Source organism: Calliphora vicina, chromosome 5 (genome assembly GCF_958450345.1).
Source record: "Calliphora vicina chromosome 5, idCalVici1.1, whole genome shotgun sequence".
Taxonomy (NCBI): Eukaryota; Metazoa; Arthropoda; class Insecta; order Diptera; family Calliphoridae; genus Calliphora; species Calliphora vicina.
Genome location: NC_088784.1, coordinates 56,858,175 through 56,919,122, shown reverse-complemented (window position 1 = coordinate 56,919,122; position 60,948 = coordinate 56,858,175). Strand labels below are relative to the sequence as shown.

General features: G+C 28.7%; 1 protein-coding gene across 1 annotated transcript; it reads right to left on the bottom strand.

Moving 5' to 3' along the window:
* Nucleotides 1-315: 315 nt before the first annotated feature.
* On the bottom strand, nt 316-47,455 carry Tsp42Ef (Tetraspanin 42Ef). Its single transcript, XM_065511681.1, has 6 exons — nt 47,354-47,455; nt 40,926-41,054; nt 4,700-4,873; nt 4,416-4,577; nt 4,151-4,348; nt 316-858 (listed from the first exon to the last, which is right to left on the bottom strand). Exons 2-6 carry the CDS (start codon nt 40,980-40,982, stop codon nt 787-789), a joined length of 663 nt encoding a protein of 220 aa, XP_065367753.1. The 5' UTR covers nt 40,983-41,054; nt 47,354-47,455; the 3' UTR covers nt 316-786.
* Nucleotides 47,456-60,948: the final 13,493 nt, after the last annotated feature.

Below are 60,948 nucleotides of genomic sequence, written 5' to 3'. Positions count from 1 at the left end.
TTTTTGAAAACTATAATACATAAACATAATAAATGACCAACATTGTCAATTAATTTTTAATTTTTTTACATTTTTATCAACAATCAAGATCATTAAAATACCATTACTGAAGTAAAGGGAATACCCTTACCGCTAAACTACCTTTATCGAAACCATTTTGAATCGGTAGCTAACCTTGCTTATAATTTAGGATATTTGTTTAAATCCCAAATGGAAAACAGTTTTCCATACTATCATATATTTCGCTAGATATGGACTTTAAGATGTAAATTAAAAAATTAGTATAGAGAGATAATAATTGATACAATATGGAAGTGGTTTTAATTATTTCAATTTAATTCGTTAACAGTTTTTATTCTTTATTTAAAAAAATACATTGTTTTTTATCAATACGTACATGTATATTAAATAAAATTATAAAAACGGACAGATTTAAAACATTAAATAACTAAAATTGTTGGTTTTAAATATTTATTAAATACAAAACGATGACTATACAAAAATATAAATACATTGCAGTAATTTCAGCTTTAAGGCGGACAATCTCAAATGTGTTTTTCTTGTCGCTTCAAATATTCACGATTCACTGGTACTAAACGTGTGGGGAAATATCTTAAATAAATATTTGTTAGATTTGATGGCACACTTTATGATCTACCTTAGAGGAATGACTACTGCATAATTAATTGTTCAATGTTTGTGTGTAATTTGAAAGATTACAAATCATTTCGAAAAAAAAGCAACCGGGTTTACTTTAAAGCTAAGTATGTGTATGAAGAATAAACTTTAATAAAATGAACGCCTGCGATCGTTGCGAATACTGTTGCATAGGCAGCATGAGACGAAAGTCACCAGCAACTGAAAAGATAAAAGAAAATTATTTAACATTTTGTAAACTGATAATCCAATTCACAATTGGTTTCGTAGCGTTGTATCGTTGTATGTCGTAATTTTTTTTATTGTTTTGTTTTTGTTTCAAATAATTTGTTTGAAAAATATTTATGACATACAACGCTACAACACTACGATATCAATTGTGAATTGGGCAATTATATATTAGCAGTATTAACACACTTGTTATTAAGATATGTATAAATTCTTTTTATTTAAAAAAAAATGGGAAATCTAAAATTTATATTATTGTGTTCAAATCGCCATTATGTAGTTTTTTGCGGGTCCAACAAATCTTCCCGGAAAATTTTTCCCGTGTAACATGTAGTACATACAGTAAAGGACTTAAATGTACATACAGTAAAGGACTTAAATCTTCATACATACCGAAAATGGCATATATTCAAAGGTTACCAGAAAAAACATATCTATACCAATAATATTTAATTACATTTTAATTTCTATACCAAAACTCAAATTTTCATTATCCTAAGAAAATAACGAAAAATACAGATTAAACAAATAATAACGAAAGACAAAAGTGTTCATATATGAAGTATATGTATGTATGTATGTTCATATATGATATATATGTATATGTATACATAACGAGAAGATTCTTTAACTTTTAGAAAACAGCTAATATTTGAGTTAGTTTTAATAAAATTAATATTTTGTTGGTCCGCCGTTATCATCAATCACTGCCTGCATACGTCTCGTCATAGTTGCGACCATATTTTCGGTCATATCAGGAGTAATTTCTGACCCGCACTTCTGTAATGCTTCTTTTAGCATTTCTCTGTTGGTAACATAAACAACAACAATTTTTCTCATTAAAATATCTCAAGCGTGCTCAATAGGGCTAAGATCTGGGGATTGGGAAGGGGATTCCAACTCTGACTAAAACCCAACATATCAACTGACGGCTGTAAATTGCATTCTAAAAGGTGTTTATAATAGTATCGATCCATAATACCATCAAAAAACACTAACTGGTCAACCCCAGATGCTGCTAGGCGCCCAGGCCATTACGTTGCCACTACCATATTTCACTGTAGGAATAACATTCTTAGGATCAAGTGCTGCATTCTTTTTAAGCCAAATTTTTCCACGCACGTCATTTCCGAACAAGTTAAATTTGCGTTCATCCGTAAATAATAACTTTTTCCGGAAATCAATGCCTTTGTTAATCTGCATTTTTGCAAATTCAAAGCGAAGTCTTCTATTCTTTTCAGATATGAAAGGTTTTCTACGGGGAACTCTGCTTGCATACCCATGAGTTCGTAACGCCCTTTGAATGGTTTTTGGATGAAATACAACTGATAAGTATTTTCGATCGTTTCTTGGCCCTGAAATTCTCTGATGTTTTGCCACTTCTCCTAAAACAAGACTAACATATCGTCTGGAAAGTTTCTTTGGTCTTGACTTATTTTCTACGAAACCGGTATTTTTATACTTTTTAACTATGCACTGAACCGTAGCAAAGGATAGATATATTAAAATGTTTGCTAATTACCCGATAGGATTTTCCGTTTTTGTACCCTGAACAATAAGATTTTTTACGTCGATGCTAATTTCTTTACACGAACTCATCTTGAGACTTGATAAATACCTATTTGAATAACAAAATGCTAAAAAAAGTAATTCAACAATTACGCTGCCTACTTGGATTAAGAAGTAATTAAATATTTTTGGTATAAGTCATTTCTTCTTAGTACTCTTTCATTCGCGGCGATTTAATTTCATGGCGATCGGTCCATAATTGGTCATAGCTTCCATATAACGCCATCTTCAAAAATCATTTACGAAAATAAATTGTTTTATAATTTCGATAATAAATTTTGATTATTCCAAATCCTACTACAAAAGGTCTTATACAAAAAGTTTTGCCCGATTCGGAGAGTTATGCAATTTTGTAAAGCATGTCAAACCGCACTTCTGTTTTTGGTAACGTCACGCAATCGCATATTTTTTGATAATATCTTCAACTCCTTAGGATCAATTGTTGCAATATTTTTCCTGAATAATTGTACTTAATTACTTCGCAAATATAAAAAAAAGAAATTTAACAAATTTGACTTTATTTTTAAATTTTAGCGTACAAATGTCACGTCACGCTATAATGGAAATGCCCATATACACAATTGAAATTAAGCGATTTTATACCATTCCTTTATAAAATTTCAACTTTGAAACTGGGTATCAAATTTTATTAGATCATAAAGGAACCTGGGTACCAAGTTTTAACAAATTTGGTTGTCAAACATATTTGTTTCCTTCCAATAACATATTACGATAATGAAGATTTGTTGTTTTTTCGAAAATGTTTGCAAATGATAACACTGTACACGAAATTGACACTTTTTTTCTGTCAAGAGGGGCACCCAGCGGCTTATACTAATTCGTGGTGCTAACCGTTTTTTTATTTTCGAGATATACCGTTATTTCGAAAATGGAGAAATGGAGGTTGCACAGCGTATACTGTGAAAACTGAAGTTTTTAAACTTCGCAGTCGTTTTTAAAATATAAACTTTTTAAGGCCAAAACAAATATTTTTTAGAAAAATTTCGAAATTTTGGGTTTTAAAAACGGCATTAAAAATTGGAAAATGCATATACACTGTTAATTCACAAAAGATAAAACAAATATTTTATCAAAATACATAACTCGTAGTAATTAGCAACATTGTGCAGTGTTTAGTACTGCTATAGTCGGCAATGCAGTGCCATTTTTTCAAAACCGCAATATTCTGTAAATTTTCTGTTTGTTGCTGATTTTGAATCCATAAATTTGACTAGTGGGAAAGATAAGATATACATATATGTATATTATATATCACCATATAAGAAATTGTGTCTTCTTCTCAAAAATTTATAAAATTTTTATGAATTAAAAAATTTATAGAAGACTTTTTGTAAAATATGGGAAAAATTGTTAAAATGTTGTTAGGGGATATTTGCTTTATCTGTTGTTTATAAAAAAAGGTTAGCACCACTGAATTCAGCGTACCCGAGTTAGTTTAACCCGCTTGACAGTTTTTTCAACTAGCACAGTGTAATTAAAACATGAAATATATAAAAACATTACGATCTCATGATGTTCTAGACCACTATCTAAAATATTATGAATGGGCTCCACTTAAAAGTATTATTTTTTGGACCACCCTGTATATAGAGCGTGCTGCAGTAAAAGTTTACAAATGTGTGCATATAAAAGTAAATGAATTTTGATGCACATATAATAGTCAAATAACACATACCTCTAAACCAATTAAAACCCAAGCAACAATATTGAAAGCTCTTAATAAATTTGACCAGTATTGTTCAAATTTAATACGACAACCGGTCTCGATGAGATTTTCTACGATTGAGGATTCCATATTTTTGAAACAGCTATCTGGAGGTAAACGATCATTTACTATATAATCCTGAGGACTGGCACGACCACAGCAATTGAACTGAAAAATTGCAAACAAAAATTTATAGGAATTTATTTATTATTTATTTAAGTATTTCAATATTTACCCAAGTTTCATAATGTGACATGGCACCAGGACTTTTAAGTTCATCTTCCCATGATGCATCTAAAGTATTCGATAAATTTGAGGAAACATCTCCTTCGTTTCTAGTTAAGAAAAATGCAACCGCTACTTGCGCAAGAATGACCACAAGCATAAGAATAATGAACTGAAAAATATCATTTAAATATTATTTATTAATACTTACATAATATGAGATTATATAATAAATAAAACAGATGTGAATATGAATGTGGTAAAATTTATTTATACCATTATATTTTAACTCACCGTTATAGTACAACAGACATTTTCTCTCGCGGCTCCAATGGTTAAAAATAATAAAATCACAAATACGGAAATACCAATGCCAATATAAGAATATGCAGCTATCGAGGCAATTTCATTTGTATCATATGTCAAAATAACGTATATTCCAAAGCCAATTAATACGGCTGCCAGCAACTGAAATTATTAAATTTGGGAATTTCTTACTATTAAAATGTAGTTACAATATGTTAAAATGGGCATATTTAAATAAAAACAAGTAAGAGAACTATATTCGGCTGTGCCGAATCTTATATACCCTTCACCAAATTATACTTTAAAATAAAAATTTTAAATATTTTTTGGTAAACAAAATGTAATTTTTTTTTTAATTTTTTTAAGTTTTTTTTTCGAAAAGTGAAAAAGAAAAATTTATTTTTAAACGACTTTTTCCATAAGTGTTAAGGGTATGTATATCGTTAGCTTAGTACGCAAACGTGCCAAGTCCCATTTTTTGAATTTTACAGGATAGACAAAAAACGTTTTATCTTTTTTTGTTTTCAATATTCTTTAGATCTGTAAACGCAGTTCTCTCCTATGATCTGTTGGCTTTAAGTATCAGTTGAAAAAATAAAATAACTGAAATGACTTTAGAAACTGACGCCATTTTTAGGGACTTAAGGCCCAACTATAATATGCATAAGCTAGCTTAAGTTAATGTCAAAACCGAACGAAAGTCCGTCAAATGCTTAAGAAAATCCTAAGAAACTTTTAGGTGAATGTACTTACGTGCATTCAAAACAATTTAGCCCCATTTGCACATTTATGTGCAACACGTAATTAAAAACAATCGTATTTCTTATTATTTTATGAAAATAAATAAATTTTCTTCATCCGTTTCTTTTTTTTCTTTATTTTCTTTGTATAAAATAAACAAATTTACGGAATGTGCAACCAGTTTCGCTCTTTGCTTAAGCAAATAATATTTGACGATACTTGACGAAACTCTCTTAAGTACATTATAGTTTGTCACATTCGTTTTATATGTATTCGCCCAGTTGCTTAAGCTGACTTAAACTAGTGTATGCATAATATGCATATAGTTGGGCCTTTAGCTCTTTTGATTTTTATGATTTTGTGTTTTTTGGCTGGACTTAGCACATTTTCTTATAATAAATTTTAATTTCTCGTTTTATTATTTTACAAATTGGTTTTATTATTTTATATTATTTAAATAATATAAAATAAAAAATCGTTATATTTGAATTCAAGTACAATTTCGTAACAATAAATTAGTTTTTTATTATTTCTTCAAAATTTAATTTTTTTTTTATTTTACAGTGAATTGTGTAACCATACTATAGTGATTACATCGAAAAATTTTAATCTTCAAAGTATTATAGAAAATAATATTGAAAAAGTAGATTTAAATAGCATATTCAATGTTTTTTGCTGGACTTAGCATGTTTTCTTATTATTATTATTATTTTTTTTGTGGAGTTATCTTTCTGCATCAAAATATTAATTTTAATTAAAAGTGGACTTGTTACGTTTGCGTACTAAGCTAACGATATACATTAGTTTTTCATTTCACACTTAAACTTTTCATAATAGATTTTTCCAAAAAAAAAATAAAATTTAATTAATTTTTTTAGACTTTCCATTTTGACATTTTTCATTTTTTTGTTTGACATCTTAGGGAAATTATAATTGACAACATACTTTCTAATAATTGTTCCTCGTTGATTCTGCCATGGTTTAAATAAATATAATAAATGAGGCTTTATAAATGATATCGTAAACTTGTAAGTCTCAACTGAGATAAATGAGCAAAAACAGGGGTGACATATGAAAATAGAAAAAAATTAGAGAAACGATTTTTTTTTGTATAAAATTACATACGATTAATCATTTTTTTATTTAATAATGATTAAAATTTAAATACATGTATTAAAAAAAACCACAAAAAAATCCCTTTTAAATCCTATGTATCCCTCATCCTGATTCATCATCATATATAATGATACTGTAAATTAGGAATATTATAGCAAAATTTCATATTAAAACTTAGTGTTATAATTATTAAATATCAGATCTACGAATTTATTAATACAATTTGAGCTTAATTCACTAAAATCTTAATCCGTAATTAAAAACTGTATAATAAATAAATCCCTTCCTAAAACTATTTAATTTTTTTCCAAAGCCATTCCAAAGCCTTTGTTTAAACTGAATTAATTTCAAAGTTATTTAATAACAGAATTTATTCAAACTTTGAATGATTAAATTTTAGTTAAATCAAATCATTTCCAAAATTAAATGAAAAAATTGTCTTAAACCTTTTGTACTAGATTTTAGTTGAAGAAAAATGTAATCATTTAATAAATTTTTGAAGCTATTTTGTTATGGATTTGAAGAAGAAATTTAAAGAAATTAGAATGATTCAATAAGAAATAAATTCTATAAATAACACTATGCAACAAATGAAGACTTTTGGAAAAACACAAGATCATTATAGTATAGGTTCGACTCTACTACCAAAGGGTAGTAAAACCCTATACTCAGTTTGTCCATTTTGGTGACCGATTTTTTTTTATGGGCCCCCAAAGTTTCTGAAAATCAGTGGGCCCTCTAAAAAAGGTGTCATCAGTTTTGGGTTAACAGCTAATTCAGACTTTGTGTTACGGCTTAACTTTATATGCCAATAATATAGCTAAGAGTCCGCCAAATAAATTTTGTTAAAATCTGTTTCCAAAAAATAGCTTTTTCGTGCACTTTTGTTGAAAAAATATAGGAAGAAAAATTTTTTTTTTACTTTTTTTAGAATAACTTCCAGGGACTATTAATTTTTCAATAACAATATTTTGCAAAGTTGTAGCTCTGGTAAATCTGAATAACTCTTGTGAACATATCAATGCAATCCGAACATATCTAGGCATTCTAAATAGCTGTCAAAAATCACTTTGTAGCTTAAAAATTTTAGTTTTTTACTATTTTTCGACTCTAAAACTAAAATTTTTTGTTAAAAATGTATGCTCGAGTGTATACTTCTCTATTGTGCTGGAATAACGAAGAATGGGTAAATCATTATCGGTATAATTCGGGCGCATCACTTTATCCAATCTTGATCACGCAAGACCGGCTTGATACAAGATATGAAAAAACATTAAACATTTTTAAAGTGGGCATGGTTTGTGGAGCTTCTGAAGAGTAATTATATGCTTTTTATATAAGTTTTTGATATCGGTGGAAACCTTGTGACTTGGAGATTGACATTTTAGTGAAATGAATTAAGTTTGAGTTTTTTCGGACGTATTTTACCTTAAAAACTAACTATATTATAAAATAGTGATTTTCCATCAAGAAAAATAAAAACATTGAATTAATGTAAAATTTGAACAGTTACAGACATCACAATAAAATTTGGAAGTAATGTAGATCTAAATGATCTTAAGTCAATGGCATCACTACTGTTGCCATTCTTTGTTTTCAAACATCGAAATTACCAAAACGGGGAAATGTGTTCCAAAAACTGAGTTTTTTTTAAAAATAGCCCACTTTGACGTTATTTACAGTAAGATAGTAAAAACGTTTTGTAAGTATATAAACAATATATATGGCTATACAAATATGACGAGCTTTTGAGGATCGGTGCTATGCGTTTTTAGAATTTTTTACTCAAACCTAAAATTTTGTTTCAAAATTTGCCAAGTTTGGATAGGGCTGGGGGGTACAATGTCCGCTTAAGTTAGTCAAATTTTACTTTATACGTTTTTGCATTAAGTTCTCTTTCCAGATCATAAAAAAATGTGTATAGCCACGAAGAAAATTAGTTTTTTATAAAAGAAAAAATATGGGGACTTTTTTGGGAAAAAACTTAAAAAACACACGCCTACAAAGTTGAAATATATAAAAAGATGCTTCAACTTTGGATGCGTGTAACTTTTTATAGGGACGAAATAATTGTTATCAGGTTGATTTTATTTTCTTTAGAATTTTATCGCAAATATACGTCGTATATAAAAAACAAATTTCGACCTTTCGTAGGCCCATCATATATAAAATACAAAAAAAAAGATCGAGCAAAATTTAAAAAAAAAATTAAACTTAAATATCTCTTGAACTAAAAGAGATACCTACAGCTAAAAGCATATTTTTGTAGATCTTCTCAAGGACTATCTACATTTTAAATTTCAGCTCATTCAGATCATAAATGGCTTTTTGGCGATTTTTTTTTAAATGTGTGACATTGAGGGTCCACTCACTGATCCCCATTCCGAACACCTCAGCCGAGAAAATAATACAGCACAACATAGAAGTGTGGACTTGATCATACTATTTTAATAAAAAATCTTTGTTTTAGCGTAAAAAAATAGTAAAAACGAAAATTGTTAAGGTACAAAGTGATCTTTATGTGCTATTTAGAGTGACTAGACACGTTCAGAATGCATTGATATGTTCTCAAGTGTTGTTCAACTTTACCGTAGCTACAACTTTCCTAAATAGTGTTAATGAAAAATTAGGAGAACCTGGAAGTTATTCTAAAAAAAGTAAAAAAAAAAATTTTTTTCCTATATTTTTTCAACAAAAGTGCACGAAAAAGCTATTTTTTGGAAGAAAATTGTAACAAAAATTATTTGGCGGAATCTTAGTTATATTATTGCCATATAAAGTTAAGCCGTATCACAAAGTCTGAATTAGCTGTTAACCAAAAACTGATGACACCTTTTTTAGAGGCCCAACTGATTTTCAGAAACTTTGTGGGCCCATAAAAAAAAATCGGTCACCAAAATGGACAAACTGAGTATAGGGTTTTACTACCCTTTGGTAGTAGAGTCGAACCTATATAGTCATGATCGTGTGTTTTTTTCACTGTTGCACTGTGTAATGAATTCTCTTTTTAAATTTTCATACGAAAAACGCCAGATAAATAGTAATAATAAGCGGTCTATTATTGCCAAGATATATGCAAAAAACTTTTCACTATTTTTTGTTACTAGTTTTCTATGTATTCTCGTCAGTTTTTAATTCCCGGGATTCCCGACTAAAAATCCCGGGAATCGGGTAGTGAAAACTTGGGAAAATTCCCGGAAAATTTATACCGGGAATTCCCGGGATTAAAACCCTAACTACAACCTGAAAGATCTTTCATCGTTGGGGTTCCAGTATACCCATACCTATGTAAGTGATTCGTTTTTTTTCTATTTCCTAATTTATCTAAATACCTAAAAGATAACAAAGTTATAATAATGAAAAACATTTGTGTTGGTGGCTCTGCTAACCAGAGATGTTAAAGAATCATTCTTTTTTTATTTTAATTCATTATGAATTGGCTAAATTTTTAATTAATTCATTTTACAACTAAAAGGAATTGAATGAAATTTGAATCAATTCAATCGAATTAGGCTGAAATGAATTTCAATTCATTTCCAATTCAAATGAATTTGTAAAAATGAGTTGCAATTAGTTTCCAATTCATTTGAATTGAATTGATTTCGAATTAATTCCAATGAATTAGAAAAACGAATTAGCAATTCAAATGAATGAAATCAGAAATGAGTTGCAATCAATCAAATTCAAGAGCAGATCTCTAGTGGTTATGAAAAAAATTTCTCCTACCAGTACAAAAATAGAAAAGCCTTGTCCTGGTGTTTGGAGATTGTTTCTTCAAGAAGAACTGATTTTTATTTTGAAATACGCTGAACAACAAAACACATTTTGTATTCAAGAAGCAATTAATAATTTTTGAAATTGTGTAACCCACGACCACCCAACAACAAACTTTTTACTAATATTTATGTTATATTTATTTCAAAAAAATAAAACTATCATCCACAAATAATCAAATATGTATGTAATGCTTGCTGTCTTTTACATTAAAAAAAACGACAATGATGCTTACTGTAGATTTACTTACAAAATCAATTCAAATTTCAATCAATTCAAATGAGTTGGAAAATAATTGCAAATTTTTTTTTATAATTAATTTGAATTTATTCAATTCAAATGAATAGTAAATGAATTGCAACTCATTTTTACAAATTCATTTGAATTAATTCAAAATCAATTCAATTATAATGAATTGGAAATGAATTGCAATTCACTTTGACAAATTCATTTGAATTAGAATCGAATTCTATTTGAATTGGAAACGAATTGCAATTAATTTTTACCAAATTCATTTGAATTGACTCAAATCTCATTCAATTCATTTTTTTCTGTGAATTATTCACGAATTAATTCAAAAATTAATGTTCATTTGTAGCTCTGCTGCTAACAACATTTTGTATACATATATGTTAAAAATTAATTATGTTAACTTTGTTATATTAATTCCTAAAAATCCCTTTTCCTTTCCCCCATAAAAAAATAATATTATTTTATTTTTATTTCTGAATATGAATTCAGAAATAAAAAAAAACATTAAAATAAAGAAAAATATTAAGAATTAATGCAAATATTAATAAAAACGTTTTTAATTATTTTATTCATAAAACAAAGCAAGTTTTGGTAAAAATAAACTCATTTTGATTTGTCAATATGAATTCGCCGCAATTTGTCAAACTCACCACAGTCTATTTTTAGATCACAACATTGCATTTTTGTTTACATATTTGCTTCCACTATTTTCATTGTTTTAAATTTTAATCAAAACGTTATTATTATTAATAACTTAAAATAATAGTAAAACTATGATTAATTTAATATGTAAATCTAATATTTGATTAAAATTTTAATGTTTTGTTAAAAAAAGTGCGTTATTGATAAATAATTTTTACTTTATATTCGGAATTTTGACACATTAAAAATTAGTTGTGCGGGTTCGAATCTCATCGAAGGCTACATCTTTTTTTTATTTTTTTTATATTGAATGTTTTTTTTCCTACAAATTGCAGGCGAGAAATTAGCCGGAAACAAGTTGCATGCTATCGCTGCTTTCACCTCCTCAAAAGAAAAGATATTATTGATTTTTACAAAACGTTACATGCTACGTCAGATAACGATTTGTGTTGTTGGGGTTTCCCAAGAATTGTTAACGTTTATTTACAATTGCAACAGCTATTTGCTTTTTTACTACAAATGAATGAATGAAAAAAAAATTAAATTGTTTTCTTATAAAAAATGTAATGTCATTTCGTGTTAATTCTATTTCACTACTTTTTTCAGAAACTAGCTTAACGTCACAAATGTTTTAATTAATATATTTTTGATCTAAATTAACAGAAACTTTTTGTATTGTGTATTATGTACATTAGGGTGGGTCGATTTTTTTGACGAAAAATCGTATAGCAGAAACGCATTCTACGGAAAATTCTAAGAAAGTTTCCCCAAGAAACCATAGGTCTAAAATCAAATCCTATCTTGCGCATTTCGTCTTTTATTCAATGATATTTCAGTATTTATTTTTTTAATAGTTTTTTTATTGGATAAACGACGAAATGCGCAAGATAGGATTTGATTTTAGACCTATGGTTTCTTGTGGAAACTTTCTTAGAATTTTCCGTAGAATGCGTTTCTGCTATACGATTTTTTTCTTTTTGATCGTCCATACAAATCGACCCAGCCTAATGTACATACATATATGTATGTTTATGTTATGTAATCAATAATTGTGGTCAATATGTTTTTACACTTGAAATTTTTAATTGTTTGCCAAATAAAGATAATAAATTGTTTATTTTAATAAAATATAATACGTTAATAAAACGTTCTAGAATAAAAATTTATCAACAAATCATTCTTCTATACATTGCAAATAAAAAACCAAGCAAAAAGTTTATGTTTCTCCTAATATGTGTGCAACAATCAGTGATTGGATTTATGACAGTTTTTGGCTTTATACCGTATTGTTTGACACAATAAAAAAAAACACTCGATACTATTTTTGGGACGTTTTTTTTGAAAAACAATGATGCAAAAAATTTTTTGAATTTCACTCTAGCTTAAAAATTCGTATTAGAATAAATATAAAATAGATAAAATTAGTTTCTTAAAAACAATTTATGTTTTGGACCATAACTATTACAAAACATAGTTAAGGTTTTTACTTAGACTTCATTAGCCCATTATAACCTAAACTTAAAAAACAAAAATATTTTTTTGAAAATATTACTTTTGATTTTTCGATGACGCGTCATGACGTTATGACGGAGAACAATTTTAGACCTTGCTAAATAAGGCCACCCTAATGTACATGCATAGATTGTAATTTATTTGTTTAATTGATGTTTGCATGTCTTTTAACTATAAAATACATCAAATATTACTAAAATAAATAACCACCTGTTAGATTTGTATATGCTACATGGCCATAAGTTGGATAAAAATTAAATAAGTCTAGTCAATATTTGAAATAAATTAAAATTCCATTTGAGCTTAATTCACTAAAATCGGAATTCGGAACATCTAATTATTTAGCTTCATTCAAAGGCTTTTATTTAAATATAATTCATTTATCGTTAAATTAATTCATAACAAAATTCATTCAACATTTGAATAATTAAATTGTTGTTAATTCAAATCTAATACAAATTGAATTTAAATAATTTTACTTCATTCAGCTTCATTCATACAAAATAAATTTAAAAAATTACTTAATTGATTTGAATTGAAGAAAAATTTAATCATTCAACACATTTTTAAAGCTAATTCGTAATGAATTTTAATTCAAGAAAATTTTAATCATTCAGTAAGGAATTAATTCTATAAAGAATTAATTCTCAAAGGAATGAGTTCAAAACAATTGAAGTACAAAGGAATTAATTCATAATGAATTCATTGACGGAATGGTTAATAGATTTATTTTGATTTCGAAAATGAAATTAAGAATTTAATAAAAGGGTCAAATTGATAGAGGGTTAAGATCTTCCACAAAAATTATCCCCATAAAATCCCACAATATACATAACTCTGACAATAAGAATTCTCTCAGACATTAACTTACAACATTTTTTAAATTAGTATATTGCTCCCTTTGATCAAAAAATTAAAACTTTGACCCACTTTAAAAAAAAACAGACCAGCTGGACTATAAGTTTAATCTACAAAAATGATTTACTCAACATGCCCTTTCAGAATTATAGGGTCGTTATTCTGTTCCAATCAAAAAGTCTCAATTTGTTAGACAGTGTTATTAAACAACAAGTAAGAGAGCTATATTCGGCTGTTCCGAATCTTATATACCCTCCACCAAATTATACTTCCAAATATAAATTTTAAATATTTTTAGGTAAAAAAAAATTGTTTTTTTCCAAAGTTGTTTTTTTTAATTTTTTGGAAAATTTGTTTTTTTTGAATTGTTATTTTTAAATTTTTAAAAAAAAATCGGGTTAAAAAATATTTTTCTGATTTTGACCCATTAGTAGGTCCAACTTACTATGGTCTTAAATACGTCGTTGCAAAGATCTTTGAAATATCTCTCATCCATATTGTCTATATTAATGACTTAGTAATACAGATATATGTAGGTCAAAAATCGAGGTTGTCCTGGTTTTTTCCTCATATCTCAGCCATTTGTGGACCGATTTTGCTGATTTTAAATAGGAAACTTCTCCAAAGCATGTCTTACAGAATTATTGAAGATTTGGATCCCGAAGATATCTGAAGTCTTCAGAAATTTGATTTCAACAGACAGATATACAGAGAGACGGACATGGCTTAATCGACTTCGCTATCTATAAGGATCCAGAATATATATACTTTATAGGCTCGGAAAATTATATTGTTGAAATTACAAACGGAATGACAAACTTATATATATCCTTCTCACGAAGCTGAAGGGTATAAAAATTTATGTTCATGTCCCCACTAGTTATTAAACAGTAATAGGTAGTAGGTTAACAAATGGACTTTACTTTAAATAATTGCCAAATCTGTGATTGCAAACAACAATTTCAAACAATATGTGACTAAAGAAGTGGCCACTTAAAATCGGTACTCACTGTAGTAATCATAACAACGCCCCTGTTATCAAAGTGGAAAAATATTTACATATGTTTTTAACAACAAATCTACGGTTATTCTACAATGATGCATGGAACACATTGAAGACAGCAGGCTACCAACTACAATCTGTCAAAATTAGAATACACACGTTTATACGAAGACGATTCTTTTGACGACAGCACAGCTACACGACCACACGATTGCTTTTGCCGCTGTAGCCGAATTAAACTAATTTCTATTTCTGTCAACTACAAAGCAGAAATAGTGTTGCTAATATAATAAAAAATGTAAATCAAATGAGTGCTTAAAAAAAATATATTTTTTTACTTAATTAAGAGAAATTTTTGATAACCATATTGATGTAAATTAATAACAGGTACATAATTAATTATAACCATATATATATGTTTACTCAAAATAATTGTTTAAATCTTAATTACTTTGGAATTTTGTACGGTTATTTTTTATTAAAGTGGCACCACTGAATTATAAATCAGCTGTTTACTTTGTAGCTGTCGTCTTTAAAATAATTCAGTAGCTGCCACACGACTACAACTCCAGCCAGCAGAATTTGTGTTCGTGTAGCCTGCTGTCTTCAATGTGTTCAATGCATGAATTGCAAGTTATTATGTTTAGTTTTAAAAAGTGTAGACACAATGGAAAAAAAAGGTCAAAAATTTTACATCTCGGCAGCTCGAGGTTGTGTGGCCTTTAAATATGAATACGTAAAATTTGGCAGGCAATCCGCCACTGCGGTTTGAAGAGACAAGCTTTTTAGACATGTTTTTAAAGAATTTTCAGAATTATATATAAAAAGAGAGTTTGGAAAAACGATTGCTGTCATTTATAAGACATCACACATCTGATACAAAATTTTAGCCAAGTTATCATTACTAAATGACAAGTTGTCATTACTCAAATACAACTATGAGGTGGTATAATGAGAATAATATTGATATTATACCAAAACACATCAATCCAACAAATTGTTAAACGTAAATTGAAAAATAGTGCAGGTACAGTAAACAACCAGATTTTGATGAGAACAAAGTGGAATAAATATGCTGGAATAACGGTAGAAGTGGGAAGAAAAGTTGTGCAGCTATTAATGGGAGGCATAAGAAGAAAGGCCAGAAAATTTATTCGCAATAAAGACACATAAACCTACAGTTACATTTTTTAAAAGCTTAATAAATTACCTTTAATTTCATGTATAAAATGTTAACATACGTTGTTTCATTTCAAACGTTATGCTCGCTTTAATCCGTACGGATTTTAAGTGGCCTCTTATTTATTGAAGTCTTATTCGAAACTTGATATGAAACAATACAAATATTTGAAGTCATTAATAAAAACCTTCCTTTTCTCTGCAGTTTATTTATTGTATGTACATATTTATGAATTCAAAACACTAAAAAAATAAACATGTTTTTAAATCTTCATATTATATACACATGTTTGTACATATTTATGTACATAAGTATGTATATCTTCACATATCTGGGCGATACATACTCTCTGATATCCTTATAATGAATTGTATATTAATTTACAAATGTGTATGACGATGACATCATCGGCAGCTAAAATTGGTATCATCTTCAACATTCTAACACAAATTTCATAAAACTTTTTCAACCGTAAAAAAAATATAGTACACAAGTATAACTAACTAACAACAATAAATGAATTCTTGGAAAAATTATAACAAAAAAAAACAACATGTAGATTTTCACAACAACACTAAACTGTAACATGGGTGGAGAAAAGTAAAAGTCTAGGAAAAAAAAATAATCATATCGTAGGCGCCATAAAGTCCATTAAAATAATGGCGTCACATACAAATAATTTTAACATTCTATAGGCGAGTTTCAAGGGCATTCTACAGTAGGGTTTAAACGCAGAATAATACAATTTGCAGATAAATCCGATTGAAAATTTCGAGATTACTGTAAAAAATCTATATATAGTTTGAAAATATGTTAGTTCTTTAGTTTATCAAATATTTAGTACCATTTCCAACAAGTGTTTATCTATTCCTGGAAATGAAAAAAATTAGAAACCTTAATAATAGTGAATTTTGTATGCACTTTGATGGGGTTTCACTGGTTGCATTTCTGCTACTTATTGTATTAGTATTACTCTCTGAAGTTATGACGTCATTGCAAATAATAATAAAACAATAAAATAATTTTATGAAAATACCCAATAGCATTTTTAATGGAATTCAAGTTGAAAACAAATGTTATTCCAGCGTGGAGTCCAGTTTCAAGTACAGTTGTATTACACTTTATATCAATAGCATTCTCCAGTAAAAAGGAAATTTAAATTCAAAAAAAATGTTTTTTGATTGAAAAACATTTCAAATTTTCAAATATTTTCCAAGATTAAAACCTAATTATATTTGAATTCATATAATTCCAGTGCTTGAATTTTTAGGTTATAAGTAAATGTTTATTGGGTTTCAGATTTTTTTCTTTAAAATTTATATACAAAAGTCCAAGGTTTTTGTGGTTTTTACGTGTTTCAATAAAATAAAACAATTTTTTTCGCGTTTAGCAAACACTCAAATCACCTGATAAGTGCATAGATTACAAAGATACTGTTTTATAGTTGGTCCAAAGTAGTCAATGTATGGGATTCGCCAACCGGTTATATAGAGTCTACACTAAGTGAAAGAGCAAAAACATTTTGCTTTTAAAATTTCCATAATTTATATTTATGAGTGATTTTCGGAAGTGGGCCTTATATGGGAGCTATGACCAATTATGAACCGATCACCATGAAATTAGGTCGTGTGATTTATGTCTATATTAAAGTTAACTATGTTGAATTTTGTGTGTATACCAACATTTTTAAGCGATTTATGCACGTTAAAGTGATTTTCGGAAGCGGGTCTATATGGGAGCTATGACTAATTATGGACCGATCGTAACAAAATTTGGTGACATGAATTTTGTGTATACAAAACTTATTTGGAGCGGAATTTGTGGAGATACATTTATAAATTAAATATTTATGGGCTAGGTGAAATAATGGACCGATTTCAGCCAGTTTCAACATGCTTTGTCCTTGAGCCGAAAAAATAATATGTACCAAATTTCATCGAAATATCTTCAAAATTGCGACCTGTACTCTGCGCACAAGGTTTACATGGACAGCCAGCCAGCCATCCAGACGGACGGACATCGTTTAATCGACTCAGAAAGTGATTCTAAGATATCTACTTTTGCTGATGACACAGCTATACTAGCCATTCATGAAAACCCCCAAGAAGCATCTGTACTTTTACAAGACCATATACTCGACATAGAAAGGTGGGTAAAACAATGGAGAAAAGTAAACGAGCAAAAATGTATACATCTTACATTCACATTGCGTAGAGAATCGTGCCCTCCAATCCTAATAAATAATCATATAATACCTCAACAAACTGAAGTTAAATATCTAGGTCTGCATCTAGACCGACGTCTTACCTGGAAAAAGCATATAGATACGAAATTGACACAAATGAAGTTAAAATTACTACAAATTTACTGGCTAATTGGTAAAAACTCGAGATTGAGTTTAGATTGCAAACTTTTGCTGTACAGCTCAATAATAAAACCCATATGGTGCTATGGAATTCAATTATGGGGCAAACCCACTTGCACGAACATTAATGAGAAGTAATGGCTACATCCGACTAAGAGGAAGGAATCCAACAGACCTGCGCTAATGATAGGATCTATCCCAATAAGCATTTTTACTGGAATTCAAGTTGAAAGCAAGTGTAATTCAAGCATTGAATTATAGTCAAGCAATTGATTTACAGTTGTATTACAATTTATTTCAATAGCATTCTCCAGTAAAAAGGAAACAAAAAATCCAAGCCATATGTTTTTTGTTTGAAAAATAAATAAATTTTCAAATATTTTTCATGTCTAAAGTATAATTACATTTGCATTCAAGTCAAATTCCAACAAAATGTTCAAGTGCTTGAATTTTTGGGGCTTTGGTGCTTACTGGGATAAATTAAACAAAATTTTTCGTCCAACTGTGGTGGGACGTAAATAAAAAATAATATTTAGATTTAAGATTTGAACAAATTATTGATAGTTCACATTATTTTGTGAAGATACAATAAATAAAATATGAAATAAAAAAATAAAAAAATTAAAAATATAGGCTACTCCACAAAATATTAAACTATTAAAAAAAACTATTTTCCTATTAAAAATTAGAAACTGTGTGAATATTTTTGTCCCCTTAAAATCGAAGTTCGAAACATTAGTTATTTATTTTTTCTGAAATGTGCCAACTTATGTTTAGTTTTTCCATATATTTCAATAAGTTATATGTAAATAAATATTTTTTTGAAACCCGTACGAAAGTTGTGGCCTTCGTTTAAAAAATATGGAAGAATCTGTATTCTGTGTGAATATTTAAGTCCGGCACTGTAGATAGATAGAAGAAGATAAATAAATGTAAACAAAAGCAGCTGATTCATCAAATACACAACAAATTCAAGTTTGCGAGTGTAAATTGTCGCGCAAACTTGTCGGAGTTGTGCAAACGATTTCCATACATTTTTTGACAGTTCATTTGCGAGAGTGTAAAAATGCACAAATTGCACAGTTTGCGAGACATTTAATTTAAGCGTTTACAAGAGGACCCTTATTATCTGTCTGTGAAAAAGTGATTCTAACACACTTTTTTACTAAAATTTAATAATTTGTTCTAGGCGGGAATTCCCGGGAAAAGAAAAACTCTAATTAGAATCAACTCATATATAAATTGGTGCAAGTTTGGTGTGTTATAATGGAATTTATATTGAATTCTTTCAGTTCAGCTGAAACCTTTGATCCCATATACTCGGACATTGCCAGCAAAATTGCTCTTATACTCAGTAATTCGTCACATTTAGAGAGGAAGGATGCAACGCAAATAACTTTACTCCCTTAAATCCCTAAAGTTAATTAGTACCACAATATAATTTGGCTTGAATATGTTTTCATTACTAAGCAAAAAGTGCAGTACGCATGTGGCGTTTTCGTGGATTGAAAGAGTATTCATAGAGTAACCTAGAGACGAATGTTAAATGTCAATAACCTAAGTGTTGAGAATGTATTTTGTTATTGTTGCATTCATATACATATGTAAATATAAAATTTGTTTATAAAGAATGTCACGTCGCTAAGTGTTAACTTTATGAGAGTATTTTTTTTTTATTAACTGTTTATGCCGTTTTAATTGTTTTTTCTGCATTTGTTTTGATTCGAATTTTAATTGAATAAGTACATGCCTAGTTTTATTAAATAGATGATTAATTATTTGGTTTTTATTTATAAAAATAATAAAAAAAAATTAAATACTCCCACCACACTGCAATGTCTCCCTTGGGACAAAGGACATGACATGTGTTACAATAAAATTAAATTCATTCATTGACGCAGCAAAATAATTTATTTGTCTTTGTTAGAAGCAAACAAAGGATTTAAAAACATGAACTCAATTCTTTAGATCATCCCTATTAATCATTGCATGTTAGGAGTTACGAAAATGGGGGGCCTATTTAACTTTTTTCGATGTAGTATTGAAATTTTTGAATTTGTTATTAAATTTTACGGGAACAAAGTAAATTGTTTGTTTATTACCTTATATGTACATTAGAGTTAATTTTAAAAATTTGATTTGCGAAAATATTGGTACCATTTTGATAAGCTTAAAATGCCCTTTCATCGTGTATATTTAAAAAATCTAAAATACTGTTTTTTATTTTGTTTATGAAATTTGCACCCCCTGATGTAGGTTTTTGGAACTATTTTTAAGGATTCAAAAACATCAATTGTATTAATTTTTGATGCACAATCGACTGGTGAAATCAGATTTGGAATATATTCAACCGTTTTTTCTCTACTGAAATGCAGTGGAGTGAAAATTTTCCGAAAAAAAGGACGACATTATTTTTATTTGCGTAAAAACTTTCAGAAAAATGATGATACCCGAAAAACAAATGACGTGACCTGGTCACAAACGAAATCTAATGTACATATATAATGTATAATCATGTTCAGTTTATTAAAATTCAGCTAATGCACAAATTATTGGAAATGACATTTTTATTATAAAAATTATATTTACTGTCACGCTTAGTTTAATTCATTGGTCTCCAGCAGTACGCCCGCGGTCACCGTCTATGTGTGAGTTTATTATACATGTGAAACCGAAATTGAAAAACGAACATGAGTTATTTTACAAGTGTTGCCAGTGAAGGATATTTTCATAAGAAATTTGGTACAGTGTACACACATCGTAACACTAGAATACGAAACAAATATATTGTTGTGAGAGTTTGGTTAACAATGGTTTAATTGTACACAGAGAAAACAGATTCGTGATAGCAACGGAATTATTGCCAATCGAATGATTCTACCTTAGTGACCGAATTTTACAGTTGTGGCTATAGAATTTTAAAAGGGGTAACAAAAGTTTGGTTGCTTCAATCGAAATTCTTCTTTGTCAACTGTCTTTCTGTTGATAGAACCGACAAATTTTATGTGTACAACCGAATCATTCGATTGACAACAAATACGGTTGCTATCACGAATCTGTATTATCTGTGTAATGGTTACGGTCTTTGCACAGTATAGCAGTTCTAGGAGACTGTCCCGAACTAGTAATTTTATCTATCATTTAGGGTGACAAATAATTACATAAGTATTTACGTGACTAGTTATTTTAACACGTGCATGTCCAACCGGGGGTTCAAATGATAGTTGTCTGATAGCTGGTTCAAAGTAGTCAACACATTGGATTCACATACCGTTTACATAGATTCAGTTACCTTACTAGCTATTTAACAGGTCACTTGATCAGCTACATAACTAGTTATTTTAAGATGTAATTGACCTCAAATGTCAGTTAAAAATACATCTTATTGACAGTCCAATAACCGATTGCATGTGAGCAAACCTTCATCCGACAACTCTCCAATAAATCACTTCTGGTAGGTAAAATAACTACTTTCTAAAGTACAGTGCAAAATAAACATTTAAAGTGACTACTCTAGGTTGCTTAGAGACACTAAAGTGACAATTGACTTCACGCTAGGTTCATGGGATGTCAGTATACTTAAGCAAAAAGAATATAAACTGTATGAGAATTATATAAAACCAGTTTGTACGAATTACTCAAAAAAATGCAGTAGTCACTTTAAACTTTAATAAAGCGACTACACTCTAGATTATTTAGAGACACTTAAGTGGCAATTATCTGCACGCTAGATTATTTTTTTTTTTTTGAATATTATGATATATTATTAAGCAAAATTTTGAGTTGATGTCATGGTTCCCTAGTATGATTGGAGGCTTGAAGTACAGAAAATTTCGAAAAATAATATTTTTTGATCCGAATGTAAAATTCTGTTATATTTAGAATATTATTATTATTTTTAATTAGTTAATCAGCTATATTCAATAGAGCGGAAACTAGAAAAAAACTCAAAATAATCAAAATATGTGAAAACACATAATTTTTTCTACTAAAAATTTAGTTTATAAACCCATAGAGAATAGACATAGAGCGGAAACTCTCCTGTCAAAGACCTAACTCAGTTGTCAGAATATATTAGTAGAAAAAACAATGTGAAATTATTTTAATGTGTGATTATTTTCAGTAATTTTTTGGAGTTTTTTTCTAGTTTCCGCTGTAGGTTTCTCTATGATTTCAGCAGGCATTTCAAGAGAGAATATTTTTCTCCTACACTATTTTGTACTTGAAAAAATGTTCCTATTAATAAAAAATAGTTTGATATTTTTTTTTGAGAAAACAATTTAATACAATTTGTTTTTTTATTTTTTAAAAATAATTGCAATAAAACGAAATTTGCGTGGGGTTCGTTCGTTTACTTTTTGTATTTTGAGAATATATGTATACAATTCTAAAATATTAAAAGTAATATATTCGAATAAAGCTAATTATTCATGAACTTTAAATAATCAAAATCATTCATTTAATCATTAATATGAGTAATCAAAATGTTTGTTTAATCGAATAATTGATTATTTGAAAATTTGGTTATCACACATTTCTAATTTTAAATAAAATATGTAAGTATGTATTCCATAAATAGTTATACGCCACCAAATTGATTTGTCATTTGTTTTGATTTGTCGAACAATTTTTAAAAACACAAAGCAACGTTTATTAAAAAAATATAATTTTTGTATGACCCTTTATGTTATTTAAATACAAAAAAGTTAATAAGGTATCATATGCAAATAATGGCAGAATATGTTTTTTCTATTTATTGTTTAACGTTTAAATACTGAAATTCATCGGTAATTATTTTGATTCGTTCAAATTTAAGAAAAGTAATGTTATTATTAAGTCCTAAATACTTCACCAATTAATTGGTTAAATGTCTTATAAGTATTTTTTAGCAATCCTTTAATTTTTTGTTGGTATTTTATATGCAACATGTGTAAAATCCGTGTGATAACTGTACTAACACAAATGTTGTCCCGTGTGCAATTCCAAAGTGATAGGGATCGGTTCCAACACTTTATGTATAGAAATGTCACATGTCCTGGGGGGGTTAATTTACATCCTTACCAGATTCTCTAACAATTCACTGTCAACTTGTGTTCTTAAGATTCTTAAACACATTCTACCAAGTATTTCTGACAGAATTTCGATTGTTTTTTAATTTATTTTTTTTTTTTTTCAAAAATTACAAAAATAATAATAAAGTTATTTCGAGTCTCCGGAAAGTTGATTTCAATGGGACAAATGGACATCGCTATATCGACAACGCTATATATAAATATCCGGAATAAGGATTTCAAGTCAAGTGAACCAACTTTTGAAATCGATGTCTTCCGATCGGGATTTTGCTTTCTTTGGAGCAAAAAAAAAATAAATAAAAAAGTTCCCAAAAGACCTAAGCATTCTTTGGAGCAAAAAAAAATTAACCCTTTAATGCATATTGTTGTCAATTGTCTACATTCCAGTTCCACTTAATTTTAGACGAATATAAGCTTGATACAAATTCTGATTCTAATTTAGAAAAATCAAATGGAGTATGAAAAGTTTCAGCTAACGAAATTCTAAATCAAACTAAAGCTAAATGAAATATAATAAATAAAAATCAACTAAATATTTGATACTTTATAGAAAAATAAAAGAAAAAATCATGCAGTTAAAAAAAGTGTCCATTTAAAAAAAAAAGACAACAAAGTTATTGATTTTGTAAATAAGGTCAAGAATTGTATGTTTTGAGTTACAAAACATTTATTTTGATAGACATCCAGCTCGCATCCCACTAAGCGACCAAAAACCTCTTCAAGGAAAAGACCTAAGCTTTGCTTTGTGAAAAAGAGGCCATTTTAGAAAAACAAAGTCAAAAAAGTTTTTGATTTTGGAAAAAATGTGAATTTTTTTTATTTTTTCTTAATTTTTATATTTTTTAGAAAGATTGATCAAATAGCTATCTAAACTATTTTGGACACATTTTGCTAAGAACAATAGGTAATAAGTTACATGGATGAGAAAAAACACTTGTTTGACCAAAATGTGTAAACCGATTGGAAGACATCGATTTCAGAAGTTGGTTCACTTGTCATGAGATCCCCGATATACTTTATGGGGTTGCAAATGCATATTGTAGAATTTACAAAACGAATAACAAACATATATGTATATTCCTTTAACACACATGGGGAAGGGTATAAAAATAGCCAAAGTATAAACATTTTCCCAAACTATATGCAATCAGCTTTTGTTATTGAGAAACTCTAATTTGAACGGTCATCCAAATTTAAACATTCACATGTGAGTGCTTGTTTATTAACGCATTACGCACTTTTTTTAAACAAATAAAATTTTAATTGTACACTGAGTGTATAAATACATATCATTTTACATGACTCAAATTAAATAGTTATGTAATTACTAAATTACTAAATTACACACTGAGTACAAAAAGTCATTAACTGACAAAATCTTAAAAACTATATATTGTATTTATGCAAAACAAAACAAAAACAGAATTAAAAATGTACACGATTATAAATAATTTTGATTAAGGTTGTAAAATTCTCATAATTTTTGTTAACAACTCAAAAAATCGTGCTGCATTTACATTTATTCAACTACATACATTAAATTTGCTTAATAACTGACTGACTCAACTAAAGTCACCGATGACATAATTGTAACATGAAAATCCTTTTTAGATACAAATCATTTTAAGTACTAACTAAACTGAATTACACGAAGTGAAATTATATATGTATTTGTCACCTATTTGAATTACAAATGGTATATTATAATGTTAAAATTACTAATATGATCTAAATAGATTTAACTTTACATGGTAAATGTTAGTTAATGAAGTCATTGTTATCCAAATTAAGTCATTTAACCATATCATTTTTCAATTTATTAAATTTTGAATATTTTAAAAATGTGTTCCTTCTATTTGTGCGTTGGCGTAATTATTATAGTTAAACAAATTTTAAATATTTAAATTTGTTTTAGTAATTGAAGGGCTTGCTGTAATATAATGAACTCGATTTCATGTGTTAATTTGATTAGTATCTAAATAAGTATGTGGTTATGTACTTGGCCACCCCCAACAAAAATTATTTTATAGAAATTTTTGGTACTTTCACAAAATTGTTTAAAACTTTAAAATCGTTTTTATTTCAATATTTTGAAATTCCAGCTTATGATGTTATTTAATTAGGTTTTAAACCGATACTATTGTAATTATCGGAACCGATTAAAATTCGTAAAGCTGCCTTTACACGATCACATTTTACGACAAACTTTTGGGATAGTATCATATTAATGTACATATGTGTTTTTGCAGCTAGCTTTAACATAGCAAGAGAGTTATGTTTATATTTTCATGTTTTCAAAAATCGATTCTACAAGTGGAATTGAAATTGTATATCAGTTGACTAAATTCAGCACAAGTTAGTTTTAAACAATTAGATACACTGTGCTAGTAGGTTAGCTCGTATTTTCGAGATATACCGTTATTTTGAAAATGGAGGAGGTTGCGTAACTCAAAAAGGGTTAAGCTTATTGAATAAACTAAAAAAACAGAAATCCGCAATAGAGTTGGTTTAGAAATACACATTTTTTTTGGCGAACAAAAATAATTTTCTAGGAAAATTTCGAATTTTTTGTTTTTTAAAACGACATAAAAAATTGGAAAATGCAGCCAAAAAAAATTATATTTCAAAAACGATTGCGAAGATTAAAAACATGTTAAGCCTCAATTAAAGGTAATTTTATTGCGGAATTTCGGTTTTTTCAGTTTGTTCAATAAACTATGTTATGCAACCTTCTCCATTTCGAAAGAGTTTACCAACTCTTGGTAAACAGAACTGGCGCTGTGTTATGAACCAAACAAATTAATAAATTACATTCAAAATATACCTTATCCAACATCCACATAAGGAGTACTCTTGATAATATTTTTGAATACTCATAGGTCTCTTAGAAATATTGGTTTCGAGTTTAATTTTAATCGAATAAAAGTGTATATTTTTTTATTATTCGAGTGATCGATTAAAATTTCTTCAATTATTCGACCAATTAAAAAAATTATTCTTATAATTTAATTAAAAATGAAGTAAAATAATACAAAATCTCTGAAAGATTGCCATATATGAAATCTAAGATAAATTTCTAATTGATCCTCAAAGATTTTTGCCAAGCAATATCTTTCTACTCCCATTTGAAACCTATTCGTTTTGAATCGTGTGCAAAAGTTTTAAAAAGTATGCAATAAAGAAATTTAGCTTTATTAGGAGTGAACTTTAATGTAGGAAACGATTTTTATGGAATTTGTATAAAAGATTTTATCTGTTTCACCAGATATAGTTAATTTTATATTTTCTATTACTAACTAGAAAGTATCAGTGGTAAATTTCACCCTAGGTCCTTCCATATCGTGCCAACAACAGACGCTAGACTATCTTTGAATTGTATAAAGATCCACAATGTGGGTCTACTTGCAATGTATTGCAATGTTCAACGGTAACATAATGTCTCAAAGTATGTTTTAAAAATAAATATGAAAACCCTTGGAAAATTAATGTATAATTAAAAAATAAAAAATAATATTAATTGTGTTATTGTACTAGACAAGTGATTTGTGGAAACAGGAAATGCCACCATACTGGTGCAAATGTGCATAAAAAGTATACAATTTATGTATTGAAAATACAACTTATATTAGATTAAGTTCTTTCAATTTCCATTATTTTCTTTTATAAAATAAACATATCAACTTGAATTTCACCTCCACTCAAAATCGTGTTTATTATTTGAAGACGCCCTATTTTAAAACAATTCACCAATATATTTTTTAATTAATTTATAACGTATAACAATTATAATTTCTATTATTAATAAATGAATTTGTTAAAAACCCGCCTCTTAATTTAATAATTTCTAAATATAAATAATATAAGATAAAAATTGCTATTAATATGACATCAACTAGTGTGAAATTTAAAAAAAAAAATCATGCGTAAAGTTGAGTTTTGAGTGCAATATGACAAATAAAATGTTAAATTTATTTGCACAAAAAATAAACGGACAATAAATTAAATTGATTAAGTTTAAAATGACGATGTCTAGTGTATTCATTCTGTAATTAGTCATCATAAAATTGATTGTATCAAACTGTTGCAAATAATAATATAAATAAATTTATTGCCAATGAAATGTCACTATGTTCTATTGTATATAATACATATTTATTTTCTTATTTTTATCTATATATACATGGCTATGTTTTTTCATAGTGGGAAAAAGTTCACACTGAGTTGGCCAACCAAGCACCCTTAACTTTGAATCTAGATTTGACAAATATTTGTCTTATTTTGGACACATTTTGTCAATGTTATGTTCCTGTCCACACGAAAAAAATTCATGTGTGAACAGTAAATTGTCCGCAAAGTTAACAAATTTATGGCATTTCTTGTTTTTCATTCAACGATTTTAGGAATTTGGCTTGATAAAAAATGCAAATAAATTTTATAACGAAAGAGAAAAATAAAATTGCAGTCGCGAACACAAATTTTCCCTACATTGTCAAAATGACGATAATCTAGTAACACTGATTATACGTAGCAGATATTTCCTATGACGTTAAGCCGTGTGTCCACTAGCAAGTCACTTGCGCAAGAACTTCTGAACATATTTATGAATTTTTTAACAGTATTCCGGAGGGACATTTGTATGGGCGCTAGCTGAAATCGTGCCCATTTTCAAATGTTTAGTTGAGAAATTGGGTGCTGCGGCGCGTAGACTTAAGTTTCTTTATTTTAATTTTATTCGTATAGCTTTTTGGGAAATGTCCGATAATTCAGGAAAACTTTCTTGGTTTTCAATGTGTTTTTCACTACTCCAAACGAATTTATTTTTGTCCATTTTTACAAATTTGGAAAAGAATTAAAAAAAACACAAAACTGAATACAGAACACAATATCACAAATCGTTTACCCTACGTATACCCGACTTCTTCTGCAAGTCTTCAAAACACTTGCAGTTCACAGCAAGTCGTTCAAGTTCTGCAAGTAACTTCTACAAGCAGTGACTTCTGGAAGTCGACTTCTAAGACGTGTTTACACGACAAAAACTTTTGCAAGTCACTTCTGAAAGCTACTTCCGCAAGAAAACTTGGTAGTGGACACACGGCTTGATACAAAAAAAGGCCCGTTTACATTGTCCCACAAGTCATATGATCTGTCAAATTTGTTTCTACGTACATGAAATCATTTGACATTTAGAGAAAATACATGTGAATCTTTGGCTCTCATAATTTTTTAAAATTTGTCAAAAACCAATCAAGTCGTATTAGATCAGGGTTGCATTTTTATGTAGCTGTTATCATCTTACTTTACACGGATCGTGTAAATGCAAAAAAGAAATAGTCAAATGACTCATAAAAAACATTTCATTATATTTTCTAGTCTTATCGTCTAAAGGCACCTTAAATTACCAGGAAAAAGAGAAAGATTTTTAAAAAATAAAATGACTATTATTTAATTTAAAACAGTTTTTGAAAAATGTGTTTGAGTCATGTTATAACCTACCTTCAAAACGAAATTATTTATGTATGTTATTGCTAGTATTTTTTTGAGTCATATAGATGTGCAACCAACAAATGTTTCTTTTATTAATTTTATTATTTTAAAGTAAACATTTTTAATACATTAGAATAATTTGTTTATTTGTATTTTTTTGCAAATTTAAACAAAAAATAACATATTTTTAGTTTGTTGATCTTAAATGAACGATTTCAAAATAATTTGATAAATTTGGAATTTAAAGCACAACAACAAAATTCAAACTCAATATCTTTTAACTGAAAAACAAAAACAATTTTTCCTCTTGCAAACGAATTTCAAAACATCAGAGACGGGTTATTAACCCAATCGTTCCCACTGTACTCGTTTGGTTACAAAAGAAAACTTTGACTATATAACGCTATATACAGTGGTTGACAAAACAATGGAAACTTTTCCAAAAATTCCATGTGTAGCCCAAAATTTAAAACATAATTAATTCTTATATATAAAAAGAAATGTACATTTTGATGTCACCACTAACTGTGAAAACGGGTCGACCGATTTCAACCAAACGTCAGGGTACGTTGAGGATGGTCTGTAGATGGTTTATGTGAAGTTTGCACGAAATCCGCATAGTAGTTCCGGAGATATGGCTGGACCAATTTTTATCAAATTTTCAGCGAATCTTCAGATTTTTACACTACACCTCTAATGACACTATACCTAATTATTTCAAGGTCAGTAATTGTGGCCAAACTTTTGCAAATAAAAAAAAAATCCCAAAAAAAAATCCCAAAAAAAAAATTGTCAAAAAATTATTTTTATTTTTTCATTCGAGAAATAAATGCATTTTTTCATTCCCAACGATCAAACATTGCTAATTTTATTTTCGTTGCTTAACATCATTCTAAAAATTTCAATTTACAGTGGTGTCCTCTGAAGCGAATGATTTGGTGTAACATACCAAATTTTCATATCGTTCGATAACCTTGTTATATTCTGAAAAAATGGAACAAAATTAAAAATATTCACTATTTCGCTACTGACAAAACAATGGAAACTTTTAAACTTCTGCAAGAAAGAAGTCTAAAACGAAAATAATATTTAAAAGAACGATGTAAAAAGCATCCTGTTTACAGTTATTTTATTTTATTTTTAAATTCTGGTAATTTTTCACAATTTCTTTTTCTAAGTTTTTCGCATAATTGCTTTTTTTCAAAGTTAAGATTTGTGAAGACTTAAAAAATTAAATAATTAACGATTTTAAAGCTGGTTTAAAACAAAATATGTGACAAATATTCAATAAATAAATCAGCAGTTTCAAAAATTATAAAGAAATTTCGTGAGACCGGTTCTGTAAAAACTCTACATTTAGGTGGAAGACCTCGTGAGGCTACTCCTATACAAGATAATTTAATAGCGAGAGAGCTCAAGAAATTCACAAAAATAACTCCTCGAGAGGTTGCTGATAGCCTAAAATTAGAAATAAGTACCCGAATAAGCAGGGCAAATGAGGCTGGCCTTGGTTGCTATCGTCCTGTGAAAAAACCACTCATTTCTAAAAAGAACCGTTCTGCTCGTCTACAATTTGCAAGGGATCATTTAAACTGGTCCATACAGAAATGGAATACTGTCCTTTTTTCCGACGAATCCAAATACAATTTAAGAGGCAGTGATGGGAGAACATTTGTAAGACGATCAAAGGGAAAAAGATTAGATCCAAAGTACACAAATAAGACTGTAAAGTTTGGCGGTGGCAATATTATGCCCCTAGTTTGGAGATTCCAACACGAGAATGACCCGAAACACACCTCTAGGGTTGTAACCGAGTGGTTACAATCCAACGAGGTACGTGTTTTGAAGTGGCCTGCCCAATCGCCAGATCTCAATCCCATAGAAAATCTATGGGAAATTGTAGATCGTAAAATAAGGACCCAAAATTACATCAGGAAGGAAGATTTATCGGAGGCGGTTATAAGGGAATGGCAAAATATTTCAAAGGAGACCATTGACTCTTTAATTGGTTCAATGCATCGTCGATGTGTAGCAGTTATAAAAAATAAGGGATACCCAACAAAATATTGAGTTATTGCTAAGTTTAGACCATATTTGTTAAAATAATACCTAAGTTTCCATTGTTTTGTCAATGCCGTAATAAAGAAATCTTTTAATTTTGTTTTCTCATTTTTAGAATTTAATTAATTATGTCCTTTGTTTTTTGTTAAATTAAGTTAATAAAAGTATACAAATAAAATACAACAAAAATGTTAAAATTTTTTAAAAAATTATTTCAGATTGTAGGCAACTAATGAAATATTTGGAAAAGTTTTCATTGTTTTGTCAACCACTGTATAACAATCATTACTGATTTTTTAAAGTGTATTTTCAATAATATTTTACTTGGAGTGTAAAGAATAAAAAAACTAACGTAACCGCTTTTTAATTATTTTTAGTTTTTCTCACTTTTTTTGTAAATTATTAATTATAAAATATGTTTTATTTTAAATTAAAAGTTTACGTACAGAAAGAGTGTTTCAAAAAATTCTATATTCAATTTCATAGAAATATTATTTAGTTAAACATTCCTATCAAACCCATACTGTCCTATTCGACTCGTATGCCCAAAAAACACACTTTCAAAGATTTTTATATTTTCTTACTTTTAATCTTAATTAAGCCATTTTAAAATTTATTTTTTATTATTAAAAACTAATAATTTTAAAGATGGTTGGGATATAATGGGTTAATATTATACGATTTGACCCAAATTTTCAGCGTTGCAATTGTATATCTGACCCACACTGCTCGAAATTCAAAAAAGAAAAATAAACAAATCCGTTATTTATAACTATATGTATGTGTTTTACAAAACTGTGTGCAAAAAAAAGGCTAAACCATATGTTTCTCAATGTTTTAAGTCTTTAACACATCTATAAACGCATAGTATTTTTATACCCTTCACTTTCGTGAGAAGAGTATATATGACAAACTTGTCATTCTGTTTGTAATTTCCACAATATAATTTTCCGACCCTATAAAGTATATTCATATATTCTGGATCCTTATAGATAGCGGAGTCGATTAAGCCATGTCCGTCTGTCTGTTGAAATCAATTTTCTGAAGACCCCAGATATCTTCGGGATCCAAATCTTCAATAATTCTCTCAGACATGCTTTCGAGAAGTTTCCTATTTAAAATCAGAAAAATCGGTCCTAAAAGGGCTGAGATATGAGGAAAAAACCGGGACAACCTCAATTTTTGACCTATATCTGGATTACTAAGTCATTAATATAGACCAGTCATGCCCAAGCCCTATACTCTTGGTACTCTTTTGTTTTTGTAATTGCTCTTAGCTATAGGCTGTGTGTTTTGTATACTCACTAGAGCACTCAGCACTAGCAATACAAAATACACAAACAACTTTGTCTTATTATTTTTTTTTTGTCGTTCTTCACTGAAACACGCATGTTGAAAGCAACAACACTTTCGTATGCTTTGCTGGTAAACATTGACGACTGCGATCATCCATGCAGATTTTGTTTTTGTTTATCGTATGATATTTTAAAAATGTGTGTGTTGAAAGTGAGTTTTTTTTTTCTTTTTTCTTTGTATGAATTGGTTTTAGCAACAACAAATATTGAATAAAAAGTAGCTTTTCTTTAAATGTATTGGTGTTTACTCTTTCATAAGGAACTTGTGGGCACCCCTGATATAGACAATATGGATATCTAATGATAGATATTTCAAAGACCTTTGCAATGGGTCAAAATCGGAAAAAATATTTTTTAACCCGAATTTTTTTTTTTACCAAAAAATTAATTAACAAAAAATTTTTTTTTAAAATTTAAAAATAAAAATTTAAAATTTAATTTTAAAATAACAATTCGAAAAAATTTGTTTTCCAAAAAAATTAAAAAAATAACTTTGGAAAAAAAATGTTGTTTGCCTAAAAATATTTAAAATTTGTATTTAGAAGTATAATTTGATGAAGGGTATATAAGATTCGGCACAGCCGAATATAGCTCACTTACTTGTTTAAACTAAAATTGTCTATTGTAGACTATTTCTCAATGCAGCGAAGTATTTGGATTTAGGATTTTTAAAAGTAATAAAAAAGATAATAACGCATAATACAAAAAATTGTACATATTTTTCAATATTTTGTAGTTACGTAAAACGTTGCTCCAACTAGATTATTTTTGTATGTTTTCAATTAAAATTCCAGAATATTTCACTCTTTCTTACGTTCATATGCACCAGCAGTAAACGCCTTCAAAAGTTAATTCAATTCAATTTAACGTATTTAAATTTTATTCTCTAATCAACACACAATAGAGCTTTTAACAACGATTTTTTTATTAATCTTTTGATAACTTTGCAGCAAAAAAATATATAAATTAACAAAGTTGCTTTATTCGCATTTGTGAAAAATCATAATAACAAAAGAACTATTTACTAACTATTATATATGTTTCAATTGTCATTTGAATTTATTGTGGGGCTTTTCTCAATAGATTTTAAAGAGAATACAAACAGTTTAAGTACCTATTCTGAACAACATAAAAAGAGGAACAATTGAGGCAGCCTTTGCTGCAATGAACACTTTATAAATGAAAAAAGTTTTTACCTCTAAAGATTCTAATATTTTTTTATTATTTGTGTAGAAACTCGGTAATTTGTAATAAAATGAAGAAGTTGGGGCTAGTTTGAACCAAACTCATTTAGAGGTTTTTGGGCAAATACGATACGAAATTTGGACATTGCTGTGTTTGCTTTAACCGAATATGCGAGATACAATAACAAAATACTTGGCAATACATTCAAATGAATTAGGTTTTTTCGCTCTCAGTTACCTATCTAGTTACCTATGGCTTGGAATCTTGATTTGTATTAAATATTATTTATTAATTTAATGTCGTAACAATTAATTTTCATTCACATTCCCTTAACCTTTTTAAAGATATGCTTATTTGAAAGACATTTGGACTTATTGACGCAGTAAAATTTGTCTTTAATTTAAATTACCATTTTACATGATAAAGCTATTCTCAGAGTCTAAGACGACTAACATTATTCATGTTTACCCCAGTGTTTAGAGATAAATCTTAAAAATGTACATATCCACTGGAAATGCAGCATATAAATAAAAGACTCATTAAAATTATGTAAGGATCCGTCACCAATTGATCATAACTTCTATATGGGGCTCTTTTCCGATAAACATTTTAACGCAATTTAATATTTTCTTCCCGTCCTCACAAGATTCATACAACAAAAAAGATTTAAGAAAAATTATTACAAAAATTCTTGAATGTTCAGGGCTGTCCCAGAATTCTATTCCTATCGTTAGTGGAATTATTTTAGTATTTTGCTTTTTAATAAAAAAGTAAAACGAAAATTTTTGGGTTTTCTTCAAGTTTTAATTAACATCTTTACATAATCTTTTAATTAATAAGCAAAACATTGCCGATTCAAAATTAAAAAAAAAAACAAGTAAGAGAGCTATATTCGGCTGTGCCTAATCTTATATACCCTTCACCAAATTATACTTCATTATTTATTTTTTCCAAAGTTGTTTTTTTTTAATTTTTTTTCTCACGAAGGGTATAACAAAATATTTATTTTTTGCGAATTAACTGGAATCCAACGAAGGTAGAACAAAATCTAATGGAAATTGAAGCCATTCCGATACAAATGACAAATGATGACAGGTTTGTATATAACCAAAGTTAGGAATGGTGTCTCTCTTTATATTAATTTTTTTTTGCTTTTTTATTTGTATCCAAAGAAATTTTTTAGCTTTTTAACGAAACGGGAATTCCCGGGATCCAGGGAAATTTCAAAATGTATCCCGATTTCACGGGAAATGAAAAAGTGCGGGAAAGGAAAAACTCTAATCAGAATAAAAGTAGACGAGCAAACAAACAAACCCCTTACCTCCAGTAACACGAAGGCTGGTTATGTGTTAACTAATAGTTATACTGACAGTCTTCATACAAAAATAATTTTAACCGACAGTATAACTATTTGTTAAGGCATAACCAGGCTTTGTGTTAATGGGGGTTAGTGGGTATTGCAAAGTTGGTTCGAATTAAATGTTTATCGAATGTAATATCCAATTAACACCAATTTGAAGAAATACGTTATTTTTTGATTTTATTTAATTTTATATTTTTGATCAATTTGAACGTAGCTGAATAAAATATTCGATTTCTTTGTAATTCAAATGAGCTACAACAATCATAATTCTTATAAAACAAATATTAAATTTTATGAATGAATGCTTGTTTAAATATAAATAAACGCTTCAATTAAAAGATATAATTGTATGTAGATAATTTAGCCAATTCATTGGCGCTCAATTTATTTGCAACATATGGGAAATTGATTTAAGAAATTTTTAAAGGCAATGTGTTTAAAATTCTAAATAAATAAATAAAAAGTACTATTTCAACAAAGATGTTGCAGTTATTTAACACTAATGTTTTTCTATTAGTTTAATTGGCATATTACTAAAATTAAAATTAGTTTTTAACGAAAATTATGACATTTTATTTAGATCTTTTAATAAACCGACAAATAAATGAAACTAATTAAAAACGATAAAACATTTAATTGAATTTCCAATGAAAATATAAATGAATACATATGTATGTATACATTAGGGTAGTTCTTTTTATACTTTGTACGCAGCATTTTTGGATTATTGTAACACTTGAAGTAATACTCCACATCAGAAAATTGGAGACAAATCGGATAATGTTTAACCGTGTCTTATAACTATATTTTTAGCAAAAACTGAAAAAAGCAATAAATTTTTCACCTTGTAAACTCATTACGACTTGAATCAAATATTCAGTTTTATTATTATATCACCTGTCACAATAATCCGAAAAGTTTTCATATAAAAAAAATATAAAAAAATATACACCCATAATGTTTACAGTTATTCGCACTTTTATGGGCATTTCCATTATGACGTGACGTGACATTTGTACGACAAAATGCTAAAAAAAAACAAGTAAGAGAGCTATAATAGGCTGTTCCGAATCTTATATACCCTTCACCAAATTATACTTCAAAACAAAAATTTTAAATATTTTTAGGTAAACAAAATTTATTTTTTTTTCCAAAGAAATAAGAAAACAAGTAAGAAAGTATGGTCGGTCATTTCATTTCAGTTGGCGTTAAATGGGAGCTATAATCAATTATGGACCGATCGCCATGAAATTATGTCGCGTAATTTATGTCTATATGAAACATATTCGTGTTGAATTTTATGAAGATACCAACAGAGATTTATGCTCGTTAAAATGATTTTCGGAAGCGGGACTAATATGGGAGCTATGACTAATTATGTACCGACCATCATATAATTAAGTGAAATGACTTCCGTATATATAAAATTTATTTGAAGCGAAATTTGATTCGAATGGATTAACTTTTAATTTTTCGGCCTGGATGGACTTTTCGGTGGAAATACCCATATACAATACATGGACACTTATGCATTTAATTTATTTTTATTGTTTGTATGTACAGTGTCGTATCATTTCATTTAAACAGAAACCGCACTTGGTTATTATTTTGAAATTACATTACAAGGCATTCCATACCTCAGTACCTCAAAAAATTAACGCGAATAATCAATTTGCCGCAGGTTTTTTTTCGATTTGATAGGAATTTTATATTTGATTTTTTCTTTTAGAAAGTAGTTTGTAAAGACTACTTTAATACCTATTTTATTAGGTTCACAACTAGTTTTAATTCAAGAACACATGCATATATTCAATACTTATTCCAGTTTAACATTGAGATCAAAGAGACATTACTGAAGTAAATTACCAATTTTTTGTTGGCTAAACGTTCGCCAATAACTTGAAAGGAAGTTCGTAAGATAATAGCGAAATTTTCTAAATTTTATTTTTACTGATGACACCAGCCACTGTTTTTTGTGAATCTATCGGATGTACATACATATGTTTTTATCGTCTTGTTTAAATTAATAAAAACAAACAATCATGTTTTAATTTGTTTTTCTATACATATGCATAAACCCATATTTCTGACGTTACCAAGCAAACTAAATATATAAAAAACTAAAATTAAGAAAATTGGGGTATAATCGAACATATAATACCCTAAACTTGATACGAGTACATGGTTTTAGTTTAAATTTTATAACGATCCGAACAAAAAATTGCAATAAATTATTGGGTATATGACTTAAAAATTATATTTACAATATATGGTGTATCTTTTGAATGGTTTCAACGTGCAAGAGATGGTTTGTGCGGTTCAGAAGTGGTGATTTTGACTCGGAAAAGAAACATCGCACAGGCCATCCAAAAAATTCAACAAGAGCTTGCTAAATCATTGGGAGCTACTCAAGTAGCACTATCAACGAGTAACGTGACAAAAGTAGCTATAGGCAATACAAACTTAAAAATGAAATGTCTCCAGATTTTGGCCTGATATTTTACAATTGAATTCATTTGGTTGTATCGGCGTTTTGATCTGTCATTTAAAAAGTTTAAATTTTACTTATAGTGTAATTATTGTATGCTAAGAAAACTATGGTATTGAAGCTTTGTAAATTAATTTTATTTTCAACAATCTTATTTGATGCAAAAAATTAGCGGAATTGTAATAATTAGTAAAAGACTTCAAACTTAAAATTAGATACTTTGTTACACTGTGTTATGTGGAATAAAAAGCGGAATATTAATAATTACCTAGAGAACTTTAATGGTGAGAAACCTCATATGTTCATATGGCTAGTAGGGTTTCCCGGGAATTCCCGGGAATATTTTTTTGTTAATTTCCGGGAAATGTTTGTCGGGAATTTTCGGTAATTTCTTCATAAGTTTTCTTCTAAAAGTTACTATATTCAGATACGTTTCGATGGCCAAATTTGTTTGCTAATTGAATTATTCTATTATATCCATAGATTTCTTCGGTTCAAACAACAGATAGTCAGTTGGTAAAGAAGTATTACTATTGAAATAATCGAATTTTTTTAACTCAACTCAAGCCACAGCAGAAAAATTTGGTTATTAAGAATGAATCTAATTTAAAGTTTATGCTCTTAAACGAATTATTAAGATACCTAACATTACATCTTTATTTAGAGAAAATAATAACAATAATAGTGGTTCAAATTTGTTTATCTATAATCAAATTTGAAAAATTTTCCTAACGCATGTTTTGTAGATTTAACATGGTCGAAATTCTTAAGTTTTTTAATTAAACAATGAATTTATTGATTTCATACTGATTAAAACTACGACTGTGACAATACCGATCAAATGCCACTATTAAATCAGAAACGCTTATAAAGCCTGGACCAACAACCAAATACAGTCATTTTACACTTACATATTTTAAAACCCTGGTAAAATTATAAGTCAATTTATTGGAAAAAATTTTTCTGGTTTTTGGTTTAATTTAGTGTTAAAAAATTCCCGGGAATGAAACGATTTTTTAATTTCCTCCCGGGAAAGAAAAAAGCCCGGGAAATTAGGAACCCTAATGACTACGTAACACGTGGAAAATGTAAAAATATTGTACTAGTAAATTATGAAGCACTAGAATAATTACCAAGAAATAACAACTTAATAACAAATAATTATAATTAAATAAATTCTCTGAACTCTGTTTACGCTATTTCATTACGAAGAGAGCAGTACTTATTTATTAGGCGAATTCGTTATTAGGTGATTTTCCACAGAATTTTTTGTATTTAAAAATGTTTGTATTTTAAATGCTGAATTTAATTTCAAGCCGCAAATGGACTTAAACGCAATAAATGCAGATATTAAAAACTTTTAATTACTTTATTTCGCAACTTTCATACATTTCTATATATTTTTCGTAATTTTCGATAAAAGGAAGTATTATTTCATCAATATGCTTGCATGTGTAAATGCAAGATTTTTTAATATTGTTTTTTTTAGCATAAAATATACTGCATAGAGTTATGTATGAAATATCACATCGGACAAATGGTCTCCACTCCACGTCTTTGTTGAATTTCCTTCTTCAATAAACCCATAAAAATACTGTATACTGTTTGAGCTATCATAAATATGATGATTATGCGTCACAAATTATTTCTAACTACTCTGATTTTACTGTAAAGTATGGCGAAAATAGGGCAACATTTACTCCTAGTCCCCATACATGTTCCATGACTTGAACATTTATAATTGTCTTACTATAATAATTAATATCATGATGAAATTGGACATAACAACTTTTATATGAACCTGAATCTTTCTACCAACTTTTGTGAGAATCGGTCCCTACCCTTATATCAGAAAAATATTAAATTGTCGAATATTGATGGTGGGTATACAATATTCGGCACAACCGAATATGACAATCTTACTTGTTAATCCTCATTTATTCGTTATATATAAATACATATAATTGAACTTTCCAAATGTTAATAATCATAATACACCCATTAATATATACAATTGGTCAATTCACATGTCATATTTTCATAATGGCTTAACCGACTCAGCACAGGTCTTTGCTGGTTGGTTGCGATAACACAATAAAAATAGCATACATTTTAGAACATTTTTTTTAGAGGCAATATCAACATTTTTAAACCATTGTGAAATATTAGAACATTATGACAATATATGATAGGAGACCTTGTGAATTGACCAAATGTAGTTAATAAAATAGCTAATCCCTAAAGTGACTACATTTTAAGTGATTTAGTGTTCAATGATTCAAAAAATATTGCCCCACAATCATAGTCAGAAATAAAGTATATTTTAAGGGAAATAAAGTCTTCTTTACTTAAGAGTGGACTTTAGGTCTACAATAGACAAGATAAAATATACTTTTGACGTTAAAGTCGACTGTAAATATAAAACTAGCTGAAGCTGTTTTTAAATCATTTAACAACAGCATCAGCTGTTCTTAACCAAGTAAAAAAGTTCGACAAAAAGTCACAAATGTTTATGTTACAAGATATTGGCAGAGATTTTGCAATTATTGAACAGTTATCAATAAAATTAGAACCAAAATATCCTAATTATTATACTAATCTTATTTTTTCCATTTTTCCACCACAATTTGCTTTTTTCATTATATTTCGCTTTACTTTTATTGTTTACCTTTTTTTAATTTTCTATGTCAGCTGTTCATCGGTACCACTTGTCTATATTTTTTTGTATATTGTATGAAAACATCTGGGTGGCACCCAGTTAAAGTCGGTTCAATTTAAAACACACTTTAATTTTGAATATAATTGCAAAATAATTAAAGGCAGGTTTTTATTTTAAAGTTGTTTCTAAAAAGAACCGACTTTAGTGTTTGACTATGATTATGGGCCATTGTATTTTTCCTGTACCGATAACCGAATTTCTATGACGTCGTTGAGAAGGTTATCAAAGTTAATTTCAGCGATTAGTGTGACGATTTTCCCGAATTTGTTTCATTCATGTATGTAAGTTATTTAGGGCATCGGAAAGTTGATTTCAATATACAGACGGAAAGACAGACATGGCTATATCAACTCCGCTATCTATAACGATCCAGAATATATATATTTTATGGGGTCGCAAATAAAAAATGAAGAAATTGCAAATGGAATAAAAAACGAATATGTATATACCCTTATACTTCATCCCAGATTACTTGGTGACACTAAAGCTACAATTGACTTTACGCTAGATTACCAGGGATATATAAAGTAAATAAATGACTTCTCTTTACATTACAAAGAGCACACTTCTGGCTCTTTGTAATCCCAAAAATTTATAAAATGGAGTCAACCAAAAAATTAAATATTATTGAAAATTACTATTTAAAAAAACTTGTAGAACTACAGTGCACTCGCGATAATATGAACGAATTAAAACCAGGCCAGTTCACTTTTGCAAGATTGTTCATATTTGCGAATGGCATCTAATTCCCATCTACAACTAATGAAGTCCAAATTATTTAGCAGTTGAATTAGAATTTAGCCACTACCCTGTTGATTTAGATTTCAACTCTGTGTAGATAGATAAATAAGTTCATATTTTAGAGTACCCTAGGAAGTAAAAAGTGTTCATATTTTGGGGTGTTCTTATTATCGCGAGTGTACTGTAGTGAGTAATGCACTCTCATTTAATGCATTTCCCATTTTGGTTGACTCTGGTTTAATTGTTATGAATACAATGAAAACAAAAACAATATATAGATGTTATGACAAAAACAATACTTACAGTGCATATAACATCGAAAATGTATATAAATCGTTTTATCGTTGAAGTTGAGGTCATTTTTATATTGTTGCTGCAGCAGCTGTGTTTTCGATTATTGTTGCTGATTCTCTCTCTCTCTCTATTTTTTCACTGTTGTAATTGTTGTTGATTGAATGATCGAATCAATGAAGAAAATAAACAAACAAATAATAATAAAAATAAAATAAATTCGTAAAATATTCAATCAGATTAAAAAACTTTTTTTTAGATCGAAATGTATTATTATTAGTTATTCCACAATTTGCGATGTTGTTGTAGCCGACGTTGTGATTCTTATTTAAATTTTAAGGTCTTTGTTTGCATTTATTTATATTTCAAATATGTGTATGTTTGTATATTTCCATATTTATTATGAAAATACTCTTATATACATATATCGTCACCAGAAATGCAAAAGGGCGTAACAACCAAACAATTAAAAATTGATTTTTTAATGGATATTGGTACAGCGCATCAAGGTACACGTCTTTGCAAATTTGTTTAGCTTTCTATTTTTAAAAATAACGACTTTATTGAAGAAAGAAAATCATATTTGTAACCACAACACTTTAAATTTTATTCAGGTCAATCATGAATAAAAATCCGCGGGAGTTTTTCCCCTTTTCACATTTTTAAAAACGAATTTGAATAGGAAAAAAATGGGAAAAAACTCCCGCGGATTTTTTATTCATGATTGGGCTGTTTTTGTCTCTCCTGTAAAATTTAAAAAAGTGTTGATATGCCCTTTTGCATTTTAGGTGACGATATGTATTTAAGTATGTATAAATAAATTTTGTATGTTAATTTATTTATAAGGCACGCACAAGTTTTTTTGAATGAATATTTAATTTCAAATGGTTTTATTTTTTTAAAACTTTCTTTCAATGTTTTTTTATTTATTATTATTTTTTGCAAACCGAAGAAACACACAAGTAATTCTTATCCAAATTGTTCAAATTGATAATTTATACTAAATTCAATTGTTGATTTTCTAAAAAATATTTTTGCTATAACAAACGTTAAATGATGGCATCATCACACAAATATATGTAAAAATATATACAAACATAAATTGGCAGTTAACCATGAAATATTTAAAAGGCAATTTTTCAACAAATTATTATTAATATTAAAGTTGAGCAGCCGTAACGATTCTTGTATACTCTCCACTTGAATAACTTAAATTTTTGGCAATAATTTGAACAATACATCATTATTTTATACTGTTGCTCAGTTTGAATGACACAAATTCAGAATAACACAATCTATAGGAAATATGTATATATTAAAGATTCACTACCGATTTTTTTTCCTTAAAAATGTAACGTATTTGTATTTACTTGCAGATTTCATCATAAAACTGAAATTTTAGTTAAAATTATGACTTTGATGTAGTACTTGGTGTCAAAATGTTTAAGAACCCGATTAGCAAAAATAAGGCATCGCTAAATAGACCTCGCTATATACATATAAGGGTCCAAAACATACGTACTTTATGTGGTCGCAAATGAATATTGCAGAAATTGCAAACGGAATGACAAACTTAAATATACCCTTATCATACATGTTGAAGGGCGCTAACAGAGTCTGTTTTTGTTTGACAATTCTAAGAAATGAATAAAAAATCAGTGTGTATAAACATAAACAAGGCGAATTCATACAAGGTGGTGTCAGTTCTACAAAAACAACGATTGGTCTTAACAAATGTCAAAAAACCAAAATGAAAAATTAAATAAATAAGTATTTAAACTTAATATAGTGTAGATAATTGAATAGTGAGGGCTTCACTTATTTATGTAAACAATAAATATTTTGTTAATAAGCTTAGAATATGTAGATATTTAAATATAAAAACAAGCTTTGACAGTTGTTAGAACCAAAAAGCGAAAAAAAAAATTATCAGCTGTTTGAATGACTCCACCTTGTATAAATTCGCCTTGAACATAAACACTCCTTGGCCTTGCAATAATTCTCAGATGTTTTTTTAAATCACGAGATTAGGAGATACGCTGACTGAGAGCTAGTTTCTGGAATAAAGATAATCTACATTTTTCGTTTAAACCTAGATTAAACTAAAATTGAAAACCCTTAAAAATGCTAGACCAATATTGTACGAACAAATATAGTTCTTTTAAACTTATTTTAAAATGCTGCACTATGGTCCCAAATCGATTTTTTTTTTTGACAAAAATTAAAAAAAAAACAATTAAAAATTGCTGAAGTGTTTGCAACACTTCAAGCAAACAAGAAAATATATTTATGCTGGGCTTTCAAAGTTGAAGCTTAAATAAGTGTTAAAACCGTGTTACAATTGTATAACGAGCAAACCTTAACAAATAAAGTTATAAGGTATTTAAAAAATGGCAAATGTAGCACAATTTTTTGCTTTCGGATTGGACAACAAACGGGATCAAATATGATATAGTAATATAATTAATTTTCTTTTACTTATAAAAAATAGTTCAGTTTGGATACCTTCCCATTTAGTGGGCGTAGGTTGTGGGCGTGGTCTAATTGACAATTGTTTGTTTAAATTTATTTATATGTCATTAAATGTGCTAAAATTAAAAGCTTTGACATGATTATTTTAATTTATGCCATTAAAATTCGATTTGAAACCAGTGTGCTGGTAAAATTTATTCGAAAAAATATTTATTGGTTTTTGGTTGAATTTAAGTAGTACATATTCACAAATTCCCGGGAAATTAGGAATCCTACTTGCAATCCTCCACCACGCCATGCTTACTCTCGCTTTCATCGGTCTTTCCATAGTACTCCCAAGAGCAAGAGTATTACCAAACACATGCGAGCTCTTCTACAGCCAAATTATTATCAAATTATTTATTGTACTGTAGGATCAAGATGAACTTACACTTGGCTTTTTTTCTTTTTGGGCAAAGGAGTTTGTGTAAAGTGGATCATTTATCTCTATTATAAAGTCATCAAACTCAGAAGTTAATTTAATTAATTTTACTTACAGATATAATATTCCACAACTAAAGAAAAAAATAAATATTGGCGCGTATTACCCACTTCACTGAAGAAACCAATAAATATTGGCGCAATTTTAAAACATTTTATTGCCACATTATTGTCTATCGAGTAGTTACATGGTTGCCGCGCCAGGGTTGCATTTGCAAATAAGAAAAATATTGTCGATGGTTGCCGCATGAACCAATAAATTGCGAAATTACACGATTGGCGCATAAAGTACACCAATAACTGGTGCATTAAATAAATAAAAGAATTAAAATATATTTTATTTAGTGGTTACGTCTTTATCGTCAAATATTTTCCTTTAGAAACTGTGAGTACCGATATCAAATTAATACTATTTTAAAACTTTCATCTTTTAAATGAAAATAACTTTAAGAGGTTAATATTAAGCCTCTAACCCGCAAGAGTGCCTCAAGGCATGCATTACAAAACACCATTTATCTTAAAAAGTAATTATATTTTTTTTTTTAATTTAACGGTGACTTTAGTTACAGATTTGTTAACATTTCCCTCGAAGGTCGAAATGCATTCTGACTTTTAGTTTTTATTCTGTCAGTTGTGTTGTGAGTGATGTCATAATTTTAGCACGTGAAATTTTGGGTGTGATTTTTTTAAATCAAAGTTTTACTACCTTTTAGTAGCCTGATCTATTCGAAATATCGGGTTATCAGTTGCATAGTACGGTTTTCGTTAAAAGATGGCCACATCAACTTGGCTACTCTACATGTGTCTAAATATTGCCATCTATACTCAGCCTTTGTAAGAAAATGTCTGAAGATGATACCTTTAATAGTTCCCTGTGGAATTACTACAGACCGCTTTGGAGATATCTAAGGCAGATCCCATTCTGGATAGTTCGTCTGCCTGTTCATTACCGTAGTGGTCCCTGTGCGCAGCAGCTACCCAAACCAAAGTAATGTCAGATAGACCACCTAGCCTTCACAGAGAATTCCTACATTACCTAACTAGTTAAGATGAAGTTATGTAGGCATTCAGTGAGAGAAGTGCAGCTTGACTGTCGACAAAAATACCTATATTGCCACGGGTAATATGATCATGTGGTGTATTACAAGCTGCTATGATTGCAAAGATTTCCGCCTGGAAAACACTACACTCATTCGGAAGACGATACGAGATGCCTACCTCAGGTTCGTCACAAAAGACGCCAGAACCAACACCACAGATCATTTTAGAACCGTCTGTATATATCCTAGTGTCATATTTGTACACGAGATTACCCCTAACCCACTCACTCCTGGAGGGATTGAAGACCTTGAATATCCTATCAAATTTAGGTTTCAGTCCCTCTGAAGGACTAGTTCTTAGTGCGCCGGTTATACCAATGCAGGCTGATCTCTAGACTTTGTATAGTTGGTCTATGACATACTTCCTTATAGTTGCAGTCCACCATACAAGAGATCCGTAAGTAAGAACTGGACGTACTATAGCTTTATACATCCATTTAACTATGCTGGGACTAAGTCCCCAATTTCTACCAAACATCTTACTACAAGTATAATAGGCCATGACAATTTAGAGTCCAGTATAATACCTAGATATTTTGCATTATTTGAAAGGGTTTCAGTTTTTCAACCGGGGAAGTTTGAAGCTTTGAATCCTGATCTTTGTCGTGAAAAGTACAAGTTACGTTTTGCTTGGATTCACCCCAAGACCACTAACCGTGGCCCAGTTGTCGAGCAACCCTAAAGCAGTGGACATAATATCACTGATCATGTCCGGCAACAGTCCTGATACGAGTATCACAACATCGTCAGCATAAGCGACAACTTGTATCCCTTTTCTATCTACATCAATGAGAATCGAGTTAATAACGAGAAGCCGTAGTAGTGGAGAGATTACCCCACCCTGTGGAGTGCCTCTACCAACTTGCTTGGACTTAACGCTATTACCAAGATTTGCTGTAACTGTTCTTGATTTCAACATTGTTACTACCAGTTATTGATATATTCTTCAACGTTTAGGTTAGTAAGAGCTTGCTGAATTGCAAGAGTAGTTACATTATTGAAAGCACCATCTATGTCTAGAAAGGCTGCCATTGTAAATTGTTTAAATTCGAGAGATCTCTCTACAACTCTTACGACCTCATGCAGAGCTGTCTCTGTAGAGCGACCCTTAAGGTAGGCATGCTGACTATTAGAGAGCCGTGTTGTACCCTCTAGGCGATGCCTAATGTGAGCGTCAATGAGTCTTCCAGCGTTTTAAGCTGAAAAGATGAAAGTCTAATTGGGCGAAAGTCCTTGGCCTTCTCATGACTTCTTTTGCCAATTTTGGGAATAAAAACGACCTTAACTCTCCTCCATTTAACCGGAACATGGTTGAGTGAGATACAGACCGTAAAAATTCTATGAAGCCAGGGAATGGTATGCCTTTTTGCACTTTGTAGCATCTTTGGCAATATACCATCCGGCCCGGGTGATTTGAATGGTGCGAAACTGTCAATCGCCCATGATATCCTATCATAGGAGATTATGTTACTTTTTTTTACATATTTTCTTACTTTTTGTATCTTTTTCATAACTTTTTCAATAAAATCGTATCACAATTAATCTTGTTTTTTACACCTAAAGGCACTCTTCTTTTTGCGCCTGGTTCCTAGACTTAATTTGCAAAAAGTTTCTGATGCCTTTTACGTTTTTATCCTTTGATCCAGCCCACCAAATACTGACACCAGAGCAAACATTTTAATAACTGGTAGGTATCTTAGAAATAATAACACTTTTATTTAAGTTGGGAACAATCACATCTTTTCTTTTTTTTTGGGGGGGGGCCACACTAATAAATATGTATGAAGAAAAATGCTTAACATTTGGTCATTGTTGTATAACAAGTTATTCTTTTTTTATCATTTTAATAAACATTTGGATATCATTTGTTGTATTCTTTTATTTGCAATAATAATTATTAATAAATAGTAGTTGTCGATTTAAACACTTAAATGAAAAAAACACATGAAATAGGTATTTAGAATTTCTGAATTCCAAATACATATTTGTATCTGGGTTGGTTGTTTCTTTAATTTATTCATTAGTTAAGTTAATTTGTATAAACTTGTTGCATATTTACATACAAATTGTTAAAAAAAGTAACATTAACTATTTATTTCACTCTCTTTATCTCTCTTTCTTTTAGCTGTTCACTCTCTCTCGTTGAATTCAAATTAAGAAATGTGTTTTTTTGTTTTGTTTTTTAATTTTTGTTAAATGAAAACTTTGTATATATTATAAACGAATATACAATTTATTTATTTATATCTGTACATAAATATGTTTTATCCCAAATTTATTTATATCTTTTGTAACAATTTTTCTCTTGATATTTTCTTTGACTTTTATATTTTGTTTCGACACACACTTTCCATTGACGAATGTAAAGCAAAAACAAACGAATCTCACCAAAATAAATAAAATAAAAATAAATATTTAACGTTGTGATTGCTGCCTTCGTTGACTTTACGGATACGTGATATAAAATGAGCTTTCGACCACCGACAGAAAGCACTTTTCAGAAACTGATTATGCCCTAAACAAAACCGGCACTTTATAAACTTTGATATTTTGTGTGAGCGCAAAAGACATTGAAAAACATGTTTGACTAAGTCGAATTGTAAATACCTTACACCATAAGTCCAATAAATGGTTCGCTATAATATTTTGTAGTATAGGGCAAATTAAATGTTGCTAATAATTTAATTTTTATATACTTCTCCATAACTTCTCTTATAGGGACTTCTGAACTTTGACTGTTGAGAGCGGTCAGAGGACTATTAGCGGTGTGGTGGTTAAATTTGAGTCCACTGGTTCAGTAAACAATGAACCAAGCCCAACATAACCCATGCCATCGGTCAAATTCAGTCTAATTTATGCACCAGTGTCATGGAAAGTGGGTTATTTACGATGCGAGCCACCCAGCGAAGCCTCAGCTGACATTTGCTCGAAGTTATGTATTAAACACATTGAAGACTGGCTTCCGACTTCAATCTGTCAACAATAAAATACACACGTTTATATGAAGACGATCCTTTTGACGACAACAGCTACACGACCACTCGACTACTTTAGCCGCTGCATCCAAATTAGGCTAATTTAAATTTTTGCTTAAAAAATATATTTTTTTACTTAGTTAAGAGAAGTTTCTGATAAGCATATTGAAATAAATTAATAACAGGTACATAATTATAACCATATATTTTTACTTAAAATAATTGTTTAACTCTTAATTATTTTGCAATTATTATACCCTTCACCTTCGTGAGAAGGGTATATATACATAAGTTTGTCATTCCGTTTGTAATTTCTACATTTTTCATTTCCGACCCTATAAAGTATATATGTATATTCTGGATCCTTATAGATAGCGGAGTCGATTAAGCCATGTCCGTCTGTCTGTCTGTTGAAATCAATTTTCTGAAGACCCCAGATATCTTCGGGATCCAAATCTTCAATAATTCTGTCAGACATGCTTTCGAGAAGTTTGCTATTTAAAATCGGTCCATAAATAACGGAGATATGAGCAAAAAACCGGGACAACCTCAATTTTTGACCTATTTTTGATCTATATATGGATTACTAAGTCATTAATATAGACAATATGGATATCTAATGATAGATATTTCAAAGTCCATTGCAACGATGTAGATAAGGCTATAGTAAGTTGGACCTACAATGCGTCAAAGTCGGTTAAAATATTATTTAACCCGAATTTTTTTTCATCAAAAAATTTTTTTGTCATACTTTTTTTTTTTAAAATTTAGAAAAAACTTTTTTTTAAAAAAAAATTAAAAAACAATTTCGAAAAAAAAAATTTTGAAAAACAATTAAAAAAAATTAAATTTTGTTTACTAAAAATATTTAAAAAAAATTAATTTTAAAGTATAATTCGGTGAAGGGTATATAAGATTCGGCACAGCCGAATATAGATCTCTTACTTGTTTTTTATTAAAGTAAAAACAAAAAAAAAAGTGGCACGTCTTTAAAATAATTCAGTAGCTGCCATACGACTACAACAGCAGCCAGCAGCATTTGTGTTCGTGTAATCGTGTATCCTAAGCATTGCATGTTAGTCTACTCTCAAATTTTTAATTTTCTGCATCATTACATTACATGTGGTCATCGAATTGGTATATTTTGAAATTTTCAAAGAAAACAAAACTCAATTCATGCAATAAATGGGCGTCAAAACACCAGTGATAATGAAAAATATTAGAGTCCGACCTAAACCTTTTTTTCCAGAACCAAACCTAATGTTCGGCCTAATCTGAAACAAACCGAAACTTTATTATTTTAATCGATTGATAGATTTTATAATTTTTATTATCTTCAAAAACATCAAATAATTCACTGGTGTTTTCTGATTTTTGAGGCTGTGTGTATATTGTTCTGTGGATGTGCATCGTGATAAACTGTATTTTTTTAAATTCTCACTAAATTTTTGGAAAATAATTTCTTTTAAATGTCGTAGTAGAAATCCTCATGCCAAAAGCTATCGAAAAATCGTTGGCACAATATCGATTGATAAATCGACCTACCCTTATAAACATACTTATGGATTTTTAAAGTTGTAACTTTAAAATATTGTTATTTCACTACATTTGTTAATAAAAAAAGTAAAACTATAAGTATTTCCAAAAACAGAATTGCTATCTAAGAACCCCTGCATATTTTTAGTGTAGGGAGTAGTGTTTTTAATTTCCCGACCTTTTTTGATTCCCGGGAATCGGGACATTTTTTTCTACATTCCCGGTTACCCGGCTATTCCCGAAATATATAATGATATTGTAAATTAGGAATATTATAGCCAAATTTCATATAAAAACTTAGTGTTATAATTATTAAATATTAGAGCTTCGAATTAATTAATAATATTTGAGCTTAATTCATTAAAATCTTAATCCGTAATTAAAAAATTCCATAAATCCATTCCTAATATTTAATTTTTTAGATTCATTACAAAGCCATTGTTTAAACTGAATTAATTTTAAAGTTAATTAATAACCGAATTTATTCAAACTTTGAATGATTAAATTTTTGTTAAATCAAATCAATTGAAAAAAATATCTTAAAACTTTTTGTACTAGATTTTAATTGAAGAAAAATTTAATCATTTAATAAATTTTTGAAGCTATTTTGTTATGGATTTGAATAAGAAATATAAAGAAATTAGAATGATTCAGTAAGAAATAAATTCTATAAATAATGAATTCTCTTTTTAAATTTTCATACGAAAAACCCCAAATAAATAATAATAATAAGCGGTCTATTATTGCCAAGATATAAGCAAAAAATTGTAAAAAACTTTTCACTGTTTTTTGGTGAAAAAAAATAGAGTTCTGACTAGTTTTCTATGTATTTTCGTCAGTTTTTTATTCCCGACTAAAAATCCCGGGAATCGGGTAGTGAAAAATTGGCAAAATTCCCGGGAAATTTGTACCGAGAATTCTTCATATAAATTCATATGGGCAATTATGTGTATAAAATTTTAGACAATTTTAAAAAATTGTTCAATTTTCAAATCGAGATATGAGGAACATATTAGCGATTTGAAAAAGTCACTGATATGAGGAACATATTAGATATATTATGTGTGTGGTAAATTTCATTAAAATCGGAGATGGTAAATCCGACGGCTGTCCACTTTCACATGGATCCTCCCTGTAGCATAGTGTAATAATATAACAAAAACTTCAAATATACTTTTTTATAATAACTAAATAATAAATTCAATATTGTTTTATGTAAACCGTGTACGATCAAGTCCATATTTTAAACCGTTTTTTTTAGAAAAAGCTATTTTTCGAATAGACTGAAAACTTGTTTGAGTATTTGTAATTTTTGGCCAATAACACATATGTTTTGAAAAGATACATTTTTTATTAAGAGAAAGTATAATATTGAGTATACTTGTGATTGATCTCTATTACTCATACGGTTAATGCGAAAAATACAAATGTAACTCAGAAAAAGCTTTTATTAAAAAGTATTTTTTCTCAATTTTTATAAAAATCTCTAGTTCTAGTTTTCTTTATTTGTAGTTTCCTCACAGGTAAAAACATTTGTTAAATAGTTTCAATTCACTTATTTATCAGATTTAATAAAACAATAGTGTATAATTTTTTTGCCATTTCGAAATAATTGAGTTTAAAATTTTAGAACAAAAGTAATATTTCAATTGATCTTTTGACCCACTTTTTGGAAGTAGAATTTCTCCAAATTTGGCCACAATAGAATCAGTTATGTAGATTCTTATTATGCAAATAAAAATTGTGTATATGCTTATACACTATTGTTTTATTGAGGGGACGATATTAAATTGGTTATTTAAATTTTTTCTAATATTTATGCTAAAAAGAACATGTACAATAAAATGAAACCAGTTGTATATCTTATAAATAGATGAATTGAAACTGTTTTGGAAAAAAAAATGTTTCTGTATATGAATTAAGAAAAAATAAAAAAAAACTGATACATTTTAAATAAAATTTATTTAAGTATTACTTAATACAAAACATTTTAACTCATTACTTTGACTAGATTATATCGGTAAAGGCAAGTTATTTTGAACATCCGATTATAAATATCACATTACTTTGATATTACTAAAACTTTGTGATGCGCTGTACCAATACCCATTAATAAATCAAAAAAAAAATATTTAATTTTTTGGTTGTTACGCCCTTTTGCATTTCAGGTGACGATATGTATGCATAATTGAATTTTAAACTTGTTTCAATAAGAAATAAGTTCGTTCTTCTTTGTTTTTATTATTTACTCGTTATACGAGTATAAAAAATAAGCTTGTTATTTTTATTAGTTTTTATTTAACCTGAGTATTGAATTTTATTCCAAATTAATTTATATATTTTAAGTGTTTTTGGCGATTTAACAAAAAAAAACGCTCTTGTGTATGGAGCTACGAACTAAGTTACCAAATCCGAAAATCGATTAAAGCCTCAAAATTGTATATAAAGAGAAACAGCAACTATATTTAGAGACTTATTTCATATTGTTGGGGATTTATTTCATTTCCAGTTTTTAGTCCCTAAAAATTAAATAAGTCTCATTTTTCGAACCAGTTGAACATTTCTAGATGTAACAAATGTAATGGAAAACTGAAAGTATGTGCCCTCAATGAATAAGGTGATAAGCATAAATACACATAACAAAATAAACAATACACAAGAGAATAGGAAATATATAACAGACAATTTTAAGCTTTTAAAATACAACTGTGTGTTGTGGCACCATCGTGAATAAATGACCAACCGAATATAGTTCTTATTGTAAATATTAAACTATAGCAGTGTTGCCGTTTTAGCTAAACAATTTTTAGTTTTGTAGGTTTTGTCTGGGTTTCTACTCGGCGAAAATTCCTGGAATTTTTTTATTTTTTTTTATTTATATTTCAAAGTATTAATACAAACATTTATATTATTGAAATAGAAGAAAGAAAAAAAGAATATGAAGAAATTCCCTAGTATTTGCCCATGGTAAAACAAACAAATTAAAATTATAAAAAGAGCGTATTCAATTAAATACTTTTTAAATAAATTTTTAGAGCAATACAAAAGTGATGTGTTGTTAAATATTGACTCTTTTAATAGTTTATGAAAATTCTTTCATAAATTAGATAGAAAAATCATTTTGAAATTTGACAAACTATGTGAAAATCTACGATCCTCATATGAAATCATTGTATTCCATAATCTAGATTCTAGATATAGTCACACAATACGAACGACTCATAACGAGTGAGAAGTGTCTAGGTATAATCATCGTGTGCGTTCTACTTTTTAAATTTAAAAAAATTCTTAATAAGTTTTATTTCTGACAAAAGAAAACAAATTTCTAAATAAGAAAATTTACTTTGTTAGTGACAAAATAAATTCTAAGGACATATTGCACATAACTTTTAACTCTTTGCGATTGAGTGGTCACTTTACTAACCACTATAGTCTTTAAAACATAGTTTATTGGCATTTTCCTAAACAATTATATTTTTTGAAGTCTTCGTTTATGATTTTTTGCAAAACTTTGCCGTCAGGGTGCTCTGGTTAGATAAATATATTAATTTGAAAATATTGTAAAAAATCTGTATTTTTAAGAGACTTTCACGCTTTCAATAAAAAAAGCAAAGAGTGTTTATTGTTCATCGAATTCAGTGTTACTTTATTATGCCACGTTGTATGTACACTTTTTTCCCGCTAATTACTATGTTTTCCCCAATAGTTTCTACGTTATATTTTTTTCATATTATTTTTTAATTCTAACAGTCTTAATTTTAAATACCTTAAACATTGCTATAACATTTTTTTAAATTTTCTCCACCAATTCTCTAAAACTTCAAATCGTAGGGTGTATGTAGACTTTTTTCCTTGACTGTATATTAATTTGAAAATATTGTAAAAATCTGTTTTTTTAAGAAACTTTCACGCATTCAAATAAAAAAGCACAGGTGTTAATTGTTCATCGAATTCAGTTTTACTTTGCTATTTCGAGTTGATTTAAATTTGTTCAGCTTCCTAGCGCTAATGGGGGCCAGTGCTTAGCCCCTAAAATTTGGTCAAAATTTAAAAAAAAAATTTACAAAAATCCTAAATAGTCCTGAAGAAGATTTAGGTTTACTGATTTATATTTTTTAATTTTGCTAGATCTTTTTATGTTTTTTTAGATGTGGCGGGCCTACGGAGGGTGCAATTTTATTTTTAAAATATCAGCTATGTTGGCGATAAAATTCGAAATAAAATAAAAAAACTTACTAACAGTTACCTTGTAAAAACGACCGTATTTTTTAAGTTTTTTCCCAAATTTTTTTTTCTTTTGTATAAAAAAATTTTCTTTGGTACTATATACAATTTTTATATGATCCGGAAAAAGAACTTAATGCAAAAACATGTAAAGTAAAATTTGGCTCCATTGAGCGGACATAACCTAACCATAGACCTATCCAAGTTTGGCAAATTAAACTAATATTTTTGGACGTTACAAACATCAGCACAAATAAGTATCGGGTGTATCAAGGCACTATTGAATATCAAATACATACTCACCCTTATTCTGCCTTTCGATTACGTTCCCGCATTCAGTTACGCACAAATCGAAAAATGGTATTCCAACCAAAAACTGAATCGAAAGAAAAAGAAGAAGACAATGGTATTTTCAATCTAGCTGTTTTACTGTGAAACGCATGAAATAGAAACAGAAAAATTAAAAAACTTGTCAGCATTTTATAAAAAAATTAAATTTAGTGGAAAAAACAGTGATAAATAACAAAAAATTTAAATTAAGAACATAATAAATTAAATAAAAACAACTTAAGTACCAAAAGAAAAAGAAAGAAATTAACTATTCCAGTGTGATGAATCCTGTAGTGCTTGAGGTGATATTTTATTTTTTATACATACATATTTGTAAAAAATAATGATTATTTGTTTTAATTTTTAGAGGAAATGGAATCGGTAGTATCAGCGTTTTTGTTGGAAGAGGAGAAAACATCTTCAAAAGAGTAGCTGCATTGAGATTTTCGCTGAAGGACCTTTGTGCAGATTGCACCGTTGGAATGGCTCAATTCACAGTGTCAAAGTCGCTATATCTTCTTTCATTGAAATAATGCAGTCAAAGCATTTCATATTGCTCTGGTGTTGTAGTTTTTGACCTGCAATAAATTAAATAAAACTTTAAAATTTATTTAAAACAAATAAAATTTAAAATTAACAAAATATATATTTATTCTAGCTGTCCCGGCAAACGTTGTTCTGCCATAGCTCACACAAAGTTTTAAGACTCCCACTATAATAGTACTCCAGATATGCTACAATAAATTTTTACTTTGTATGGGAGGTGCCATGCCCATTGTTCCTATATAGGTCAATTGTGAATGTAAACCATCCAGGGACCCACTCACACACACACAAAATCGAAATAGGTCCAGCCGTTAAGGAGGAGTTCAGTTACTAACACACGTACAGAATAATTATATATATAAAGATATGTATTGCATTTTATACTTACATTTTTTTTAAATTTCACTTTTTGTTAAAACCAAAACCAAAAATTAGTTGCAGTCATTCATACAAAAACCAACTTAGAAAAACGTAACTACGATCGAAATGCAGAATACGTAAAATCGAAAAGAAAAATATGAAACGAAACGGAACGGAACGCTGAATACCAAAGTTGTCAAACGGAGAAAATTACGATTCGAATCGAAATGCAGAATAGGGGTGTGTATAAAAAAAGTAAGATCGTAATAATTTTGCCGTCCCTGTCGTCAAGGTTCAAATACTATTTAAAACAGTGGTTTTGAGATATGAACAAAAGTTCAAAGTCACATACCTTATATTTATGTACATTAGACCGCTCTTCAAAAAATAAAATCCCCGTACAACCCCTAATATAAAGTATTTCTACACGGCAGTTACGAATTCTTTTTTTTTGCCGAACGTAAATTTTTCGTTATATTTTTGTTACAGTACATATATGTCATTTTGAATGATACATATCTGTCATTTATTCTCACTTAGTTATTGAACATTATAGTGTAAACAACAATGTTTTTTTTTTGGTTCGAAAAAGTAGAATTTTGTGCTAATTTTTTTAATTTGAAAAAAAGTGCGACTGAAGCACACCGATTAATTACCAAAGTACTTCAAAGGTTCAAAAGTGCTGATTTTGGCACCGAAGACAAAAATCGCACAGGCCAGCCAAAAACATTTTGAAAACTAAGAATTGGAGGCATTACTCCATGAATATTGCTGCAAAACTCAACAAGAGCTTGCAAAATCATTGACAGCTACTCAATCAGCAATTTCAAAACGTTTACAAGCAGCAGGACTCATCCAAAAGCTGGGAAATTGGGTACCATAAAAATTGAAGCCGAGAGTCCTTGAAAGACGATTTTGTAGAAAAATTTGTCTCATAAACAGTGAATTAATTTTTTATTTGCGAATAGCTACCTCACGATAACAATTCCTGATTAACGACCCTATTTATAAATAAGATTTTAAATACTGCCATATAGTTTAACGTTTTTAGTTTCTTTCTTTCGTTTTTTAAATATTTCAATGTGGTTTTGCAATAATTGGAAGTTCAAGACTCGCTTACTTTTGGGACATCGAGAACAAAAATACATAAGTACTGTTTTTAGTAGAATAAGTAATCTTTTCGTCATGTTCTCATTATTTTTATTTTTTTATTATGACAGTTGCAGCATTCGAATGAGCTGCAACTGTCATAATAAACAAAATGTTTTACAAAGATTTTCTTAATTGTTTTATAAGATAAACTAGGTTAACAAGATGTAATTATCAAAATTTTCATTAAACTTACAATGTATTTTACTATTACTTATAAGTTTGTACTCATGCCATTAAAAAAGCACAACGTGTAAAAGCACCTTAACTAATAGAAAGCTTTCGATTTATTATTACAACTCTGTGTTTTCTAGTGTTTAACTTCCGGTTACTCTATTGTGAATAATAAATATTTGAATTTACCAACATAACATTCAGCACTTTAACCGCCTGTTTTTATAAACACAAAAGAAATACGTTTTGTGTAACCTTTTTTATGAGTCAAATACAAATAAAAATTAATAATTGTGGTTTATTTTAATATTGACTATACTATTCATAGATATTTGAAACTTTTAATATGGTTTCACTTATTGTCTCAAATTCTACAATTTGAGCTACATATATTGGATATTTCGATTAAAAATTTATATACATAAGTTTTCACAACTAAATTTTAGTTTTTCCAACTAATTTGCTAAATTGAGCATTTATTTCTGAGTATACTAACATATTTATACTCGTACATAATAAATGGAAAAATTATATATGTATTAGGCTGGGTCGATTTGTATGGACGATCAAAAAGTAAAAAAATCGTATAGAAGAAATGCAATCTACGGAAAATTCTAAGAAATTTTGCCCAAGAAACCATAGGTCTAAAATCAAATCCTATCTTGTGCATTTCGTCTTTTATCGAATAAAAAGAACTATTAAAAAAACAAGTAAGAAAGTATGGTCGGTCAAGCCCGACCATAAATACCCTACACTAAGTAAATGAGCAAAATCATTTTTATTTTTAAATTTCAATAATTTATTTTCGTGAAAGATTTTCGGAAGAGTGCTATGATGGGAGTTATGACTAATTATGGTCCGATCGCCATGAAATTTAGTTATGGTATTTATGATTATTTGAAAGTTATTTATGTTGAATTTTATGTGTATACCAACATTTTTAAGAGATTTATGCACGGTAAAGTGATTTTCGGAAGCGGGTCTTATGGTGGTGTAGGGTATAAAAAAATATACTGAATTGTCATTGATTTTAGACCTATGGTTTCTTGGGCAAAATTTCTTAGAATTTTCCGTAGAATGCGTTTCTGCTATACGATTTTTCGTGAAAATAATCGACCCACCCTAATATATATAGTTGTTTCTATAATTGTTGAAACTAAGAAACCAATAGCAATAGTAATAACATACATAGTGTTCCTAAGGTTACCCCATGTTTATTTTCAATGACTTATTTCTACCAAATTTAGGGCACTGCTCACTCAAAATATACTAGTATACACATTTATTTGAATTACATTGTGTTCTGAATAGAAATGTTACCATGTCAACACTAAAAGCACATACAGACAGACATATTTACATGTGTACATTTAATAAAATGCAAATTTTTCTATATCGGTCAGTAGAGTACAATGTAAGTACATAATAGCGGAGTTCAATATTAAGTGCGAATTGTCTAGCATCATTGCAAATGTAAAATTTTACCGTAATCCAATAACAAAATACACACAAAAACCTTTACAATTTTGCATTTACACTTTCGCAAGGCCATAAGCATCAAACACTGAACTCCGCTAATATGTTTTCTAGGTTAACAGATTGCTATAAAACTTTCAATAGCTCACACTAATTCCACCATGTACTTTATAACTTTGCTGATAGTGTTTTATAATTCCTTTATATTTCATCGTAAAGGAGGTTATATTTACTACTCTTCCTGATGTAGAAATCATGTTACATTAAATTCACAACACAAATATTTAATCGGCTACTTCTGAAAACAAAAGTAGTACCAGATTAAATATTTGTATTGTGAATTCAATGTAACATGATTTCTACATCAGGAAGAGACTTCAATGTACATATATGTATACAACTTATTTGTGTTGAATTTTATCTCGTGGAATAATGGCCCGATTTAAAAAATTTTAATAGGCTTCGACCTTGGACTGAACAAGTTTTAGATGGACAACCAGCCAGACGGACTGAAGGACATTGTTACATCGACTCTCAAAGTGATTCTGAGTAGATCGGTATGATTTAAGTGTTGTTAGACTAATATTTTTAAATGTTACAAACTTCAGTACAAACGCATAACGCGCTCCCCACTATAATCGTGTAACTTTTAAACGGATAGACTGAGATATGTAAAACACTCAAATTTTAATGTTTAAATGCGAAAATCTCTTAAACTATTAGAGATAATACAGATCTTTCAAATCTGATCGAAAACAAAAATTTGGCATCATTTTTAATTTGTCATATACCCGAGGTGTCCCACATTGTAGTGTTCAGACTCCAATTCCTATTTGCGGACAAAAGAGGACAATTTTTTATAACATCTTCAAACTAAAATTAAATTTTGGTTAATAAATTCTCCATCGCACTGTGGCTCATATCTCAATTTCATCGGTCAAAAGTCCAACTTTTTGTTAACTCCGATTTCAAAAATTTTAATGCCAATCAATAGTAAACACATTGAAACTAAGGTAGCCAAAAAAGTAGATAAAAATATTGTCAATTTGTGCGTGGCATGCTGTTAAAGTCAAATATTTTATGTCATTTTATAAAAAATATGATTTTTGAAAATATGATCAGAAGTAAATTATCATTACTCGCAAACTATTATCGATAATTGAATGATTTTTTTTTGTTATGTTGGTAAGACAATAGTCTTTAAGAACTGGTATGATTTGTTACTGTACCGTTTACACCTGATGTGTTATTAAATTTTTTCACAGGTACTATAATTTAGTCAAATTTGAATTTCAGTGGAATTAAAGTGCTTAGGGTCAGAAGGAGTTAAACACATTTTACTACCAGGAGAAAGGCCAAAGTGTCCTCTTTAAGCCCATAAATACTTGTTGACCTGTTTGTTGAACATTTTATTCATTTGAATGAAATTACTCCCAAATTTTTTTTCTATTTTTATTTTACCTGTTCATATGACTGGCGCAAAGTACAAGTCGCAATTTTGAAGATATTCCGATAAAATTTGGTACATACATTTTTTTTTGGTCTGATGACAAAGCCTATTGAAAGTGACTGAAATCGGTCCATTATTTCGCTTTTCAGAACATGGGAGTATATCTTTAAAACTAGAGCTGGTAGCAAAAAAATTAATGACATCATCATCAGCAGATGAAAATACATAAGGGTCAGCTATTTTTATTTCAGAAAATTTAAAAAACTTCCATTTTGTTGTGCTGTGTAATATACAGTGAATGTCACTTTAAATCATACACCATCGTAGTCATTAGTTTTAGTAAGTTGATGTTTTGGAAATATTTTAAAATGCTATTTTTATATTGTGTGTGCTATTACCTATCAGAAAATTGGGTATAATTTTAATTGCCCTTATCCACAAATAAAAAAATTGGGTAAGACTGTCAGTGCCCAGAATATCAACGCTTCATTTAAAATCGTAAAAGCACAAAAAATAGCAAATGATACCCTACAAAGTATTAGGATTATTTAATATTAACATTTTTTTTAATTTTTAAAGTTTTAATTATAATTTAATATAATTGTACGAATTTAAGTGAAATATGAATTTTGTGATGTTCTTTAATTTTCATCAATATTTTTTTAACGAATTGAGGTTTTGTTAACTATTTTGTTGAAATACATATTTTTTGTTCCAATTAATAAAATTACTTTTAATTTTTTTATATAATCACCCCGTATAATTTCATAATATTTAAAAAAAAAAATATGTTGTACGATTTTGAGTGACACTCACTGTATATTTAACTTAACTTAAAATTACCACTATCTATCAGCCCAATTATGAAAAAAATTCCCCGGGAGTTTTTTTCCCTTTTCTCATTTTTCCTATTCAAATTCTATGTTAAAAAATCGAAAAGGGCAAAAACTCCCGGGGAATTTTTTTTTTCATAATTGGGCTGTATAGTAAATAGGCTGTCCCGTCGTTGGTTGAGAAACATGTACACTTTCACAAGAGGTATCGAAATTTGCGTAATTTTACACAGATTACGGTAAAAGTAATAAAATTCTAATTACATACCATCTTTAGGGCTCTACTTTTGAAAACGTTTTTACAAACCTGAACCGTATGCTTAAAAAAAACAAGATACAAATTTATTTTATAGATATATCTTATAATTGCAATTAATGTACAAGAAAATTAAACTTATAATAAATGACTAACCGTAATAATTGGTATATAATTTGAAAGTGAATGTTTTGGGTCCGGAAAAAATTTTGTTCCGGAATTTTTTTTATATATAAATATTCGTTATAATTGGTGTTCGTTATAAACGAACTCCACTGTATATCGTTTTTATATACATACTAGTTCATCGCCCCGGCTCACATTGGTTGAAGAGTGGCCGAAATTCTTTTTTTTCATGTTCGCCGATTTGGATAATTTTTTGGTATTTTGTTGTCAGATATCTGAACATTATGATTCCGTAATATTAGGCTGATATATTTATTATTTATTTGGACAGACACGATCGAAGTTCATATATGTTCGCTTGTTTAACATGGCATGCAAATTTACTGTATATTCTATCTTTTGGTACAATCACAGTAAACTTATCATTTGACTTTGTTGTATGTTTTCGTAAATGACAATTGCCATAGATGAGATTTGCATTAAAAAAAGTTGGAAAAAGTGCCACATAAAAATTTCGTAGAACAAAATATAAACAACATCAAAATTTC

Coding starts and splice junctions, on each gene's coding strand:
- Tsp42Ef (XM_065511681.1), bottom strand. CDS start 40,982: ATGACCTCAACTTCAACGATAAAACGATTTATATACATTTTCGATGTT. Junction 4,874..40,925: donor TTTTCGATGTTATATGCACT/GTAAGTATTGTT, acceptor TAATAATTTCAG/TTGCTGGCAGCCGTATTAAT. Junction 859..4,150: donor GGGTTTTAATTGGTTTAGAG/GTATGTGTTATT, acceptor TTATCTTTTCAG/TTGCTGGTGACTTTCGTCTC.